Source organism: Helianthus annuus, chromosome 4 (assembly GCF_002127325.2).
Source record: "Helianthus annuus cultivar XRQ/B chromosome 4, HanXRQr2.0-SUNRISE, whole genome shotgun sequence".
NCBI classification, from domain to species: domain Eukaryota; kingdom Viridiplantae; phylum Streptophyta; class Magnoliopsida; order Asterales; family Asteraceae; genus Helianthus; species Helianthus annuus.
The window spans coordinates 46,152,910-46,224,998 of NC_035436.2; the positions used below are offsets into that span (position 1 = coordinate 46,152,910).

Sequence of the window (72,089 nt, forward strand, 5' to 3'; positions counted from 1 at the left end):
GTAAACGGTTCGAAAGTTACGTGCGTTTTAGTGCGTACGGACGACGAAACGAACCTGCAGAAAACTGCAAATAAAGAAACTAGAGGGCGTCGCCGACGGGTAGGGGGCCTAAATGTGGGATCCTAAAGAATATGTAGTAATATGGTACCTAAATGTGGGATCCTAAAGAATATGTAGTAATATGGTACCTAAATGTGGGATCCTAAAGAATATGTAGTAATATGGTACCTAAATGTGGGATCCTAAAGAATATGTAGTAATATGGTACCTAAATGTGGGATCCTAAAGAATATGTAGTAATATGGTACCTAAAGGTGGGATCCTAAAGAGTATGTAGTAATATGGTACCTAAATGTGGGATCCTAAAGAATATGTAGTAATATGGTACCTAAATGTGGGATCCTAAAGAATATGTAGTAATATGGTACCTAAATGTGGGATCCTAAAGAATATGTAGTAATATGGTACCTAAATGTGGGATCCTAAGGAATATGTAGTAATATGGTACCTAAATGTGGGATCCTAAAGAATATGTAGTAATATGGTACCTAAATGTGGGATCCTAAAGAATATGTAGTAATATGGTACCTAAATGTGGGATCCTAAAGAATATGTAGTAATATGGTACCTAAATGTGGGATTCTAAGTTAAGAATTTCCTTAAGTAGATACGTATGAAGGTATGTATGTATGTATGTGTGAATATAAGTGGTATGTATGAATGAATGTATGTATGTATGTATGTAGGTGTGTATGTAGGTAGTATGTGCAGGTGTATATATATATCCAAGTGAGTATGTACGAAAGTGTGTGCACGTATGTAGGGTTGTGAGAAGGCATGTAATAGGTATGTATGTAGACATGTATGCGTGTATGTATGTAGGTATGCACGTATGTAGGAACGTACGTATGAATGTAGGTACATAGATTTGTAAGTAGTTATGTGTGAACGGATGCACATATGTAAGTATGTATGAAAGTATATACGCATGTATTCAATGAAATTGAGTATTGACGATAATAATAGTGTGCCTTGTGAACGAAGTGTAACGCAGGTACAATGAGAAAGTCTCACCACGGAATGTACGATCAGATGGAAAGCTGGGATGTAAAGTGTTAACGGAACAAAAAGTAAACGTGAATAAATCTTGTATGTTTATAATGCGTACTAATGTTATGAATTTAATGTGGTGAGCGCAGGTAGTACGAGTCACGCGGATCATCAAGGAACAGAGATCGAGGATCGAGTCACTAGTGAGATTGTACGGGAACGTTGATGTATATAATGTAGTAAACATAAGCTATGTTTTTACTTAGTAAATAAGTCGATTGATGGATTTATGTGAAAGAGTTATGTTAAAGTTAATTTTTAAATAAGTTAAGGTGTTTATAATGAAAGAAAGTTTATGGCTTGAACTTCCGCTGCGACTTTTAGTCAAATACGTATTAGGGTCTTACAAGTTGGTATCAGAGCCCTGGTTTGAGGGAATCAAGTACGAGAAGGTAGGTACTTGAACTCAAACCTATGTGCTCTTGTGATAAGGAACCTGTACAATCCATGACTCGATCAAGATCTAAAGGTAGAAATGGTATGAAAACGTATATGTATGTATTCATATGAAGAAGCTAACGGTTTGCTATGTGCAAGGTAAGCTTAAAAGTTTGGAGAGGATGATCCGTGAATGCAGTCTAAGGTGGATGCTAAGGCAGTCAAGGATGCGAATGGACAGATGGACCCCAGGTACACAATGTTGATATGTATGGGTACCGTTGTTAAAAGAAAAAGGAAGAAGTCTCCTTGGGAGGGTAAGTACTAAACGGAAGACAACGATATTGTCTTGGTAAAATTGTAAAAATGTAGCACTAACTGAGACCCACTAATGCGGACATAAGGCGATGATTACCTGAAGGCACGGAATTAGTATGTGAATTGCGCACCTGGCCAGTACGCAAGAAGCATATGACGTTCGTGAGACCGTGGTAATTATCGCAGGTATGTCCGTTAGAATTGGGTAGCAGGTGGGCGTGCGGGTGAAGTGGGTAGTAAGGCTCTCGGAAAATTGAGAGTACTATGTAAGAGTGAAAAGTATGAGTGATAAGAATGAAGAATGTTGAATCCGTAAGACAGTACGGGTCAGCAATGTATGAATGAAATGTTTGAATCCGCGAGACGGATTCAAAGAATGAAAGATGCGAATGCAATGTTTGAATCCGCAAGACGGATTCAAAACATAGAAGGTACGAAAGGTATGAATAATGCATTCGAATCCGCGAAACATATTTAAGGTATAAAAGACGAAACTAGTCTACATAAGAAGTGTCGATAGTCTGACCGTGATTGTGTTAAATGAGTCATATGGGCAAATGTAAAGTAAAGAAACAAAAGAATGATCGTAATGAGCATGCAGACCTAAGTTATAAAACGAAAGAAGGAAGTTTTGAACAAGGTATGTGTTAAATGTGTTAGAAATCGACTCTTAGTAGTCAGAATGAATGACGGGCTATGACCCAGACAATGGTTTAAGTATGAACAAAAAGGGTAAGTTTGTTAAGAATACTAAAACGATGTAATGAATGTCTTTGTGAGTAAGCATGAATGGAAGGAAGCACGAATGTGTACTTCAATGCATCTATGATAAGTAAGAAAATTCGGTTTAACATTAAAAGGTCAAACTGCAAAGGTTGACGAAATAAGTAACTAAAATGAAAGAATTGCGTGTAAGAAATGGAATGTAAGATATGTTATAGCATGTACGCAGGAAATATGTAACAGAATTATAGGTGTGTAATCACCTAGTGTTATGAATGTTTGAATGACATATGCTAACCGCCGATGTTGTTGATGATAATGTTAGAACTATTGATGCGATGAAACCAATCGTATTGGTGAAAGGACGTGCACGAGCGGAAGCTCACAACACGAAGGAATGAAACTTGGCCTGTACGGCTAGTGCACGAGGAGAAGATGATCGATCAGGGTTGCGGATCGTGGTTGGGAAATGAAAAAGAGGTTAGTAAAATGTCTAACTCATGATTGGAGGGATATGAACTGTCTATACACGTGAATTAAGTAATGCATGAAGTGAAAACGATAGTAATGTGAAATGAACGGAATGATTTAAAGATACTATAAAGGTATGCAAAGTATACGTAAATGTAGAAAAGGTAGAATAAGGTTAACGTTAAAGTTAAGCATATATGAGTATGTATAGATTTCGGGTAATGGTTAAATTCTCGTAAGATGAACTACATGATACACATACGTATGTAAACTAAATAATGCATGAAGTGAGAATAATTGTAAAGTGAAATGAAAAAAGATGGTTAGAAAGTAACGTAAAGGTATGCATGGTACAAGTAATTGTAGAAAACGTAGAAGGATGATCACGTTAGAGTTAAGTACATAGGTGTGTGTGATTACAAGTCAAAGAAGTATGTATATTGAACCGTGGTTGTCAGACCAAGGAAATGAAAATGATATGCGAAATTATGATAAGGAAGGTATGGAATTGTTAGGGAGAAGTCAATGATATGAATAATGAAATAAACATGAAAGAAACATTAATAGGAATGTTTTTGAAAATTGAATGACAGTCATTGTGATGAGCTCGTGGTTGTGTCGAGTGTATGTAGAGAAGGAATAATTAGTGTTAAATAAAGGTAAGAAAGGTTTCGGGGACGAAACCTCAATTAAGGGTGGTAGACTTGTAACGCCCCAAAATCTGAATGTTAATATTTGTCGGATGTTCCTTTATGACACGTCATGAAATAAATAACTAGGCTATTTAACATAGTTAAGGGTATGGTCAAAAGTATTAAGTAATGAAAGGTAGTGTCATTTATGTTTTAAAGGAAAACCCGAGGGGCTAAAGTGGAAACAAATGAAAGTTGTTTACTAACTAAAAGATCAACACACACACACAAACACACATACGTGTGTGTTCGTGAAGCTTCAGGAGCTCTCAAGAACTCCAAACCCTAAACATGAAAGATCATCCAAATTGAAAGGCTAAATGATGCTTAAATCTATAACCGAGCATGGATTAATGATCACCAACATGAGGAGATCATAAGGTATGTTTTAAATTTAAGATTGGTGATCATGGGTGAAGTGGGTTATGCTCTAATCCGTGAGATAATATGAAATTGATTATGTATAAGGGTTAGAAACATCATATAGAACATGGGTTATGTAAGATTTGGGTTAATTTGATGTTTATATGTGAAACCCATTTGGTTATGGTGATGATAACAACTTGAATGATCACCCATGTCCAATTCTTGCTTAATATTGATGTATTTTGGCATGCATGGTAGATTCTTGTTAGAGGAATTGAAAGAAATGTGATTCTAGTATATTTAATGATTATGTAGAAATGATTCATGATGATTAGAAGGAAGAATTTTGGTGAATTATGTATGAGGTTAGAAGGATATGCATGAATTAGTTGTACATTAAGCTTAGATGGTAGTACGCACACAAGGTGTTTGATGAAATGCCTAAATGACAATAATATGTGAAATTCGTACCATACGCTTGAATGATGTGATGAATATATATGGAATGTTTGATCGTATTAGTTTCAACTTAAGAATGGTTATGGAACGAATGAGAATCCTAGAAAAGAGTAAACTTAATTGATATTGGCGTTAACTATAAAGATGTTGATATGAACGGAATCGTATGTATATGTGTATATGTAACTATTTGATTATGCGGCCAAATATGTCCTACAAAATGAGTATGAAGCATAGATGGCATAATGACTATATTCTAACATGTTAATTTGTGAATGAATATGTGTCCAAGTTGGAAGTTGAAATGCTTGATAGTTGACTTTCTGGAAAGTCAACAATGGTAGGAATGTTGTGAGGTAGATCTCTTATCATAAACGTACGGTTTAGGAAGTCAAAGTGATGCACGAAATATTTATAGCAAGATATGTAATGGCGTGTTTATATTATGCGAGTAGAAAGGATCTCATTGTTAATCTATGCTATGAGTTGCAAGAAATCCATTAATGAAAGTCAATTGTTGAGCATAGATTTATTGTGATTGATGCTTTGTGTGGCCTTGTTTACTAACAAGGGTATCAATGTATGGTCATGTAAGGATAGATAGCATGTCTACGGGCTCAAGCACGGAGGCTAATGGGTCAAAAGAAAGCATGGAACCTATGCTTGAACTTGGACGCTCAAGGTAAGTGATTTCCGTAATCACTTCTTAGTTCAAGTAAGTAATAAAGTGTTGAAATTAATTAAACATGATGTTTGAGGTTAAATATGTAGGAAAGTCTTTCGTCGTAAATGATGGGATTAAAGTTGACCTAAATGCCCTTGATGGGTATTTTGGGCAAACGATCTTAATAAGTAGTTTAGAAGCAAGTTATTGATTAGTGTAATGTATTGGACAAGTATGGAAGCGAAGAGTATGGTCTTGGTATGTCATAAACCATTTAACGCGCAAATACCCTTAACGGGTCAAAACTAAGTATATGAACGATAATGTGTTAAGAGGATGCAAAATGTCTAAGAACTTATTATTTTATGATAGATGTCACTGATATTATTAGGTTTATAAGAGTTTATGGTAAAACAAACAAGTTACGTTGATGAATGCATGAACGGGTCGAATTGTGGGTAAGAGGGTAATAAGCCGATAGCGTGTAAGTTAAGATTTTCCTTAAGGCGGTTATGGGATTTTAAGTTCATTTGATAGGATGTGAATTTACAAGCATGTAGGAAGAAACGGGAGGTTAAACGGGTAAACGGTTCGAAAGTTACGTGCGTTTTAGTGCGTACGGACGACGAAACGAACCTGCAGAAAACTGCAAATAAAGAAACTAGAGGGCGTCGCCGACGGGTAGGGGGCCTAAATGTGGGATCCTAAAGAATATGTAGTAATATGGTACCTAAATGTGGGATCCTAAAGAATATGTAGTAATATGGTACCTAAATGTGGGATCCTAAAGAATATGTAGTAATATGGTACCTAAATGTGGGATCCTAAAGAATATGTAGTAATATGGTACCTAAATGTGGGATCCTAAAGAATATGTAGTAATATGGTACCTAAAGGTGGGATCCTAAAGAGTATGTAGTAATATGGTACCTAAATGTGGGATCCTAAAGAATATGTAGTAATATGGTACCTAAATGTGGGATCCTAAAGAATATGTAGTAATATGGTACCTAAATGTGGGATCCTAGAGAATATGTAGTAATATGGTACCTAAATGTGGGATCCTAAGGAATGTGTAGTAATATGGTACCTAAATGTGGGATCCTAAAGAATATGTAGTAATATGGTACCTAAATGTGGGATCCTAAAGAATATGTAGTAATATGGTACCTAAATGTGGGATCCTAAAGAATATGTAGTAATATGGTACCTAAATGTGGGATTCTAAGTTAAGAATTTCCTTAAGTAGATACGTATGAAGGTATGTATGTATGTATGTGTGAATATAAGTGGTATGTATGAATGAATGTATGTATGTATGTATGTAGGTGTGTATGTAGGTAGTATGTGCAGGTGTATATATATATCCAAGTGAGTATGTACGAAAGTGTGTGCACGTATGTAGGGTTGTGAGAAGGCATATAATAGGTATGTATGTAGACATGTATGCGTGTATGTATGTAGGTATGCACGTATGTAGGAACGTACGTATGAATGTAGGTACGTAGATTTGTAAGTAGTTATGTGTGAACGGATGCACATATGTAAGTATGTATGAAAGTATATACGCATGTATTCAATGAAATTGAGTATTGACGATAATAATAGTGTGCCTTGTGAACGAAGTGTAACGCAGGTACAATGAGAAAGTCTCACCACGGAATGTACGATCAGATGGAAAGCTGGGATGTAAAGTGTTAATGGAACAAAAAGTAAACGTGAATAAATCTTGTATGTTTATAATGCGTACTAATGTTATGAATTTAATGTGGTGAGCGCAGGTAGTACGAGTCACGCGGATCATCAAGGAACAGAGATCGAGGATCGAGTCACTAGTGAGATTGTACGGGAACGTTGATGTATATAATGTAGTAAACATAAGCTATTTTTTACTTAGTAAATAAGTCGATTGATGGATTTATGTGAAAGAGTTATGTTAAAGTTAATTTTTAAATAAGTTAAGGTGTTTATAATGAAAGAAAGTTTATGGCTTGAACTTCCGCTGCGACTTTTAGTCAAATACGTATTAGGGTCTTACAAGAGAGATCGATGGTGAGGTGAAAACAGCAGAAGAGAGGAAGAAGGATCGTATGTTAGGGTGATACCATGAAAGATTGTAAACCGTAATTTTCATTGATCTCTCAATCCCTATAAATATTACAAGATCTCTCCTCTATTTTGGGAAGAGATATACATCAACCAATTTACATAGATATCTATAAGAATATAAACAATATAAATAATCTAATCTATTAATGAATAATATCGAACCAGAATTCGAACCTGAAGAAGAATCAGATGAGCAACAAATACAAGATGAACATGAATTGAGGAGGTCAACGAGACAAACTCAATTACCAAGAAGATTTGAGGACTTTGTTATGTTGACAGGAGAGTGCTTATTGCTCAATGATGAGCCTTTAACATACGTGGAGGCAAAAGGTAATAAAATTTGGGAAAAGGCTATGAGAGATGAATTAGTTTCAATAGAAGAAATTATACGTGGGAATTAACAAGTTTGCCTAACGAATCAAAAGCTATTGATTTAAAGTGGGTGTTTAAGATTAAGCGAGATACTAACGGAGTTATAACAAAATACAAGGCTGGCTTGTAGCCAAGGGGTATGTTCAACAACCGGGGGTGGATTTCGAAGAAGTTTTTGCTCCGGTGGCTAGGATGGAAACTATTCGATTGATTTTGGCATTGGCCACGAAAAGGGAATGGTTAGTTTATCATTTAGACGTCAAATCGGCGTTCTTAAACGGTGAGCTAAAGGAAGTTGTTTACGTGAAGCAACCAGAAGGTTACGTGGTGCCCGGAAAAGAAAATATGGTGTATAAATTGCGAAAAGCGTTGTATGGTTTGCACCAAGCACCATGGGCTTGGAACGAACGGCTGGATAAGATGTTAAAAAATTCTTGGATTTACTCGGTGTCCGAGAGAGCAAGCGGTGTATAGATGAAACACAAATGGGGTGTTGATAATAGTTGGTGTTTACGTAGACGACCTAATGGTAACCGGAGATAAGCATGACGAGATCGAGATGTTTAAAAACAAATGATGTCAGAATTTGAAATGCAAGATCTTGGTCTCTTATCCTATTATTTAGGAATCGAAGTTCAACAAAGAAAAGGCAAAATTGATTTGAAGCAATCTGCTTATGCAAGAAAAATATTGGAAATTGCAAGCATGTATGAATGAAACTCCACAAAATATCCCATGGAAAATCGTTTACAAGTGGATAAAGTTGATGCAACAAATTACCGTTGAATAATCGGTAGCTTACGATATTTGGTGCATACGAGACCTGATATTTGTTATTCCTTATTCCGTTGGCGTATTGAGTCGGTTCATGCAAGAACCGAAAACAAGTCACCTGCAGCTAGTTAAACATTTATTACGCTATGGGAAGGGGTCTATTAATTATGGATTAACGTATGAACGAGGAGGTGAAGATGGCTTAACTGGTTTTTGTGATAGTAGTCATGCAACCGATCAAACCGACGGAAGAAGTACAACGGGTATGGCATTTTATTATGGAGATGCGTTAATTTCGTGGAATTCCCAGAAGCAAAAGACGGTAGCACTATCTTCGTGCAAATCAGAGTTTATGGCAGCAGTCGCAACAGCGTGTCAGGCAGTATGGCTAAGAGGTCTCCTAAGCGATTTAACCGGCGGTAAAGAAAAACTAGTTCGATTGCGAGTAGATAATAAATCTGCGATAGCTTTAATGAAAATTCCAGTATTTCATGGTCGTAGTAAACACATAAATACAAGATTTCACTTTATATGTGAATGCATTGAATGAGGTGAAGTTCAAGTTGAGCACATCAGTGGAAAAGAGCAGCGAGCAGATATACTAACGAAGGCGTTGCCTAGAATAAAGTTTGAAGAGATGAGAAATTTGCTTGGAATGAGTGACTTGAGAAGTACAAGCACAAGACAAGAATTAAGGGGGTGAATGTGGAATTAATTCTTACTTGTGGAAGATGGAAACGAGATTGCTTGGCGGATAAGTTTTGGAAGTCAAGACTCAATCAGACTGTCATTAATTTATTGGTTTTTTAATTAGTTTCAAATTCTAATGTTTAGCTTTATCTCCAACTTACAAATAGTCATAGGGTATATTTTATTTGTATCCAAGTTTTCATAAAAGTTTTAATTAATAAGAGTCAGGGGAGTTCCCAAACTTCGTGTGTTGCATATATTCTTTTAACCAATTGTTGCCTCCAACAAATGACGGATCTAAACATGATTTTTCGACTGTTATATCTAATTTCGCGCTCAAAAAGACGATTCTTTACTGGTGCGAGTCCACCCCGGAGCGGATTTGCCTTGTGACGCACCGGATTGTAGCTCTGTTAACGATTTTATTACGAAATTGATGTTGAAATCGAGTGAGGGTGACAGTGATGTTAGGTTTAGGGTTTCAGAACGAGATTTGATTCCTAAAATGGCGACGGTTGCTGTATACAGAGGATTGAACATCGAGACTGAGATGGTTGATGGTGGTTGCGATTTAGAAAGAGAGAGGCAGAGGTGTTACAGGTGGTGTGGTGGGAGATGGTTGTGGTGGTGGGTGGTGGCGGACTGGTAGACGTAGAGAAAGAGATGGATGGTTAAGAGGTCTGGTATTTATTTATAAAAAAATGACTATTTTGCCCACGAGGAAAAGGACAAAATAGCAGGATTTTATAAGACAAATATGACATGATTTCATTTTTGGACCAAAGTGGCAATAAAACTGAAACCACAAGGACCCAGATGCAAAAGGTTTGAGTTTTTGACTAAAGTGTCAAAAGTGACCAAACATCAGGGACCAAAATGGCAGTATACTCAACGTAGTTTTTTATTAACTTTTGACTCATGTATTATCTTGTATGAAACTAATATACGTTCTTGACAATAATTTCCACAAAATATCTAATAAGGTGTGTAAATCCAAAGTGTAAAGATAAAGAATTCATTTTTTTTTCAAGATGATGTGTTTAAAATGAAAAATAAAAACGAATTTAGCTGAGAATTCATGCTGAATAGATAGGTGAACAAACTAGTGAACAATTTATGAAGAAGCCAACATGTTTTGTAATCAACATCGCCGGTTTTTACTCACATCTACACGTAAGAAAGGTGCAAATCCATTGTGTCACTTGAGAAAACCAAACTAGTGTGTCCATTACTTGCAAACATCGCCGGTTGCCATTAATTTCAGTCGATAAATCTGCTTACCGAACTTCATACATTTTTTTCAGTTATTTTTTATTTTTCAATAAATAAGCTTGAGAAGATATCATACAACGAAATTGGTCGTTTAATATTCACCTTTTGAATGGTGTTTTCTCGTATGGAGGCTTATGTTTCATATTTGCTAGCCGTTTGCGTCTATTAGTGCCTACATTTTAAACGACAGAAAACAATTTTTATTTGTGTTGTTTGGGTTTGGGTAAAACCCGCCGCTGGAGTGATTTGGGGTTGTAAATTGGCTAACAAGATGACTTGCTTAATTAAGATGAATGAGAGGCCAATTTGAAATTGAATATTATATGCTTTTTGTAAGCTTTTAAAAATGAGTTTTTTCGTAAAGACCATCTTATTCATGTTGCGTGTTTTAAAATTTATGAGGATCATGTTTTTTTCATTTTCATTAATGTATTGTATTTTTTATTATGTGATAAACCTTCTCCACCGACCTGAATCGTCGAACCAACCCGAATTTTTTCTTATATGTTCAGACATACGAATTGGAACTTTAAAAAAAAGTGAACCTCCTACAAAAAATTCCTGGATCCGCCGATCCGCCACTGGACAAACCAGGTCTCGTTTCAACCCATGAACTTTTTCGTCGCAAGATAATAACATCTTCCCATTTAAAACGAATAAGTTTTGATCATCCTTTTAACTGTTCAATAAACGTTAGATTGCATAATTGAAGCGCTTAATGACCGCTTCGGCTATAAAATCGACCTCACAGGTACAGTTTCTACACCACAAAAATATACATTGTCATTGTTAAACCACTTGATGCATTCTTCCTCGGTCCATAAAATCGCCACGAATAAAGATTAAAAAACCAACCGTCATTTACGGTAGAAACGATTCTTGTTCAACTTGTTCAATTTCATAAACTTTGATGTCGCAAAGCGTTCCTCCTGCTTCGTCAGCAAAACTGATTTTCTTCTTTTCTCTTTCTAAAGGCTTCTCAGGAATGCTGTTGCCCAACGCAGGATCACCGGAAGCAGAAGTTTTATGATCCTCATTCAGTTTCTGCATATCACGTATAGCATAACTTAAGTTATGTAATTGTCACATTCCAAAATAAATCTGTTTTGAAAAATAAATTGGCACAAGCTTCTAAAAGTTGCTCCAAATTTGGCATATGATTGGGGGATTGGGTAACAGGTCATTTGCATGTGTAAATCAAAACAGATATTAACAGGTTGTGTGTTATTTTGTTTTGTGCATACTTAATTTAGTAACTATTATAGCAAAGGCTTTATTATTAAGTAATACTAGTAAGATAGTTTCTTTTAATAAAGGGGCTGTTTGGCAACTTCTGAATGGTTAAGTGCTGAACCAGTAAGAGGTCTGAACCATTAAGAGGCAGTATAATGCATAACCGTTTAGAGACAAATGTCTGGCCAATTCAGGTTCAAGGTCTTAACCATTCAGACTTAATATAATGCTTAACCATTCAGAGGCAAATGTCTGAGCCATTCAGACATGTGCTCACGAAACAAACAGTTTGAACCATTAAGTGATGAACCAGTAAGAGGTCTGAACCATTAAGAGCTCCATTAAGAGGTAAACAAACATTCTAATTGTTCAAACACACTTTAAACTTTAACCCCCTTAAACCAGTTGTACCTAATTTGGCATGTTTGACCAGTTATAGCCAATTTGACCCATTTAACCCACTCTACCGAATTTGACTCGTTACATTTATAGCTAAAACTCTACATTTGACTAGGTATTAATAAGGTACAAGACAAATTGACCCCTTTCTACATAAATCTTTTTTAAGAAAAATGCAATGAACACTTCTACTTTTATAAAAGGTGAAAACTAATATAGAAATATTAATTAATGATAAGAGAAAAACAAACCATGATTTTGCAGAAACGGTTGCAGTCCCTCGCCATCATAGATAACCACTTTTTTGCTGTTTCTTCAGTTTTTGTTGCACTCTTGATGACTGATTTCACCTGTCAAAAGTGTAAAAACTATAATCAGGTGCATGCGGGTGCCATAATAAAGGTGGTATTTTCACCGTTTAATTATGATGGGTCCATTGGAATTAGTTTTAGCTCAAACAAGTCAAATCAGATGAAAGTATAAAACAGTTTATTCAGCCATTTTGAATTGTTATGAACCTTAGGGTTTTTTTGTGTTCATACGAAAGGATTAACTATTTTTTAACAGAATAAAAGATAGAGCAAATATTAACAGATATCAATGAAAGAACTAGACTTGTTATATGAGTACACTGATACACACACATGAGTATGTGACTGTGTGTGTGCCATGTACATTAACAAACGAAAAAAAATGCCTGTTTCCAGTATAAATACCTCATCTGCCTCATTTTTCAAGGAGGCGGAACGATACGCTTCATAGAGCATTTTTTCTTCCACAATAGTCTTCATGGAATTCAATTCACTCATTAGCTTCGAAGCAAGAGACTCAATGTCATGCATCTGTCTCTGAGAAAACGCAATAGCACTCTCTGAACACCCTTCGATGGAGGTGCACCCTGAACTAAGACGAGGAAGTGAACGACATAAACGGGGCCCATCAAGACAACCCTTAGCCGCAACGCCTTTTTTAGTGGGAGAGCCTTTTTTGAAATTCCTTGGTCTCTTTAGCACTTGTTTGGAGCTTATAACAGCTTTGTTCTGAATGAGTTGTGTAGCCTGTTGAAGATGTGAATTTAATTCGTTATCGTTAACATCGGATTTAGTTGGTGAAAGCTTGTTCTCAGCTTGTTCTCCGAAGTACAGTTTCTCCTTGCATTCTGGAAAATAAACATTTAATATCTTAACAGATAATAGACGTAAAAAAGCATGTAAAAGTATTGTGTATAGTGCCTTACTGAAATTATCGATCTCATCTAATGACTCTGCAGATTTCATTGCCTGACATAGTTTTTCCTGAGAGTTCGGAGAAATGAACTGTACAATACTAAGGTAAGCATATCACATGATAGAAAGAAATCAATTTTTATGAATTTAATGTTATGAGTTATGAACTATGAAGTACCTTTCTTGTCAAAGGAAGCCTCTCAGTTTGTCGAATCTCCGATGTGTCACTCACGACACTGGGTTTATCATTGTTGTCCAACTTCACTTCTGAATCGGCATTTGCAGGGACAGTGGATATCAGCTCCCGATGAATAGAAACATCATCGGAAACTAAAGATATGTTATCGGAATTAAAAGAAACTGAATCAGCATCGCTATTCATTGATGTTAAATCTATATTCTCTTTAGATACAGGTGATTTGGCCTCCATGGAGCCCACATCTTCATTGCGCTCATCATCAATTCTGGAAGATGAATCTTGAACAGCCTGCTGAACTGATGGCGATTGGTTGACATTTGCTATAGTTTCTTCTTCGTTATCCATCTCCATGTTCTCGATGTCATCCAAACTATCAAAAAAAGATTCATTAAGTTCACATTTTTCATCTTCCTCAGAAACAGGCGGTTTGACTTCCATTGACACGACAACAACATCATGGTCATCATCATCAGTTGTTAGCTCTGAATTTTGAGCAGCAGAGACATCACTAGCTTGCTCAGGTGTCAGCTGGATGTAGAATTGACTTTGAGAGGCATCAGTTGACTTTAATGCCGGATCTTTATGTAAATAATCATTTGCCGGAGAGCTTAAAACTGATAGTGGTTGGCTGACATCTGCTATAGTTTCTTCATCATCCATCTCCATATCACAGAAAGCTTCATTGAATTCACATGTTTCCCCTTCGTTTGTAAACGATTCTGATTTCTCTCTCTTCAAATCATAACCGCTTTCAAAATAGTCAACGTCGGGAGCTTCAACTTTGACTTTAACAGTTACAAAATCTTTACTTAATTCAGATGTAACTAACTGGGCCATGTTCGAAGATGGAGGGTTTCCATTAGCAGACACCCTTTTGGACTGTGGACTCTTTGAAACCTTGGCTCTAATTTTACACAGTGGTTCAGCGAGATCAAAATCATCAACCTCTGTTTTTGCGGTCAGAAGAATAGATTTTAAAGACTTCCTTTTCTTTCTTTTAAGCTTTTTCTTGATTTGTGACAATGTCAGTTCCTCAAAAGTGTTTTCTTTTGATGGAACGTTGGATTCATGCTCCTCAACATAACTGTTACTTTCTCTTGTTTCTCTCTCTGCCAGATGCACGGATGTATAATCGGCATCTGTGTGTTGATATAATTCTTCTAGTTTTTTGAAGTTGGGGCTTGGTCTTCCATGTGAATCCATGTTGGGAACGTTTATCACCTCACCGTCTTTTATACACCAGATAAAATGAGAAGAACTGCAGCCTCTTAAAGTCATTATTGATTTACTGGCAACCAACACAACACACAATTCAGAGTGTTGATTCAAACTCTATGTGTGATGTAATTGTTAAGTCCGAAGAAAGACACCTGATAAGATTAAACAACGACTTCATAAATAAAAGAGTACCTATGCAAAAAAAACTAAAACTTAACAATGCTGGTTGAACTTTATGCAATTAGTTATAAATCAAGTCACTGGCAGTGTGTTTCCAGTTAAAATAACATGTGATAAGCTAAACACAAGACAAGTTTAAGATCATGACCCTGAAGCTAACACTCAAAACCAGATATTTAAACAGTAACAGTATTTAACTTAGCTAATGATAGTAAGTCAAGATTATCATATACTCTAAGCTACAAATGTCATGAATTCACTACATCACTTAGTAGCACCATCAACTCATCTAAGCTGATAGACCAAGAAAATACTAGTGTTACACTCAATTCAACAAATCCTGACAATTTCACATATTAAGCAAAAACAATCCAGAACATAACCAAATAATTCCCAAATTAGTACCATTTGTAGACTAGTAATGGCCAGAACTCCACAAGTGCTGTGCACTGCACACTACCTGACTAAAACACAAACAATTACAGTAACTATCTCATCAACTTTTATACGCAGTCCAATAACATGAAAATCTGACAAAACTAAAAAATACCTAAAAAATACAAAAATGTGTAACAGCTAGCGTTTTTTTTTTGAGGTAAGCGAGAACAATCGAACACTGATAAATTCCTTTTGATCTTCGATCTAAACCTAACTCGATTAAATAACATCGTCCTAAACTACATGAACAGAAACTCACATTACCTTCTATATAAACTTCAAACGGTAACTAATCTGACGCCGATAAGCTCCTTGAATTCGATCTAAACCTAATTCGATTAAACAAAACTGTCCTAAAGTACCTGAACATAAACTCAAATTACCTTCTAGATAAGCTTCAAGAGAGAACTAATCTAACACCGATAACATCCTTTCACCGTCTCTTCTAATTCAATCTAAACCTAATTCGATTGAATAACATTCTCCTAATACATGAACAAAAACTCAAAAGCTAATCTAACGCCGATAATTCATTCCATCGTTTCTTCTAATTCGATCTAAACCTAATTCGATTAAAAAAAGCTCCTATTGCCAGACAAATCAAGGCAGATCTATCAATAACGTAGAATACAGTCGATTAAACATATGAAATAAGCACCAGATTGAAATTCTGAAGAAGATTTTGCAAATTTTTACCTTAATTCCAGATCGTTTTTCCTTGACGCTAAAAGTTAGATTCAGATGCAGATGCAGATGGAAGAATAGCAGATGTGGTTGGATTAGGGGTGGAGACGATGGCGGTAATATATTTGGTTTAGATCTGGCGCCAACGAGCCAACACGTTTGGCGGCAACTAGGGTTTTGAATTGGGGGACCTTACTTGACTGCGGTCTATGGTGGTACCACGGTAATTTATGTGTAAGATTAGGGTTAGTTTTGAAAGTTAATGTGGTCCTGCAATTTTGTTTGTTTCGGATAAACGCAAAGTTTCTTATTATATTTTAGAGTAAATCGTAAATTATAGTTTTTGTCCTTTATGTTTGTACCAGATTGTAACGAATAGTCTTTAACTTCAATAATTAGAGTTATGGTCCTTTATTTGTAAAACTTAATAAACCTTACGTCCTTAAGCACTAACCCAATTAAAATTTTAAGTTAAATCTGGTCATGTGCACCTCATGTGAGAGTATTATGTATTTTCACACATTGTTTCTTCCCCATTTGAAATCCCCCTCACTCTCCCTCAACTCAACTCTCTCTCTCTCTCTCCCTCTCTGTTCCGGTGTTCCACCACCATTGCCTCTTTTTTCAAAAACAAACAACAATGACTGGAAAACAACCCCTGACGTCGTCGTCAACAACGTTAGGTTTATTTATCACATTTATGACAACAATTGTTCATAATCAAATCGAGTGGGCTAAGTAAGAATATAAACCATCGTCTGAAACACAACCCCAATACCAGAGTCGCCTGAGCCTGAAACGACTTTTTAAAGCCCCAACGTGGTTGATTGTTGCAGATTTTTTTTAATTGGATGACTATTATCATTCAACAAACCCCAACGTGGAGCCTGAGAAAACAAAAAGAACAAGAACGTATCAAAGTAAAAAAGCCATCAGGGCATACAGAAAACCAACATCAAAATGAAAAATAAGCCTCCGGCGAACATCTCCAAATATGCCAAAATAGAGACCGATGTTTTTGATCTAATTGTTGTAGATATGATGACTACACCCCTTCACAATCTTTGGCCTACATAAACTTATGGTTTTGAAGAGGTTTCACTCTTAATCTGATTTTCACCACAAGGTACAAGGGCACTCATAAATCTCGTATCCTTATCCATCAATAACACTCATGTAGAAAATAGGGTTCAAATCAAAACCCTAAGTTAGTTATGGTGCGTTGTGAGTGGAGTGCAGGAGATCGACATGGAGGTAGTGGTGTTGGGCGGAGTGGTTGGCTCATCGGAGCAAGCAACTCGTCGGCCGGAGATATCAAGAGAGAATGTCTTATCACTGTTGGTTTATCACGAAAAGGGAAGGGGGGAGGTATGGTTATGGTGGCTTTGTTTTGGGTTTTTGGGGTGGTGATAGACTGAGTATATATGGTGGTGGTGGTGAGTTGCAGAGAGAGAGTGTGAGAGGGGGTGGGTTTTTATATGTCACACCCCAACCGATGGCGGAAACATCGGAGTGAGACGAAAACGAGATTGCTCGAGACTTCATAACACTATTTGCGACAATATTTAAATAAAATTGATTTCATTTCATTTCATAATAATTCAAGTACATCATGGAAAGGAAATACAACATTGTTTATTACAAAATACAATAAGTTACAACCAGTATCGAAAGTCTAACTACTAAGCATGATTTCAAATTTGGTGCGTTTCTAGGCATCCTACTAAGTTTCGTGCATCATCAAATCATCGTAAACATGTAAGATGTTTCAAAAGCATAGTTCAATACAAACGTATTGGCGAGTACACTAGTTTTGGACACATGACATAAGTATACAAGTATTTCTCAAACCCAACATAGCAATTTGGTATACAAGGTTGAACTAGCATGCATAATTAAAAGTCAAACCCAAGTGTCCACAAGAATTATATGTGTCCCTCTCCACAAAAGTGACGAGACTGTTTATGAATGATAAGCTTAACAATACCCCGACGGTGTACAAATCGATGAGGAACGAAAGGATAGATTTGTAAAAGAGTTTGTTTGACTAAGATGACTTGAGATATTAAATACAAGTAAAACGTGCATGTGTGTGTATAGGCGAAGTTAGCTTAAACAAGTTTTGAATAACTCAAATGGAGATGTATTTTTTTAAACGTGTTTCCTAAGAAGAAAAATTTTGTACAAAACGATTTATATTTTGATGAAAAGTGTGGTCACACAGTAGGTTGTATGAAAAGTTTCATTGGCTTTAAAGGGTATCCTTAAATCACGTGTTTGTAGAAAATCGTTTATTGGTGAGGAACAAGAAAGTTAGGTGTAAAACGGGTTTGAAGGTAAGGGCCAACTAGTGTGTTTTGTGCATAAATAGACTTAGAAATAAAGAGGTATTTTAGGGTTTTGAGTGTTTAAATCGATTAAGTGTGAATAAGGCTTGTATAAAAGTCGAAGAGTAACTGGGAATGATAGAGGTATGAGGGTAAGTGGTCGATCTAGTAGGTCAACCCAAAGATGATGATGGAATGAATATTGGATATGAAATGACTACGAGTTGTTAAGAATGAGGTTTTGTCGTGGATAATCATATATCGTGCGCTAGCAATGTGTTTGTGAGTTGTCAAAGTTTGTGTATCGGGTCTAAATAGGGTATACAAAACACCGAATTTCTCATGGCACGTTTTATGAAAGTTTTGTAACATGGTGAAAACACTTATATATAGGAAGTACCAGTGGCGTATCCACCATGTTTTAATCATGTCACGTCCGTTTCGTTATTCTGTGTCATGTTACGTTCTGTGTGTTACCATACACAACAGTATGATAAACATAAATGACGACGATTACGCGTATGGTATGAATTGAATACAACGAATTTAAGCATATAAAATGATCAAGAAGTTTTGAGTTTGTAAAACGAGTGTTGTGTGTGAGTTTGTCGGGAAATGTTGACTAAAACGTGTACGGTAATATGCACGTATTGTTGTTTGAATAAAACGTTGCGTTTATCGAATCAAAATAGTTTGAGTTTGACTTGAAATGTAGACCAAGTTTACGAATGTCAAATGGATATAAAGTATCTATTGATTTTGCGAGGTGTATTTTGTAAAAGAAAGGAAAAGCTACTCTTGTTTCAAAAGAATTTACGAAAATTGAATTTGTCGGTTCACATGAAGTTTCCTTGCCCACGTGTTTTGAAATTTAAACGGTGTATTGAGCGGTGTATGAAAAGGTTTTTGAAGAACGACATGTTTTCTTTATTAAAGTATTTCGTATCACAATAAGAAGAGTTGTATTTTAGAAACGTTTGCGAAAGCTTTGGTCCTTGGAAGAACTTCAACAAAATAAACTTAGTGATTTTTGAAAAGTGTTTTAATAAAATGATGTATTGATTTTGAAAAGAGCTTTAGTAAAAAGATCTTATATTATCTATAAGATTTTTATAAGCATGCGAGAAAATTATGTCATTATACATGTATGACATTTAGCAAATTATGAGACTTGGATTATTAACTATTGTCACAATTTAGCGTTATGCAGCTTTAGACAATTTGTTTTCGTCTCACTCCGATGTTTCCGCCATCGGTTGGGGTGTGACAGATTGGTATCAGCGCCATAACTATAGGGAATTAGGAAAAGTAGTAATGCTTTTACCTAGTCTATAGTTTAGGAACTTTATCCTTGTTTGTGCTTTAAGACTACTTGCATTCTATCCTACTTGCTTCTTCTATCTATTCTTTTTGGTATTTAATATACATGCCTTTCCTAAGGCTAACACAATACACACTTGGAGGCTTGGTGAAGACACTCTTGTTCCATAATCGAAACGACTCACAAAAATATGGGTGATTCCCACATTTGGTGATGACATTCAATCCGCTATACTTGATAGGGTACTAAGTGTTTTGAGATGTGTAATAGGGCACTAAGAAAAATAGGGGTGATTCTCACAATTGGTAAACTTGTAAAGTGGCACTAAGTGTTTTGAGATGTGTAATTGCCTTAACTAGCTTCATGATGCCACTAGTTTATACTTTATGTCTAGTTAGTGTTGGGTGCTTGTTCGGTGCGTGTTTCGTTAAAAGATTAAGTTATGTAACTTGTATGGTATGATAAGTTTATGTATCAAGATGATACTTTCAATGTCTTTCAAGTGGATTATGATGTTTAACAACATTTTTGGACATTGTATAAATTACCAAATGCTGAATTTTGCGGAAAAATTGTTATTTATGGTTTAAATCGGACATTTTTAGTGCTAGTGTATTTTCCGGAAAGCTTTGATGAACATCCTTGTTTTCCCACTTGGGATTTGATATATATTTTTTATGTTGGCCTTAAATCTATGTGCTAAATCTATTGTTTAGCTGAGTACCGAAGCTTCGCTGACAAAACTAGTCTAACCGGTAAGTCTACTAATTGTTTCAGTGCACCGCTTGAATTGTTTTCGAATTGCGATGAATAAAATGAATGACATGCATGATCAAGATGTATTCTGGGATATTTCTAAATGTGTGACATATAACATGCTATACTAACGTTTAAAACACATAATCACAACATATAATTAATTGTTTAATTGCACGAAAGTTACCGGAAAGTGCCGTTTGTCACACCTTCCGCCAAGTAGCCATTGATTACACAGCACCACCGGCGACGTATATCTTATTCCGGTTGGCAGCCACAGATTAAGTGACGAATAACTATTGATCTCAGCTTCTTTAACGCATTTTTCTTTCTCTCCACCTTTTCACCGAGTGTCTGTGGTTTGGTCAGTTTCTTTTGTTCACGTCGTCTATGACGGCTGCGGATCAAAAACGGTCTTTCTATACAAAGAGAAAAACTAAAGTAATAATTTTTAAAATCATAATATTATTTGTTTAATATTTGCAGCGAGAAAAACTAAAATCATAATTTTTAAAATAAATTTAAAAATTTTAAACCTAAATATTTAAAAGTAAATTATCATTTTTTGTACAATATTAAAATCAGAATTTTTATACTTTATATAAAAAGTAATTTATCTTGTCATAATTAATTACTTTATAAAATATTAAAATAAGATTTTTTATAAAATAAATTAAAAAATGCTGATTATTATTTTAAAAAAATAGTAATATTAGATTATATATATATATATATATATATAATTATATATAAATAATAATGTTTTGCCAAAAAAATATTCTATTATATATATAATATTGTTTTTGCACAAATCAACCTTTATGTTATATAATAATGTTTTTGTACAAATCAACCTTTATGTAAATAGGGGTCATGAAAAGACAATTATACCCTCACATGCAAATCATATGAGGTAGATTAACTGACTTTTTAGACGAGGTTAATTTTAAAGGTTATAGAGTGTAACGAAACATGAACATAAATGTTGGGTTTGGCCGATTTCATTGTGAAACGTATGAAGTGCAGTTTAGGTATAACATAAAGGTTGCATTGTAGTCTTACAAATATTGTTTTATTTAAATGTAACAAAGAAGATTAAAATGGCAACATTGCATTTTGTTTGAGTTTGTCATTTGGATGAAAAAAACAACAAAAAATGAAATATTAGGGGTTTAGTTAGAAGAAAAAAAATATTATTCTGAATGTAACAATCAAAAGTACCCAAGACTCAAACACGATTTTGGCATTTTACACTTGTTTAAGTGGAAGTGGCACCTTTCACCTCATCACACTCATTCACCCAATCACCATTTGACACATTACTTAATCGCATTCGTCACATTTTCACTATCACACTTGCAACACACATCACACTACATCACTAATTTTTAATAAAACATAAAACAAATAAAGTAAAAACCAATATTTTTAAAATACATAAAATTAAATAAAAATATAACCTACAAGAAAAAAAACTCAAATTTAAAAACTAAAATAAAAACTACTCTTTATCAGAATCAGGTAATTGGATATAGCTACTCTTCGTCATAATCGAGAAATTGAATGTCTAAACAACCAACGCGTTCCCTTAGATCATGTTGTAGTCGAAAGTGGGTGTCTTCATTCCGCAAATCCAATTGAATATCCTAGTTACCGGGGTATCTGTGTTAAAGGGACTATAACATAGTATGGCGATATTGCGCGCTCCTCATCCTTTATGTTCATATTGTGCAATATGATACATGCGTACACCACGTTTCTTATATTCGTTTGTTTAAATGTACGTACTAGTCGATTAATTATACCCCAGTAATTTTCAAAACACCAAACGCCCGCTCAACGTTTTTTCTCGTCGAATCCTGTAACTTCTTGAACAATTTTATTTTGGCGTCAGTCAAATAGATACGGATAAGCCTTTACAAAAACAGACAAGGTCGGGTAAATGCCATTTACAAGATAGAAGTCGCGTCTATAATGTCTCTCGTTTAGCACAAACGGATATGACTGGGCGGTTCCTTGTATCTCAACATTGAATAATGGTGATTGACGTAGAACATTAATGTCGTTTTTTTTTGAGCCGGGAGCACCAAAGCACGCATGCTAAATCCATAAATCATTTGACGCAACTGCTCCGAGCATCCCGTCGGTTTTTTCTGGTCACCTCTCATAAACTGGCATCGCAAACTCGTCAACAATACGTGTATAGTCGATGCTATCGAGCATCCCCGAAAAGTGCCATCTATCTTCATGTGCGGCGTACACACGTGTTATGTCGTGTCTGGTCTATTTTCGTAGAAACTCTGTACCGTATAACTTAATAACAATATTGCAAAAAATAAAAAATAAAATTCAAGAGATTAACTTGATGTCCTAGATAGCATTGCAAAAAAAAAAAAAAAAATCCAAGAGATTCACTTGAAGTCTTAGAAGATATTGCTAAATGTTCATCATATTCGTTAGGAACGTTACCGGTTGCAAGTTGACGAATCGCGGATATGCATTTTTGTATCGCCGTGAAACTCTTTTCCCCTATCGTCATAGCCTTTTTTTGAAACCATTCAAATTGATCTTCGATATCTCCCACATTCTTTAAATTAAATCTTTTGATAAACGAAACCTCGCTCTAAACGTCTCGACATTGTACTTTGGGTTTTCAACAAAGTAATCATTCATTAGAACTTTATTTGCTGCTACCCGATCACGACACACAATTTTTTTCGTTGATCGTCCCGTATCTTCAAGTTCAGTGGCTTCACAAACCTTTGCAAAAAATTCAAGAGCCGAGCCCGTTGAGTCGGATGAATTAGATAGGTTGAGTTGAAACATACTTGGACCCTTCATATCCTCCATTGGTACTTTTTAGAAGTTTATGAGAAAACGAAAAAAGAGGATTGTTAAAAGTTTATGAGAAAACTAGAAAGAAGATTGTTATAGAGTTGAGAGATAATTTGTGAAGTGTGTGTGATTGAAAAACGGGAGAAAGTTGGATATTCATGGAGTGAGAATTATTTTTGTTTATTAACGCTGTAACGGTCATATGACCGATTGAAACCTTGCCTCACGACTGCAATGTGTAATTGTATATCACGGACCCAACCATCGCAGCGGTGTTTCATGGTCATCACTACCGTGAAATGGGTTTTCATGGAGGCGACCTGTATATCCTAAGCACATGTAGTTTAACTGTGTTAAGGAGTACAACATAACGTTTCTTACTAATTGGTTAAAAAGTTTCTGCCTCACACAAGACATAGATGTGGATTAACAAAAAAATAAACCGACCAATGAGGTGGTGGTCTATTGGCAAAAAGACAAAACCTTTAAAACACCTTAACAAAGGAGGTCTTGGGTTAAAGTCCCATAACAGCATAAAATAAAAAAATTTACCGTTAAAAAAAAACAAAAAAGGAAACCGAGTCAAATTTGTTTATTAATTTAAAATAAAATCAGCAAATCCGCAGTTTTAGCGCCTTTGTTAGAAATTTTGAATCATTGCCGCCAAAACCACCCATTTCACATCTCCCTCCATAACTGAATAGCCTCATCATCCATCCCTTTATCTTTTTCAATTCATCCAGATCCATCTTCCACCTTTCTTCAAAATCCAAACCCTAAATCCTCCAACACATGGAAAGCGACGACGATTTCGACTCCTTTTCCTTCAATAACACCGAGCCTTCACCTTCACCAAAGCACCGAAGACTCAAACGCCTCAAGAAATCCACAGATGTTACTGTTCAATCAACAACGGTTGAATCGGTCAACAAACTCACTGAGTTGCCACCAGTCGATTTCGCCAGATTAGAAGCCCTAGAATCGTCAGATATCCGAGCATTTGATGACGATAATCATGATGATGGTTTAATTGAGCCGCCGTCTGAGCGTTTTGACGGTATAGGTAACGGTAACTGTGCCGGTAACGGTAGCGGATCCGGTGACGGTGACGGTAACGGTGATGAAAAGGAATTGAGCCCTAGGTTTGATGACGGTGACGGTGAGGGTGACGATTTGAAGGTGAAGGAGTTGAGATCTTGTTATGATGTTGCAAAGGAAGATCTGCAAACTGAAGAAGTTGCAGATGATGACGACGTGGAAAAGGAGTTAGGTAACTGTGATGGTGATGCGGTTGTGCGTACAGATCGGAAGGAAACAAAGAGGCAATTGGATTTTGATGACGATGATGACGTAGGTACGGAAATTAGGGCAGATGAGAAGAAGGAAGGTGAGGAAGATGTGGATATGGAAGTTAGGGGAGATGATGCGAAGGAAGGTGATGAGAAGGAAGGTGATGAAGATGTGAAGAATGAGAAGAAAGGGAAGAAAAAGAGGCGTAAGAGTTCCGGTGATGATGATGAGCCGAAAGTGAAAGCTTCGTATACTAGCAAAAGAAGGGAAGAGAAGGTACACAAATCTTATTTGTTTTGATGTTTTAGGTTGCTGTTTTTAGGGGTGTATACTTGTAAAATACCCAAATTATTAACTTGAATTGAGCCAAGCTTAAACTAGCTCTTGTTTTAGATTGAGCCTAAAATTAAAAATAAGCTTGTTTAATAAACGAGTCTTGATCCGAGCTATACTTGTTGAGTTTGAGCATAAACTAGCCTCTTTTTTTCGACAATTATTATTTAATACGTTTAATTAATATCATGTTATATATAGAAATTTAAATGATAAATATGTTTAACAAATAGTTATTAATGTATATAAATTAATTAATTAATAAATAATAAATGAGCCGAGGCTACACTTGAAAAACTACTAATAACAAAGTTCAAATTGAGTCTGGTTTTTGCTTTAGAAATAGAGCTTGAAACAAGCCAGGCTCACTTTTTAAAAGTAGAGTGAGTGTAGCTCGAGCTTAGGCTAGCTCGTGTTCAGTTTGGCTTGTTAACAACCCTACGGTTTATTAATTAAATTAGTTATAAAAACTACTAAAAACAAAGCTCGAAATGAGCCTGGTTCTTGCTTTAGAAACATAGCTCGAAACGAGCCGGGCTCATTTTTTAACATAAAGTACGAGCCTAGCTTGAGCTCAGGTGAGCTCGTGTTTTGTTTGGCTTGTTAACAATCGTACTGTTTCTTAATTAGTTTGTTGGATAATTGTTGATTGATGGATTTACAGGAAAGAAGAGCTCATCTTGATCAACTTCATGTTGAATCTCAGAGAATTTTAAGAGGTGATTGGTTTAATCATGTGTTATCATCGTTGGTTTTACTTAACTGTACCAATGCATTCTGTTCAATGGTTTGACCATTCTGATTTGTTCTTTTTATCTCCATTTTAGAGACTAGAGGTGTTTCATTTAAGCCGGTGCCACCAGTTCAAAAGCCCATATCATCCATTTTAGAAAGAATAAGACAAAGGAAGCTCGAGGTGTCAAAAAAGTGAGTACTGATCATGGCTTGTTATAGTTTGATACATGTGGCCCATTCCTTTAGTTGTATTCATATTTATTCTTTTTTTCAGGTTTTTCCAGTCAAACACCAATGATTCTCACAAGGAAGACGATGAACATGTCGTGATAGATCACCCCAAGAGTGTAGAAACAGAAACTAGTGATTTACCAGAATCTGTGAAAGAGGAGAAAGTCTCAAATGTTGCGAACGTAGATCCTGTATCAGATGATGTCGGTTTGGATGAACTTGATGTATGTGGAGAACAGAAAGGTGATGTCAATACTTGTTTACAGAAGGTATGCTTACTTGAATGCTTACTTGTGTGCATTGTTTATTTGAAGTTTAATATTAAGACGTCTCTTTTCATGCTCATACAGGAGTTGGATGTGGAGTCTACACCTGCTTTACGTGCTCCAGTTGACGATACTCAGGTTGCTTTTAAGTTTCAACTTACAACTTTTTCAAAACAGAGATTTCACCGAAGCTACATTTCGTCTTTATTGTCTATGCTCAGTTAACTTGCGCTAAGTGTAGGAACTCTTTGGCGACTCACAAACAAGTGATGCTAAAGAATCTGAAAACGATGAATCCAGTGAGAGTGATTCTAGTTCTCAGGAAGAAGAAATGGGACCTTCTTTGCTAACTATGAAGTTAAAGTTTGATTCTGCTCCTGACGATATGTAAGTTTATGGTCAACATTTCATGTCAAAATGTGTTTGGATTTAGTTGAGCAGTACAACACTTTTTTGTTCAAGACTTTAGTTTGCTTTATATATTAACTAGTGGGTTACAGCCCACGCTTCACAGCGGGGTTCAAAACGTAGATAAAATAAGCAAATCGCCAGAGTTAAAGTTGTTTGATGTTTTAGTCAAGGGGATAAATACGCCATTATTAGAAGTGAGGGGCTAAACACATCATTTTTAAAGTTGAGGGGCTATAGTTGTTTATTATTAAAGTTGAGGGGCTAAAGTTGTAAATTATAAAAGCCAATGGGCTAAAGTTGTGTTAATATGTCATTACCAAAGTTGAGGTAAACTTGTAAAGTGGCACTAATTGGTTGAAAATTGCAGCTGTGACGAAGAAGAAAATGATAAAGAGAATGTTGACCCGCATGGTCAAGAACACTCGTCTCCAAGAGGGGATCCCGCAAAAGCGTTTGTTGATGACGAGGCTGAGGAAGAAGATGATAGTGACAATGATCATATGGTGTTTGGAGATGACGAAGAAGCCGAAGAAGAAGATGACATTGAGGAACTCAATAAGATGATAGCAACTGGTTATAAAGAAAGACCGATCGATTTAGAAGCTCGCAATGAACTACATCAAAAATGGCTTGAAGAAAAAGATGACGCGGGAACTGATGCTATTTTGAGACGATTTAACGTTGATTCTAAACTTAGAGAAGCATCTTTACTTGATGAGGAGGATGTAGAAATGAATGACAATGATAGTGATGATGATAATGACGACGATGATGAGAATGAGAATGAGAATGATGTTGATGAAGCTGTAGAACGACCGCGTGTTCGGATTAATGCGAAAAAGGCAAAAGAAATGATTGCTCAAATGTTTACAGATAAAGATGATGAATACGTCTCATCTGATGATGAAGAAACAGAAAAGATGCTTGTTAGAGAGCGCCTGCTGAACAAAGATGTCAGTGATTTTCTTTTATTCTTTTTGCAGTTCCGTTTTACTTCTGTTTGGTGCTGTTGTGGCACATATAAATTACTACAAACTGATTTTTTTTTCAAAAAGAACAAAAACCAGACTAGAGTTGATTTTTCTTTTATGCAGTAACCTTTTTATATTATATAGTCTATATGAAGATTTATATTTTCAACTGCTATTTTGACTAAACAGAAAGAAAAAGTCAGATTTGTGTCATTGATCGAAGACGAGGATTCAAGAGAAGTTTTCGGTCTTATAAAGAAGGTAAACACAGTTCCTGAGGGCCGGAAGAAGGCGACTGCATCATGTAAGTGGTGAACCTAATTTGTGAATCTGAGTAGATACTTGACTATTTAAAAACTCTTGCCTTCGTCTTACTATATACTTTTTTTGCAGCATTCTTTGATACAATGCTTACTGGAGGGAATAGCAACAGCTCTTCTAGGGTAACATAATGATTTTTTGATCAAATGTCCATTTGACTGAAAATTTAATAGTACATATACTTTAACTGTTTTTCAAAATTTAAAAATGTGAGAATTACAGTAATGTGTTTTGTGATCTTAATGTCACAGTCATCTTTCTTGAGTCGAATGTCGAAAAATTCTGTCCCGGTTTCTTCTAAGCAAGGGGGATCAAGCGGGGTCCGGTCTTTTATATTCGGAAGAGATGACAGCAATAGCCGAAGTTCACTCTCAGTTTCAGAGGACATGCCAGATACAACTGTAAGTCTAAAAAATAGAATCTGGACTATCATAATTCTTATGATTTCGTTTCATGCATCTAGTGTGATCACTTGTACACATTTTTGGAAAGTATTATTTAAAAAAGATGAGTAAAATGCCATTTTCGTTCTTGAGGTTTGTCAGTTTTGCGATTTTCGTCTAAAGGTTTGTTTTTTTTGCATTTGGATCCAAAAGGTTTGAAATCTTGCTATTTTCATTCTGCTCTTTAACTCTATCCATTTTTCTTTGTTAAGTTAGGGATATTTTTGTTCTTTTTGTTAACTTAAAAGGCCAATTTGGTCTTTTTAGTTTTTGTATATAAAGTGAAGAGACTGAATTGCCATTTAAGCTAATAAAAAAGACGGAAATACACCTGACTTAACGAAAAAAATGGGTATCGTTAACGAGCTGGATGAAAATGACAAGATTTCAAACCTTTTGGATCCAAATGTAAATTTTTTTTTTTGCCAATTTACTCTAAAAAATATGACCACATTACATAAACATTGTAAATTAAAGTACCAGATGATGAATTTTGTGCTATCTATTGCTTATAACATGTAGACATCCAGCGAAATGCAAACAAAAAGGGTTACAGTTAAGTACAAAAGCTCACAGTCACAAGGCGGATCAAGTACCCAAACGACAAACCTTGTTTCTGAAAGCAGTAGCACTTCGTTCTTTGAGATATTGAAGCGGTCTTCAGCGCAACCCAACGTTCATAAACACGATCATAAAGTTGAACTTAGTCAATCTGTTTTTGATGCTTTTAAGATCCCTAAGAAGCCTATAAAGATCCAAGGAAGGGTATAATATCATTACATTTTGAATTGTTTATCTAGATGTTAATTATAATCATACAAGAACATGGCAAATAAGGTCAGCTGGTTTGTTTACTGGTGTTCTTATGATTTGGAAGTGTAGAATTAATTACTATGTTAGATGTGAGTTTAGTTATTTGAGTTTGATATTTGTTATAATATTTATGCAACAAGATAGTTTCCTTAGAGCATTATGGTGTATTTGTTTTTTTACATATAAGAAAACTATAAAAAAGTTTAATTTGGTTTTCAAAATCATGTACTTGTCATTTCATTATTTATTCACCATTCTATTTCTAGGGTTGGGATCAAATAGAAAGTTTATTTTGGCTAGAAAAGATATGAAACAATAAGATTAGGACATGTGGCAAAATTTAAAAAAAAGAGGAAGGGTATTTTAGTCAATCTTATCCTTTCTTTTTCCTTTTTTCAAAACCCTGTAACTTCAAAACCCACCATTTTCAAAACCCACAATCTTCAACCATTTATTCACTTTCTATCGCAATAATTACTACATTATAGTGCGATTTTTGTCACCAATTAATGATTCAAACACCCAATCAACGTGTTCTTCAGCTTTTTTAAAGAAAACCAAATTTAATTTCATACAAAATCTCGTTTTTCTTGGTGATTTTGAAGATAATCACTCGATCTGTTCGATTTTGAGCGCTGATAAGTGTTTAAATCATTCAAAATTCGTCAATTGTTGAAGAAATCACTTCGATCCATGTAAGAAATTCTTTAATTTCATTTTTACGATCTGGGTTTTTGATTTAGTTATTGCGTTTTACGATCTTGGCGGGGGTCCGGGAGCAGCGCCCCTGGCTGGGGTTGAGCTGCATTGGTTCAGACAATTGCCTCTGGAATTTAATTTCATGTAAATTGCCTCTGGAAAACTGCATTGGTTCAGACAATTCACAGCTCAGACAATTCACAGCACAGACAATTCACAGCACAAACAAAACTATTGTCATGGTTCAATGCGTTTTAGAGAGAACACTTTCTTTGGTGTTTTTAGGCAATTGCGTTTTAGAACTAAAACATTTTTATGTGTTTTCTGGCCATTGCGTTTTAGAAAAACACATTCTTAAAGTGTTTTTAGTCATTGCGTTTTAGGTAAAACACATTTTTAGGTGTTTTCAGTCTATTGCGTTTTACAGAGAACACTTTCTTTTGTTTTTTTAGGCAATTGCGTTTTAGAATGAGACATTTTTAAGTGTTTTCTGGCAATTGCGTTTTACAAATAAGACATTTCTTTGTGTTTTTTGTGCATTGCGTTTTAGGCAAAACATTTTTTATGTGTTTTCAGTCCATTGCGTTTTAGAAAACAGAAATTTTAAGTGTTTTATGACCATTGCGTTTTAGAAATAAGACATTTGTTTGTGTTTTTGGTGCATTGCGTTTTAGGTAAAACACATTTTTATGTGTTTTTAGTCCATTGCGTTTTAGAAAGTACATTTTCTTTTAAGTTTTTAGGCTATTGCGTTTTAGAAATAAGACATTTCTTTGTGTTTTCTGGCCATTGCGTTTTACAAATAAGACATTTCTTTGTGTTTTTTGTGCATTGCGTTTTAGAAAAATGTCATTTTTTAGATTTTTTTCCTGTTGCGTTTTACGCAACTGGGTTTTAGAATTTTTTTTCGAAAATATAGCAATAGTATACTCGTTTTAAAGATAAAAAAACGCTCGTTTTTTTGGTGAAATTTTTATAAAAAAATTAGTGTCGTATGAAAGAGTTATTAATGTTTAAAAAATGAGGGGAATTGGAGGAGAGAGAAACTATTGACTTGGATTGACTAGAATATTCCTAAACAAACTCACGCGCATCTTTTCTTCCTTCAATTTCCCTGATTTAATCTTAGCCCTTGATTAACTAAATGGATGGTCAAGGTCACTTCCTAGCATTATTAGCCAAATAAACTTCCTATCATATCTCCACCCTCTATTCCTAATCATACAATTTTACATAGGTTAATTGAATTTAAATAATCTCAACTTTCTCAATTTGGCCGATAATAATCCAACTTAGTTATTTGCCGATGATAATCCGAACTGCTCCACTTTTGGTTGATAATATTTTGCGTTAAGCTTAAGTTTTAGGGCTTTTGATTAGAACGAAGATATGTGTTGATTGATTTAAAATTACCTCGAAATACTGTCCTAAACGACGAAAGTGGTACTTCAATTTGGGTATTAGGCTTCCAATTAACAAAAATCAAGCCGTCTAGAGCACCGTTTCGAGATAAGTTTGACATAAATCGACTCGTATCCTCGTTCTGATCAAAATCACTAAAACACTAGTTTGTAATTCGGGAAAAAAGTTAACTCCGTTAAGCGATTTTTAACGGCAGACTATTATCGGCCAAAAGTGAACCAGTTCGGATTATTATCGGTCAAATTGAGAAAGTTGAGATTATTTGAACCCAATTTGCCTCTTGCTTGTTTCTTTTTTAAATATGTATTTTTATTCAAACAGTTTTGAAATTATAATTTTTTTAATAAACAAGTTATATTAAAAAATTTAAACTCATCAATTTTACATTTTAACTTAAAGTTGGTTTTGTTATATTTTTTGTAATATCTAACTTAATTTCCTTAATGGGGTTTTTTTTTTTTTTTTTTTTTTTTTTTATACTTTGCTTCCATTGTTTAATCATTTATAGAGGTTTATTTTGTGACGTTTTAGTTGATCTGTAACTTTAAAGATTCAAATCTTATTTTTACTACTTACATAACTCTATAGTACCTTATGATACAAGAGCACTTGAAGAATTTTGAGTCTTTATTTCATATCTTAAGAATGTATTGTTGCATCAACTATTATTGACCTCTTTTGACATGCACATGAGGAATTTTCTGTCACTAACCATCATAAATAAAGAATGGCCCTATTGAAATGACGAATAAGAATGTGATTTAAATTCAATGACACAAGCCTCATTATAAATATAAGTTCTAAACTTTTCTCATAATGACAAATAGTATCTAATAAGTATGTGATTTAAATTAAACGACACAAACAAGCCTAATAGTAAATATGAGTTCTAAACTTCTCGTAATGACAAATACTATCTAATAAGTATGTGATTTAAATTAAACGTCACAAGCCTAATTGTAAATATGAGTTCTCAACTTCTCATAATGACAAATACTATCTAATAAGTATGTGATTTAAATTAAACGACACAAACAAGCCTAATTGTAAATATGAGTTCTAAACTTCTCATAATGACAAATACTATCTAATAAGTATGTAATTTAAATTAAACGACACAAGCCTAATTGTAAATATGAGTTCTACACTTCTCATAATGACAAACACCATCTAATAAGTATCTGATTTAAATTAAACGACACAAACAAGCCTACTTGTAAATATGAGTTCTACACTTCTCATAATGACAAATACTATCTAACTAGGCTATCACCCGGGAACTTCCCGGGTTAGGAAAATTTAATTTACAATAAACAAAAGTATATAAATAACACTTTAAACCTAAGTATCCTCTCCCTTCTCCATCGTAAATTTTTAGTTCGGTTTCATAAGTATCCTAACTTTGTCTCCATATGAATTCATTTTTAATTCATAATGAGATCTCTGTATAAGAATACTTTCAAAACCCATACACCTAAGAAGACACGCCATGTTGGATGAATAGTCAAAGAGGCCTATCACCCATAAAATTTTTGGATCACACCAATTGCTTTAACTAAAAAACATATTTCCCCTCATCATCTGAAGTAAAATAAATATATTTGAACTCAAACTTTATCATAATCACAAAATTATAAAACTAAGCTGTTAAATGAGCATCACATGTAAAATATATCCATGTTGGCGCATCACATAGAATTTACCATTAAACTAAACTACATTTAAGATATCCATGTTGGCGCATAGCTCCATGGAGCCATTGTTCTAAATTTCAATTGTTGCCATACTCCTACACCAACAACCTGAATTTACAAAAAGAAAAAGATAAAAGATAAAAAAAGCCCCTTATAGAATTATATCTTGAATGATGAAATAAACATACATTGCGTAGTTCATTGTAAATACATTATTATGTATGTTTGAACAAAGAGAAATGGAATACCTATGAGTTCCCTTGATACGATAACCCAATAAGCACACCAGATTATTGTGGTGCACATGCCCAATTGCTTCAACCTCCACTTTGAATTCCTTCTCAGCTTGGGTCCTTGAAAAACAAACCATCATTTAAAGAGTAATAACTTCTGTTTGGTAAGCATGAGAACTGGTTACCAGGAAGCAAGCAAGTGGGACAACCAACCTCGAGTGCTTTGCAGACTTTATCAACCTCCGAACCTGCTAAGTGAGAGTAAAGTTACAAACTAAAAAGTAGAAAAGTTTTAAAAGAAATGCACACACACAGTAGGATGAAAGATTAAAGCATCACTATTGTATCTTAAACATCCCAATGTTTACAACAATATGATGTAAATAATCTCATGATTGAAGACCAGTAATAAAATCAATCTTGAATGACAACCTATTACCTTGATTTGCATCTGTAAATGTTACACATAATCCAGAATCTCATCAAGCATAGCAGCTTTATCGGTTTGAGTGAACGCTTTAATCTACATGATAACCATAAGTTAAAGAAAAGTTTAATAACCTAAAGGTATCATTTTTCTACCCAGTAAAATGCCAAAAGATACATAAAATAAACCTGCATTCAACCTATTCAATAATCAAATAAAGCATATGAAATCATAATCCGTATATGTGGTAGATTAACCTTATTATAATTGTTACATGAAACCAATATCATCGTCTATTATACTACATAATTTGTTGTATTAAAGCATCTAGTAGACTTTAACTTAGATAATTAGCTTACGTCTCGATTATAGGCGTTATCATCATCATTTTTTTTGAATGATTAATTTAACTTACTATTAATTTGAGCTCGGGTCTTATAACATAGTATCCTTCCTAATACGCATCTAACATATACATACTTTTGGTTAATCCGTGTGACTGTTAACAAATATCAGTCACTTTTGTCTATGAGGCGATTCTCATTGTCATTAACATCGTGGCAGAAAAATGAAAATAGAAGAATTAATAAGTTATCCTCTAGTTAAATAACCTTCACCAAAAACTGAATCAACATCAAGAAGTGTTGCTTTTGGGTGGGAAATCATGGAGGTAAACATTGAAGCAAAACATAAACTATACTAAATGGAAAAATTTTCTCACCAAAAGGACTTCAAATGCTTTGTCATCTTATATTCAATCCATTACAGGCCTAATTAGTTTCACAAAATATTAATTTGTTGCCTACAAATAACTGCAATTATATCGGTTCAAGCAACATTAACTTAAAAAACACTAAAAGACATTCAAGGTCGCCTTTTATTGCAAATAAGTCATTTGCAGCTTAATCACAATGCACACCAGTTCACATCATATATACATTTACAAACAATCGAAAAAAGGTTTGATAAAAAGATAGGTTGGTAAAACTACTTTGGTACCTACTCTATTTTAGTAAACCTGCTTTGACCTTTTAAAAAAACTTATTTTGCTCGAAACTTAACTATGCTCGAAACCTATAAACCCAAATCCGTTTTGTTTGGTAAGTACTTGATTTTGAAAGTTTTCTCAAAGTACAAAATGAAGTTTTTAAACATCTTTAAAAGCCAAGTATTGACCTCCCATAAACCTATTAAATGTAAATATTATGCAACTCAGCACATAGTGTGTGTGTGTTTACGTAAGAGATTGTAGCAATACCTGGGTTCTAACTTAAGGTAGGACTTTATGATTTGTGAAATGTCTTCAATAAATTCTGCAATTAAAAGTTAAATTACCAGCTATTAAACAAACTCCTCCCATATATAGAGTGTAGAATACTCACGTTTAGTGAATCACGTTAATTAACGGAATGCTTTAGAAAAACCCAGAGAAAAACCCGAACAACCCGACCCGAAAAACCCGAAACCCAAAGAAAAAACCCGATGAACACCCCTGCTGATTAGCTAGATAGCGACGGTAATTACATTCATATTCATGCGAAGCTGGGTGTCTATTACATAAATTCACATCGACCAAGTTAGAAGCATCCTAACCATACCCGCCCACATCTCCATTCTTAAAAAAAATTGGGCTTCTTCTCCAGATCTTTTCCGGAGCATCTGTCGACTTTGGTCAAAAGCTTAGAAAACCTGACGGCAATGCGAGATGTGTGGCATTCAAAACCAGATCATAACCATTTCCAATCTGGTCAGGGCGGTTCATGATGATGACATATGAGGTGAAGCTGGCTGCACCCTTAATGGGGTCATCCTTCGAGTTGGATTCAGCATAACCACGTTTCAAATCCCAATGAACCTAGTGTTGTCACCGGAGAGAGCCTCTTGTAGAGCTTCATGGTGCATCTCAACAGACTTTGACTTCAGTGGTCAACCCAGAAGATCCAAAAGTAGCAACCATACCAGGCTTCATCACACCAGTTTCAACACGACCCACCGACATAGTTAATAAAAGGGAATCGAAACATAACGCTTATGTCTTGATTAAGAAAAGACATTTTACCTCAGATTCTCGAAATATCGTTTATTTTGGTAACATAAATACATGTGTCGTCTATATATATTACACAGCTTGATACTGAAAACAGAAGCTAAGAACTGGAAAAAATATATTACCTGAATATGTTTGTATGCTGAACATTCAATACAGGTTTCAATTTCCCTAAACTGTTGCATTATAGGAGACATCACCAACTCCAAACTAACTGCTTGTTGTTCATCCCTTAAATCCAACTTACAGCCTGCCACTATAACAGGAACCTTTACCTCTACACGTGTTTATATATATATATCATTTTAGCGCAGCCCTTTAACAAAAAAATTAACAATAACAATAAAAAATTGATGACTACTATGTGCAGTCAATGAGTCATTACACCAAACGCTCATACATATATATATGATAATAGGACAATTTCAAAGGGCACTAAAGAAACCAATTTAGCCAAAAACAAATATTATATTAACTTAATATATAACCTAAACACTCTGCTACAACTTTACAAATGTCAATTCATCTAAAATATCAGAAAATCATGACTGAATCATCCACCTCAAATCATGTTATTTAAAACAAACAAGCATCAAAGTTTTCTAATATTTCCATTCCATATCATTATAGCTTAAATCTATAATTACATATGAAGAGAGAACTGCTGTTTGGCATAAAATTGCCAAAAGACAAGTTTTTTTTAAACAGAGCTGAACATAGGTTAAATTGGAAGAGAGAACTGCTGAATGAAATTACTTAAGCTTATCTTTGTATACTATCTGAGGTTATGTAAGCATTTGTTAGCACTACCTATACTATACTCGTGGAAAGTCAGTCTGTGTATAAATAGTCCATGTTTAAGCTTATTTGAATCATCAATAAAATAATTTTACAATGTTCATTTTCTTCATGAACCTTCATTTCCTTAATTCCTTCACTATCATCCAAAAATTTATTTTACTCAACTTTCTCTCACTATCTGAACGCTATAAGGAAAATCAAAAAACACCTGATTGACTTCATCAGTCAATTGAATTTCCACAAAAGTCAAAAGATGCAAGGGAAATCAAATATCATAATCCAGCAGGTATAGTAAAAAATTACAAAGCCCTATTTAAATAAACAATAAACGAAAATGAAATTTACTTAAGTGATGATGTTAAATTGGAAACTGGATGAATGCGAAGGGATAAAGCGATCAAGCACCGCTCTAGCAGCGGAAAGTTGTACGGATGACGGAGCTCTCTCTCGATCCTGAACCTGAAGAAGACGAGAAACATACTCCACTCCGACGATGGAGGAGTGAGTAGCCGAAAAGAGAAGGATGACGGCGGTGAGTGCGACGGCAACGTAAACAGTCATGACGGACACCAGTGAGTGAAACTTTGGAATGAGTGCGTGTGATCAGGTGTATATAAGTGATAGAAGAAGCCATTATCGAGGGGAGATTCGGAAGGTTGTCTGTGTAGTGGCAAAAGGTGCAGACCGGTGAAAGATATAATACGACAGAGGGTTGGTGTGTATAAATGTCCACCCATATCCATTGAGTCAGCCATCTGCATAGATGAAGATAAACCAAAACCAAATTAGAATGAGTATGTTTATTGATGAATAATCAGTTGACAAGTCAAACACAAGCTAAATTTATATCCTCTTGAATATTGATTCAAGCTAAATTTAACAAACCTTGTCACCAAATAGTGAAAAAAGTACCTGTGCATAAGCCACCATAGAAGTGTTGTAAGCTACCATTGCACACTTAACCATGGAAACACCAACCAACTGAAACACATCCTCCTGTCATAACAACAATAACCTAAAAACATCAATAAATCCTTCGAATCTTATCAATTTTCATTTACTTAATTAACAACTGATACGAGATACCGTATTTCTACAGACCTGGCTAGATTTCGAATTGATGACCGCATCCACAGTAAACTAATTAGTAAATAGAACCTGTCCATTTGAGTTTGTTGCAAAGACATCTGAACTTTCATCACCTAAAACATCATCACCTAAAATAGATCATAAGCATATATCAGTTCTACTCCTTTTGTGTTCTAATTATAAGAAATAGTTTAGAGAATGAACTTAAGCAAGAATACCTTCGACAACAGAATATAGCAAGTAATCGATTCCAATTTCAGATGTATTTCAATAAAAAAAAAAACAAAATGAATTTAGAGAAAAATGATTAGAACCCTATCCCCAAATTCAACACTATGATGACCGGCCATCAAGCCCCTTGTTTTGACACATTAGTGTTAAGAGAAAAACACTGACCTTGTACCACCATATGATTCTTGGTCAGAATCATCACCGTCTCGTCTCGTCTGATACCTATAAGCGTCCCTCTATCCCCGGATCTGGTGGGTCGCCGTTACACATTCCCTTTTCACGGTTTGCTTGACTTACACATCAGATTGATGAAGAATTGATGGATTAAAGTTTGTTTTTAATGATCCTAAACAAACCTGCAGCAATTGATATCATCATTCGGCAAACAATCGGCAAAATAGACACTGGTTTTTTCAGTTGGCTGTATCAAAAGAATTAACTGTTTAATCCCACGTCCAAAAATATGAAGCTAAACGCATAACAACCTGCCAACTACATAAAAAGGCTAAAAAGAGGCATAAATGGTTTATTTAGCTTTGAAAGTGAAATAGGAACCACAGGCTACAAATTAAAACTACCCAAAATAATAAACAATTGACCAAATTACAATTCAAGAACCACAAATAATGAAACGAAAATTACCTCACAGATGCTTCTGCATATCGAATCACAACTACAAATTAACCAAAACCTAGAATTCAATTTTATTGAATTTCATCCCCAGGGCTGGGCTGCTTCTAAATTGATCTTGCTTCTAATCGCCCATTGGTTAAAGGATGAAGGGTAGAGACACGGAAGTGGGCTTAAAGATCTTTGATTTCACAGAATTATCTTTTCCAAATGTTATTATTCTATGATTATTTCACTCAATTTCGTTTCAATTACAACATACGAAGCAATATCAGGTCAAAATAGTTTCAAATATTTTGAAAGTTACTTCTACATAAATGAAGAAACATTGGTATCTAAAATCTATGAAATCTTAAAAATCAAAATGAAAACAAAGTGTTAGAAGAACGATTAACGAAGAAAGAAGAAGAACTTGTGTTGATATCTAGGGTTTGTAAAACGTGGCGGTGACAGACAAAAAACACGATGGTGGCGATTAGAGATGGAAGATGGTGGTGGCAAGAGACTTGGATTATGAAAATTAGGGTTATTTAGTTGCTTATATACCCGGGTCAAAAACACGGGTATAGATATCCAGTGCGGGATCCGTGTAGAAAATATCACTTTTTCTCACATTTTCCCGCCAAAACACATAAATGGTTGCACCAGAAGGACATGTGTCCCAAACCTTATTTGTTTATTATATATATAGATAAGTATGTGATTTAAATTAAACGACACAAGCCTAATTGTAAATATGAGTCCTCAACTTCTCTAATGACAAATACTATCTAATAAGTATGTGATTTAAATTAAACGACATAAGCCTAATTGTAATTATGAGTCCTCCACTTCTCATAATCACAAATACTATCGAATAAGTATGTGATTTAAATTAAACGACACAAGCCTAATTGTAAATATGAGTTCTACACTTCTCATAATGACAAATACTACTAATAAGTATGTGATTTAAATTAAATGACACAAACAAGCCTACTTGTAAATATGAGTTCTACACTTCTCATAATGACAAAGAGGGGCGGACCTAGTACATAGCTAGGGTGGGCGGTCACACCCCTTAAATTTTTTTTTAGTGTTATATAGTCGTTAAAAATCTGAGCGCCCCCCTTAAAATTTTGCAATCGCACCCCTTGATCTTTGACCATCATGATAGAGAAGAACTGAAGCAAAAGAAATTAAAAGAAGTGACCTCAAAAAAGTTGCAGGGATGGATCGGAGAAGAAGGTGTGGAGAAAGAAGGTTACTTTAGTCTTGTAGGGGTATTTATGTAAATAAAAGATTCTGTAGTTTGAAATAGACAAAATAATGTAAAATTATCTAAAGGTTATCGATAGAGCCATTAAAGGGCTGCCACATGGCAGCAAGTGTTTTTATTTCTTACACAAATAACAGTTCTCCTTTCCTATGTAACTTTCTAAATAATCTTATTCTTATTAGAGTTAATTACCCGGATGGTCCCTGTGGTTTCTCGTTTTTTCACCTTTAGTCCCCAACTTTTTAAAATTACATGTATGCTCCATGTGGTTTGATCTTTTGTTACTCGGATAGTCCCCTTAAGGGATGTCTTTTAGTTTGTTCAGTTAAATTAGTGTAAAATAACTTAACTACCCTTATCATTTAAAATACTAATTAAAATAAAATATTAAAAAATATCAAGTGGGACCTACCACCACTCACCCCCAACTTCATCTTCAACCTATATCACCCAACCCCTCAATCATCACCATTTACCCAAACCTGGCTGAAACCCCACATCCACGACACCCTACCGTTCCCGTCTTCGGTATTCACACCAAACCAGAAACCTTGATAAGGGTATTCAGTATTCACGGCGCCATTAGGTCCTATTCAATGGCTCTAGTTCTCCTGTTCTGTTCCAGTTGACCTTGCAATTGGTCAACCCATAGTTTCACTCCAAACGAACCTAATCCCACTAGGATCTGCAGACTCCTCCGTAACACCTGAATTCAATTTACAAATTTGTAAAAAAGTTTGTATGAACGAATTGAAATTAGTCAAATTACCCGTGTGTATCTTAAATAATAATAAAACAAGTCAAATTACCAGTGTGTATCTTCAGATTTCACCAATAATTGCACAATTTCGAGTTATAGTCAGGTTAAATGATAATAAAATTGGTCAAATTACTGGCGTGTATCGTCAATTTCCACCAATAATTTCATAATTTTGAGCAGCAAATATTACCTCTAATCGGAGACCTAGGTCTAGCTTTGTCACACCCCAACCGATTGCGAAATCATCGGGGCGCGACACTGAGCGAAACAGATTGTCCAGAAGTTTCCACAACAACTATTATATAAATTCAGTTTAAATGACACGTCCCATACCGTGTCCCAAATAAATAAACAAGTTATCATAGAAAGCAACTAGGCAAATAATTCCGTTCCGACAACTCAGATTCAATTATTATTACAGACGATTGTTTATTGTTTCTAGACTCCCTAGCCTCGATTTCATCACCATGCGCCTAAGCATCCTAGCAACTTAAGCACCTGTCACATACGTTAAAATAAAGTCAATACATATAATGTAAAGGTGAGCATACAAGTTTGATAATAGCATACAGAGTTTGAATAGTTTACGCATAACCAAGCACGTACAAAGAGGAAAACGATGCATGTTAATTATCGACATGGGACCATCGATACCAACGACTGCGGGTTGACCGTCCGAGACGGTTCGCAATACATGATTACCACCGTAATCCATGCAAGTAATTGTCCTTAACAACCCCCGTGTGAACGGGTGCTGAGTCCAAACTATAGTACTATGTTGCTAAGGCAGGTAGATAGCACTCCAAGTGTAAACATAATAAACAACATTCATTTAGTCAAGTAGCACATGCAATTTGGTTAGCGTTCAAATAGTTTGCGTTTGATTGTGATTTGATAGGTAACGTATGTAACACCCAAAAGTGCTAAAAGCAAAAAGGGATCGAGCATACTCACAGTGATTGATTGTGGATTGAAGGGAGCGTTGAGAGTAAGATTAGCCTGAATAGTTCGATAGCATAACGATAAGTAACGCGGAAAAGTAAACAAGTGTGAATGGATCGAATGGGCTGGTCGATCGAACGGCAGGTTCGATCGAACGGGCTGTTCGATCGGCTGGTATATCCGATTGGACAGTCCTGTTCGATCGGCCGGTAGGCTCGATCGGCTGGGCCATTCGAGTGGATTGTTTCTTCCTCTGGTGTGTTTGTGTTTGAGGATTTGAACTTTTGAAGTTTTTGTTGCAGTATTTGAGAACACTGAAGTGTTCTTACCTTTCAAGTCGGTCGATCGAACGGTTCGTTCGATCGGCTAGCTCACTCGATCGGCTAGAAACTTCAGAATTAGTCCTCAACTGAATGTCACTCGATCGAACAGTCTGTTCGATCAGCTGGCATTCCCTACTACGAACGAGTTGTGAAAACGATTAAGTGTTGAAGCATAGTATCTCATGATCCGAACAGTAATGTTCACCAATCGAGTGACATATTCGATCAAACACTACTTCTTCAATACTATACCTCAAGAGTTTGGAAAAGTGAGACGCCATGTGCTAGCCGATCGGCTGGCCCGGTCGATTGGCTGGTGTGTCCGATCGGCTGGGCTGTTCGATCAGCCTAGCTGTTCGGCCAGCAAGTCTGACCTGGTCGGCCTTTCGTCTAACACTTGGTCGTCTGGTTACTTGTCATTATATCGAGATAGTTTGATAACGAGTTGAATTATGATACCTTCGTTCTTACCCGTCTCTCCGGCTCGGACAGGAATCACCCAAGTCCGGCCGGTGAACAGTTCGGAATGTCGGTTTAGAGTTTAACCCGAAATCGGTGAACCTTGTTCATAGAACCCGAATCTTGAACCTTTTAACTGTTTGAATGATTAGTTAGCCGGTTCAAGCTCCGTTTCTATCGGTTTGAAGGCATTGAGTGTAAAAGAGTTGAAAGAAAGTTGGGATTCCTTCTTTCAATTCTTCACAACTTGTGGATGTTTAGATCTTTGATAGATCTTAACTTGTTTATGTGGAAATCGGTTAGATCTAAGCCATTCATGGTTGAATGAGGCCAAGGTTTGATGTTCTTCAAGAACACCATGATGACATCACCCAAGAACACTTAGATCTTGGTGATTTCACGGTTAGAATCCAAGTTTTAAAAGATAGAAAGGTGTAGAATCAAGTAATGATAAAAAACGTACAAGAATTAGAGTGAAAACTTACCGGAGTTGAGAGAAATCTGAGAAAAGGTGAAGAATAGGAGCTGGCCGGTCAGAACTTTCCAAAAGTGGAAATGAAGACAAGGACAGCCCTATTTATAGGCTTCCAAAAGGGGAAAGTGGCAGCCGATCGGCCAGGAGCTCCGATCGAGTGGGCTGCTCGATCGGCTGGCAAGATGCTAGCCGATCGGCTGGCCTGTTCGATCAGGATGCCTTCTGTTCGATCCGCGACACACTTTGAGTATTTTGCGATGATTTTCGACGTTTCGATTTCGATGGACGATGACACGAATACGATATAGTTCCTAGTCAAATTACTTTCAGTTCCAACCACTATATCTACATACAAGCATCTACTTTTCACGTTTCGATGTCGGTTCCGATTGAGTTCGATTGCTTTTCGAGTTTCGATTCGATTTTCGATTGATTTGCTTGAATACCACACCAAACATAAAGTAAACACGCACAAGTAACACATAAGGCACACACGCACGTATATCAATACCACAATTCGCATAATTCGAGTCTTGAGTTTGATTGATTGTTAGATCGGTTTGATTGCTGATTAGTTAACTTTATCACATTGTTACTTCCTATCATTCACAGTCGTAGATCGGTTCGCGTTAAAAACATTCGATTACTTCGATTCTTGCTGATTACAACACTTACTCCACATAATACAACTAAAACATAAAATCGCCTATCTACAGTCAAAGAAAGTCAAAGTTAACTTGGACTTTGACTTTGACTTTGACATTCGAAAACACGGGGTGTTACAGCCTCCCCTTGTTTAGGGAATTTCGTCCCAAAATTAGGCTCGAAGGCTATACAACCCCGTGATTTACCAATTTGATGCTTCAGATCTATTTATTTAAACAACTGCGGGTACTTGGCCTTCATGTCGCTTTCGAGTTCCCAAGTGAACTCCGCGCCTCGTTTGCCTTCCCATCGGACTTTCACGATCGGGATGCGAGAACGCCTGAGTTGCTTGGTTTGGCGATCCATGATTTCGACAGGCTTTTCCACGAAGTGTAAGGTTTCGTTGACCTGAAGATCGTCGAGTGGTACGATTAGATCATGAACAGCAAGGCATTTTCGGAGGTTAGAGACGTGGAAAGTCGGGTGGACGTTACTAAGTTCCTCCGGTAGTTCGAGTCTGTAGGCGACTTTTCCGATTCTTTCCAGAATTCTAATAGGTCCAACATATCGAGGCGCTAGTTTCCCTTTCTTGCCGAATCGGACTACACCCTTCCAAGGTGATACCTTTAGGAGTACGTAGTCACCAACTTCAAATTCAAGGGGCTTGCGTCTTTTATCGGCGTAACTTTTCTGTCTGTTCCGAGCTTTCACCAAATTGTCTCTAATCTGGTGGATTTTTTCAGTCGTTTCTTGTAGAATCTCGGGACCGGTTAGTTGCGAGTGACCGGTCTCGTGCCACACAATAGGCGATCGACATCTTCTACCATACAAAGCCTCGAAAGGTGCCATTTGAATGCTGGCATGATAGCTGTTATTGTACGAGAATTCGACCAATGGCAGGTGTTTGTTCCAACTACCACCAAAATCTATAACACACGATCGGAGCATGTCTTCAAGAGTACGGATCGTTCTTTCAGTCTGTCCGTCGGTTTGAGGATGGAATGCAGTACTCAGATTAAGCGACGTACCAAGGGCCGCTTGAAATGTTTCCCACAATCGCGAAGTGAACCGAGCGTCACGGTCTGAAATGATGTCACGAGGTGTACCATGATTACGAATGATCTCGTCGGTGTAGATTTGGGCTAGTCGCTCCACCTTGTAGTCTTCTCGTATCGGTAAGAAGTGAGCTGATTTCGTTAGACGATCAACTATGACCCAAATACTGTCGTGACCTGATGGCGTGGGCGGGAGTTTCGTTATGAAGTCCATAGCTATACTCTCCCACTTCCATATAGGTATCGACGATTGTTCGAGTAAGCCAGAAGGTCTTTGATGTTCAGCCTTGACTCTTGCACAAGTTAAACAGCTTCCAACGTAAAGAGCGATATCCCGTTTCATTCCCGGCCACCAGTACTTATAACGCAGGTCCGGTACATCTTGTCCGCACTGGGATGAATAGAATATCGGGTCCTGTGGGCTTCATTCATGATGATCTTTCGCAAATCGGTCCGTTTCGGGATCCAAATTCGGTCGAGATAGTAGAATATCCCATCTGATTTGCTTACTAACTGAGCTTCATCGTGATAGATCCTTTCTTTCTTCAATGTACGCTCGTTAAAGCAAGCATGTTGGGCTTCACGGATAAGGGTTTCGAGGTTGTGCTGGGCTTGGATGTTTCGGGTACTGAGCACGTAACTTTTTCTGCTGAGCGCGTCAGCAACCACATTCGCCTTGCCTGGGTAATAGCGAATCTCACAGTCGTAATCGTTGAGAAGTTCTACCCATCGGCGTTGACGCATATTAAGCTCTCTCTGATTAAAGATGTGTTGTAAACTGCTGTGATCAGTGTAGATCGTACACTTAGTGCCATACAGGTAGTGTCGCCAAATCTTCAATGCAAAGACAACCGCGCCTAGCTCGAGGTCATGGGTTGTATAGTTCTTCTCGTGGATCTTGAGCTGACGAGATGCGTAGGCTATAACCTTGTCTCGCTGCATGAGGACACATCCGAGACCAAGGTTAGAAGCATCACAGTAGACAATGAAGTTGTCGCTTCCGTCGGGCAGCGTAAGAATCGGTGCGTTGCACAGCATATGCTTGAGGGTTTGAAAGGCAGTCTCTTGTGCGCTTCCCCACACAAAAGGCTTGTCCTTATGCGTAAGAGCAGTAAGTGGCACAGCGATCTTGGAGAATCCTTCAATGAATTGTCGATAATAGCCCGCGAGTCCGAGAAAAGAACGAATTTATGACGGGTTCTTAGGCGTAATCCAGCTTTTGACAGCTTCAATCTTCGCGGGATCGACATGGATACCCTGACTATTCACAATGTGACCCAGAAACTGAACCTCCTCCAACCAGAATTCGCACTTGGAGAACTTGGCATAGAGTTGGTTCCCCTGGAGTAACTCGAGAACCAAACGTAGATGCTGCGCGTGTTCGGCTTTCGTTTTGAAATAAATCAAGACATTGTCGATGAACACGATGACGAATCGGTCAAGATAGGGCTTACACACGCGATTCATCAGATCCATGAAAACCGCGGGAGCATTGGTTAGACCAAAGGGCATAACCACAAATTCGTAATGGCCATAACGGGTTTGAAAAGCGGTTTTGGGGATGTCTTCCTCTTGAATCCGCAATTGATGGTAGCCTGAGCGTAAGTCGATCTTAGAGAAACATGCTGCACCTTGTAGCTGATCAAACAAATCGTCGATTCGGGGCAAGGGGTATCGATTCTTGATGGTTAGCTTATTCAATTCCCGATAGTCGATGCACATCCGGAACGACCCGTCCTTCTTTTTGACGAAAAGGACTGGCGCGCCCCAAGGAGAGGTGCTTGGGCGAATAAAGCCTTTTTCGAGTAATTCCTGAAGTTGGTTCGAGAGTTCCCTCATTTCGGATGGTGCGAGTCGGTAAGGGGCTTTGGCAACGGGGTTAGCTCCAGGAATGAGGTCGATACGGAAGTCGATATCACGACTTGGTGGTAGTCCGGGAAGATCGTCAGGGAACACCTGAGGAAATTCACGAACCACTGGTACATCTTTGACTTCAACTTTCTTTTTCTTTCCCTTCTCCACTACTACAATGTTGGCCAAGAAGGCTCGGTATTCCTTGCGGAGATACTTGCTGGCTTGAATACACGACATAAGCTTGAGACCTTTCGACGTTGTTTCACCGTACACACACAGAAGATCACCATTTGCAAGCGAGAATCGAATCATTTTTTCGAAGCATACGATTTCAGCATGGTTTTCACGAAGAAAGTGCATACCTATTATGACATCCAAACTTCCGAGTTGCATCGGAATAAGGTCGATTGGGAAGATGTGATTGTTGAGTTCGAGAGTACAATCACGGAGTACTGAGTTAACGACAATAGTTCTTCCTGTAGCAACTTCGACTTCGAATGACGTGGATAGATAGGAGCGCTTACGACTAAGGAACTTCTCGAATTCAAATGACACAAAGCAGTTATCGGCTCCAGTATCAAACAAACATGATGCATAAATACCATTCACAAGGAACGTACCATTAACCACGTTGTTATCCGCCTGAGCCTGGCGGGCATTGATGTTGAAGGTTCGGGCATGGGCTGTTTGCTGCTGTTGCTGAGGCTGCTGTTGCTGCTGCTGCGGTTGTTGCTGCTGGGGCTCTTGCTTAACTACCCTGTTCGGGCATCTGTTGGCAAAGTGGTTAGGGTCACCACATGCAAAGTAGACTCGAGCATTAGCTGCTGGTGCTTAAGCTGCTTGTTGGCCTTGAGGGGCAGGGAGCAGAGCTTGGTTGACCGTGGCTTGAATTGGGGCTTGACGGGGACCATAGCGACAGTTCGCAGTGAAATGACCGTACAGGTTGCAGTTAGCGCAAAAACGACAAGCTAGACCCACTGGATGATGATACGAACATGTCAGGCAGAGTGGGTGAGGGCCTGTGTATGCACGCTTTGCTGGCGGTGCATTGATCACTGGGGCTGAGCGCTAGTGCTGCTGCTGTTGAATTGGTACAGCTTGTAGAGGAGCAGCTGTGGTTGCGGCAGCACAGCTCTTGTTGCTGGAGGTGGTGTTGTTGTTCTTCTTCTTCCTTCTTGATGACTTGGAGGATTGAGCAGATGAGTCGGTGGGTGTTGTAGTGGCTTGATGCAGAGACTTGGTTGGCTTATCCCAGAAACCAGCTTTTACTCGCTTATCATTGATCTCAGCGGCGAGTAGGTAGGTTTCTTCGATCGTTGCTAGCTTGGCGGCGTGAACAAAGTCGGCTACACAATCGGGCAGAGCTCGAATGTACTTCTTGATGGCTTGATCTGAGGTCTTGACTTGATCAGGACAGATGATGCTAAGCTGCTTGAAGCGAGCAGTGAGAGCGGCGTTGTCTCCATCCTTCTGCTTGATTCCACAGAACTCGTCCTCCAGCTTTTGGCGTTCATGAGGAGGGCAGAATTCTTCGATCATGATTGCCTTCAACTCCTTCCATGTTAGCCCGTAAGCTGCATCATTTCCGCGCTTGTTTCGTTCGGCCGTCCACCAGTCTAGAGCACGGGACTGGAAGACGCCTGTAGCATTGAGAGTGCGGAGATGCTTGGGACATCTGCTCTGACGCAGAGTGACTTCGACTGAGTCGAACCAGTGAAACATGGCTGTAGGACCATCTTCACCAGTGAACTCTTTTGGTCCGCATCCTTTGAACTGCTTGAAGCTGAAAGCAGCCTTGCTTGAATCCTTAGGGATTTCAGCTCGGGATTCTTCTGACGACTTGCTAGCGTTTTCATACACCTCACTCACAGCTTTTGCTACGGTTTTGGAGATGATAGCAGCGAGGCGTCGGTCCCTCTTTTCCTGGCGGGTAAGTAGGGTTCGGTGTCGGGATCCAGACAACGACATGGTCTGCATTAGACATCGTCACGAGTCTCAACACAACGAAATCGAATCTCACCTCACACGTCTAATACTGTCTAAAGCTTAGAATCACGTCGAATCACGTATTACGTAAGCACACAGATTCACAGATATACCTAACCATGGAGCACAGAAGCACATAGAACACGTAGGTCATAGAAGCACATAAGCATGTAGAGCACAAAACACAGAAGCACAAAATCATTTAATCACAGAAGCGGCCAGAAAACAGAAACCTATCCTTCAAAGCTCGCGTTCGTTCGTATAGCGATCGCATATGGCATATTGAGTAGCACGGTATAGTATATCCTAACTTAGTCGTATAGCATATCACATCGTTATATTGTCTAGATTGTGACAACTGGATATCGAATTGAGATAGAACAGCAATTGCGAGTTGTGTGTGTCGGTCGATATGGTAGCAAAATCGAATAACATCCCAAAATAAAGCAGAGAAAGCAAATATATAAACACAAAACAGAGAAAGCACACATAAACACATAAAATCAACAAGTCATCAGAGTACGCGACTGCGGTTCTCGGAATCGAAACACATAAAATCGAGAGGTAGGTTGTCTGCGGCTACTAGATGTCGACTACCCAAGGCAACTCGACTATTCACAGTAGACTTGTCATCACTTTCGACTCTAGAGGTTGTGTTTCTGCCTCGATTCTCGGGCATTCCACACGCGTTCCCTAGGTCATACTTGTGAGTTCAGGTCGTTGGAGTCCATCGAGGCCTTGGTGAGATAAATAAAGTCCAGAACAAACTGCCAAGGTCAGGGTTTCACCCCTTGGCTTAGCAATTTCTTCCTTGTTTTTTTTTTGTTTTTTTTAATAAAATAAAGGAGATTATGCATCAAAATATGGATTTCACTCCTGATTTGGTATAGTCTCCCTTGTTTGTTGGTGAAAATAATGAGATAAGCATGAATAAACGAATAATATCAGCATAAGTCAGGTAATTTAGTCAGGAGTTTGCGGCTTTCACACCTATTCCCAACTGGATCGCCTGAATTTGATTGAAAATTCGAGTGCAGTGATAGTGGAGGATTGCAGAATAAGCACATAAACTTGGTCTGATGGTTCCTAACTATAGTCTAGGTCTCTAAGACAGCGACCCGGACTAGGTCGTGTCTGCCTAATTCCCTATAGTTATGGCTCTGATACCAATCTGTCACACCCCAACCGGTGGCGGAATCATCGGGGCGCGACACTGAGCGAAACAGATTGTCCAGAAGTTTCCACAACAACTATTATATAAATTCAGTTTAAATGACACATCCCATACCGTGTCCCAAATAAATAAACAAGTTATCATAGAAAGCAACTAGGCAAATAATTCTGTTCCGACAACTCAGATTCAATTATTATTATAAGACGATTGTTTATTGTTTCTAGACTCCCTAGCCTCGATTTCATCACCATGCGCCTAAGCATCCTAGCAACTTAAGCACCTGTCACATACGTTAAAATAAAGTCAATACATATAATGTAAAGGTGAGCATACAAGTTTGATAATAGCATATAGAGTTCGAATAGTTTACGCATAACCAGGCACGTACACAGAGGAAAATGATGCATGTTAATTATCGACATGGGACCATCGATACCAACGAATGCGGGTTGACCGTCCGAGATGGTTCGCAATACATGATTACCACCGTAATCCATGCAAGTAATTGTCCTTAACAACCCCCGTGTGAACGGGTGCTGAGTCCAAACTATAGTACTATGTTGCTAAGGCAGGTAGATAGCACTCCAAGTGTAAACATAATAAACAACATTCATTTAGTCAAGTAGCACATGCAATTTGGTTAGCGTTCAAATAGTTTGTGTTTGATTGTGATTTGATAGGTAACGTATGTAACACCCAAAAGTGCTAAAAGCAAAAAGGGATCGAGCATACTCACAGTGATTGATTGTGGATTGAAGGGAGCGCTGATGTGACAACTCGAGTTTCCAAGATTCCATTTTTCACATTTATTGCACGTTCATTGTTTGTTTAGTTGTTTACTTGCACAATTAGTTGCTGTGAAACTGTAACGTTTTGATTCAGTTAAGTATATTGTATTTGAGCATGGTTATGTGTTACTTATGAAAGATTTGTCAAATGTATGAACTTGGTGGTGAAACTGTGAATTATTTTGAGATTGTGTACTTATGTAAAAGATGATACTTAGGGAGGTATAGGGTAATTAGTGAAACTCTAATCATTCTTAACCCTAATCATTCACTATCATCACACAAAAACCAAAACACGTACTTGCATATTCTCTGATTCTCTCTGGCAATCATCATCATCATCATTGGCACAAGTTCTTCATCACTCTTGATTTCTTCTTTTGTCTAGAATCAATTCAAGGTAATTGTTTAATCATTGCTTGTTGTTAATCGTTGATTGTGTGATTCATGTAAACCCTAGTTTTTCATAATGATTCTGTGTTATTGGATTCTGATTACTGTGATAATGATGTTGATTAGTCGTATAATTGATTGCCTGATGATTAAGATACATGATATGTAGAATGATTGATTTGATAATTGGATTACTGCTATACAGATGCAAAGAAATTAGGGTTTCTTAGTCGTGAAAACGTGAAAACGTAACTGTTATAATTACAATGAACGTATGACTGATTGTTTGTCTGAGTTTTGTGAATGATATTACATTTGTCCGACTTTTAAAGATGATATCTCATTAGTCCGACCTTTAAATGTATGTAAAAGTGTCCGAATTTTAGGTAACATACTTGTCCGACCTTTATACATAATGTTACTTGTCCGATCTTTTGCCAAGAGTGAGGTAGTCCGACTTATATTTATAAATCATGTTGTCCGAGCTTTTTCATGATCAAGGTCCGAGTTTCTTTCATGATAATGGTCCGAGTTTTATAGTAGGCAAAAGGAGTCCGACCTTGTGATGATGTTGTCCGAATTTTTAAGCATATGATCACTTGTCCGAGTTTTAACCCCAAGACCCTTGTCCGACCTTTAAACCCGAGAAGGGGGTCCGAATTTCATAAGGTGTTGTGTGTGTGTCCGAGTTTTGGGGGTGTACCACACTGTCCGAGTTTTGGGGGGGGGGTATTACTCTTGTCCGACTTTGTGAACCCTTCCCCTTGTCCGAGTTTGTAATGAATGCATGTCCGAGTTTTATTGTATGATCTCTTGTCCGAAATTTAGTAATGTTACATGCTCTGAATCCTGTAAATGGTTGAGAAGACTGAGTTTATATTGATGCCAAGTTCAGAACTCCGTGTGAAGAACAACATGCTACTGTATGCTACTGTATGCTACTGTCTGCTACTGTATGCGATTATGTGATACTGTCTGATATGATGCCACATGTTACTGAATGATATTACATGTTACTGTGTGATACGATACCGTATGTTACTGCTTGAACACCGAAGAGTTGTAAACACTAATTGAACGTAAAACACTCACATCGGATTTATGTGCAATGTACCTTAGGTCGTGTGTAACGGACTTAAACACTAATTAACCCTAGAAGCAATAACATACCGAGCAAATCAAGGTGAGTTCACACTCTTACTAAGGCATGGGATTCCCAGGGCTTGGGAATGGGATTGAAGGAATGAGATTGAATAGATTCGTACTTACACAATTACTAGACTACCATACCATCGTCCTCGGTTGTGCAGGACACATACGTAAAACCTACGTATACTTGTATTCATCACTGTCCTCAGGTTGCGAAGGACACTCACGTAAAACCTACGTGAACTTATACTCACTACTGCCTCGGTTGTGTCAGGCACTTACGTAAAACCTACGTAAACCCCCGCGTACCCCTATCCTCGGTTTGTGAAGGATACTTACGTAAAACCTACGTAAAGCTTGTACGTATTACTGTTCTCGGGTTATGAAGAACACTTATGGTTACGAATAGTCTAGTGGATATACAACATGGGAAGCCCCCACCAATAGAACGTACCATCGGCCCAGTAGAGCCACATGTTACGAACGAACTTACTATTACGCATTTACTTTCTGTGAACTCGCTCAACTAGTTTTTGATCCTCTGTTACATGCCTTGCAGGTCGTTAGATACATGGAGCTTGCACAGGGAGGAGCTGGTCGTTGTGGGCTTGGATTGTGATTGTTTCGTTAAACACTTATGACATTTCATACTAATTTATGTTGGATTTTATTTATACGCTTCCGCTAAACAGTGATAACATACATGTGTTTTGAACACCTTTCATATTGGTGATTGAATGGTATTTACTTTTACTTATTAATTACATATTCAATATGATTGGTGGCTTGATCCTGGTCAGTCACGCTCCCAAGCGGGATACTTCGCAGGTGGATTTTGGGGGTGTGACAGATTGGTATCAGAGCCATTGGTTATAGAGAACTTGGTTTTAATAAGGGGAAAACGTTTTTATTAAAACCAGACTATAACCAGTACAGTGCTCAACGATCCACAACGACGCTTCGCTCCACGTGCAAGACTCAACATCCTAGGTAATAAGGTTTATGTTTATTGCCTACTTGCTAGAATTACATAGAACTTTGCTCGTGGTATGCTTAGATTACATTGCTCACTATCTGTTATTGCTTGAGAACACCTATGTGCTTACACTCTTCTGTCATCGCACCACTCGCGAACCATTCTCACTTGTTCTACTTTTACTATGAAGATCATGTCTGGACGTGTGAACATGACTCAAGCCCAGTTGACGGCTCTTATCAATGAACAAGTAGTTGCGGCACTTGCAGCTGCACAAGCAGGTAGTATACCCTGCGGATGTGATTCACACTAGGATCTTTAGATCCTACATTAACTCTTGTGTTTAACTTTGTCCTATTTGTACACAATAGGTCAACACGCCCCACAACCCGTCTGTACTTTCAAGAACTTCATGGACTGTCGTCCAAGCACGTTTAGTGGCACTGAAGGAGCGGTTGGACTCCTCCATTGGTTCGAAAAGCTCGAGTCTGTGTTCGAAATGTGTTGCCCTGAGGCTCGCAGGGTGAAATATGCCACTGGTACTTTAGAGGGAATTGCGCTAACTTGGTGGAACGCGCAAGTGCAGATTTTAGGGTTGGCAGCTGCTAACGCCACCCCTTGGAATGATTTCAAGGAACTGATCAAAAGGGAATACTGCACACGGGAAGACATCCACAAGTTGGAGGATGAGTTGTACCATCTGAAAATGACTGGGTCAGAAATTGAAGCTTATACTAAAAGGTCAAACGAGTTGGCTGTGCTGTGCCCAACTATGGTGGACCCTCCAATTAAGCGTATTGAGTTGTATCTCAAGGGGTTAGCGCCAGAGATTCAGAGCCATGTGACATCGGCTAATCTTGACAACATCCAGGCTATTCAACGCCTCGCTCATCGCCTCACGGACCAGACAGTGGAACAGAACAGGCTGCCTAAACGTATCAGCGCTACTGCTACCGTTACCACTTCTACTACACTTGCTACTCCCAGTGACAACAAGAGAAAATGGGAGGGGGATTCCAGCAAGGGATCAGCTTCAGTTCAGTCACAGGTTCAGCAGCGAAAGACTGACAGTTATCAGAGTCCCAGTCAGCACTCCTCAGGCAGCCACAGGCAGGGTGGATATCAAGGGAACCTTCCAAAGTGCAACAACTGTAACAGACACCACAGTGGCCAGTGTAACAAGGGTCGCTGTTAAAGATGCCTCAAGATGGGTCATGAGGCCAAGGATTGTCGGAGCCCTCGGCCTGCGAATCAGAATCAGCAGCAGCCACCAGCACAGCAGAATCAGCAACAGGGCAACAGGGGATGTTTTCATTGTGGTGCTGAAGGTCACTTCTAAAGACACTGCCCTCAGCTGAACCGGAACCAGAACAACAACAACAACAATAACAACAATCAGGGCAATGAAAACAACAACAATGGTGGGAACAACAATGGCAACGAAGCAAGGGGCCGTGTATTTGTGCTGGGGCAGGGAGAAGCGAGAAATGATCCCAACGTAGTCATGGGTAAGTTTCTTCTTGACGACTTTTATGTTACTGTATTGTTTGATTCGGGTGCGGATACAAGTTACGTGTCATTGAAAGTTAGCCAAATGTTAAAACGTGCACCAACACCCCTAAATACCAAACATGTTGTAGAGTTAGCTAACGGTAAAAGTCTAGAAGCAACACACATAGTTCAGGGTTGTAATCTTATCCTCGCTGGTCAGACTTTCTCCATCGATCTTATTCCTATAGTTCTGGGTAGTTTCGACATCGTCATTGGCATGGATTGGTTGTCCAAGCAGCAAGCAGAGATTCTATGTAAGGAGAAGATCATTCGTATTCCCCGCACTGGTAAAGAACCTCTTGAAGTTCAAGGCAACAAGAGTGGTGCTGTAGTTGGCATCATCTCTTTCTTGAAGGCTCAGAAATGTTTACGAAAGGGTCACACTGCCATTTTGGCACTAGTTACTGATGCAGCTACGAAAGAGAAAAGAATAGAGGATATCCCAGTGGTATGTGATTTTCCTCAAGTGTTTCCTGAAGATTTACCTGGTCTACCGCCTCATCGCCAAGTCGAGTTTCAAGTCGAGCTAACTCCAGGAGCAGCACCTATAGCTCGCGCACCGTATCGTTTAGCTCCAACTGAACTGGAGGAACTGTCAAAGCAACTACAAGAGCTCTTGGATAAGAGCTTCATTCGTCCAAGCTCTTCGCCTTGGGGAGCTCCAGTACTATTTGTGAAAAAGAAGGATGGCACTTTCAGAATGTGCATAGACTACCGCGAACTGAACAAGGTCACAGTGAAGAACCGCTATCCTCTTCCTCGTATTGACGACTTATTCGACCAGTTGCAAGGGTCGAGTTACTACTCCAAGATTGATCTAAGGTCAGGTTACCATCAGCTGAGAGTCCGCGAGAAGGACGTCTCCAAGACAACATTCAGAACTCGCTACGGTCACTACGAGTTTCTAGTCATGTCATTCGGGCTAACGAACGCGCCTGCAGTTTTCATGGTCTTATGAACAGGGTGTGTAAACCCTATCTAGACAAGTTCGTTATTGTTTTCATCGACGACATCCTGATCTACTCCAAGAGTCAGGAGGAACACGAGCAGCACTTACGTCTTATCTTGGAACTTCTTCGAAAGGAACAACTGTACGCCAAGTTTTCAAAATGCGACTTCTGGCTTCGTGAAGTCCACTTTCTAGGTCATGTGGTGAACAGGGATGGGATTCATGTTGATCCATCTAAGGTAGATTCGATCAGGAACTGGCCTGCACCGCGTACACCAATGGAAATACGCCAATTCTTGGGTTTGGCGGGGTATTACAGACGATTTATTAAAGACTTCTCAAAGATCGCACAGCCGCTTACAATGTTGACACAGAAAGGTGTTACCTATCGTTGGGGTAATACACAAGAAACGGCTTTTCAGTACCTGAAGGATAGACTATGCAGCGCACCTATTCTCTCATTGCCAGAGGGCACGGATGATTTTGTGGTCTATTGTGACGCATCGATACAGGGGCTTGGTTGTGTATTGATGCAGCGGGATAAAGTTATTGCCCACGCTTCGCGGCAACTCAAAGTTCATGAACGGAATTACACGACGCACGATTTAGAGCTGGGAGCTGTTGTTTTCGCGCTCAAGATATGGCGACACTACCTGTACGGTACCAAGTGCACTATTTACACCGATCACAGGAGTCTCGAGCATATCTTCAAGCAGAAGGAATTGAACATGCGTCAACGACGATGGGTCGAACTCTTGAACGATTATGAATGCGCCATCAAGTACCATCCAGGCAAGGCCAATGTCGTGGCTGACACCCTCAGCCGGAAAGACACTACACCTAGGCGTGTACGAGCACTGCAGCTCACTATTCAGTCCAGTCTTCCTGCACAGATACGAACTGCTCAGATAGAAGCATTGAAACCTGAAAACGTCAAGGCTGAAGCCTTACGCGGCTCAAGGCAACGAATGGAACAAAAGGAAGACGGCGCCTACTATGTAACGGGACGTATTTGGGTCCCACTTTATGGCGGTTTACGAGAGCTTGTGATGGATGAAGCACACAAGTCTCGCTACTCGGTACATCCAGGGTCGGATAAAATGTTCCACGATCTCAAAACAACATATTGGTGGCCTAGCATGAAAGCCCACATCGCGACTTACGTCGACAAGTGTTTGACATGTGCAAAAGTCAAAGTGGAGTATCAGAAACCAGCGGGCCTACTTCAGCAACCCAAGATACCGCAATGGAAATGGGAAGAAATTTCCATGGATTTTGTTACAGGCCTACCCAGATCTCAGCGTGGGAATGATACTATATGGGTGATCGTGGATCGACTCACCAAGTCTGCTCATTTCTTGGCTATTAAGGAAACGGATAAGTTCTCCACTCTTGCAGATGTTTATCTTAAAGAAGTTGTTTCGAGGCACGGGGTGCCCACCTCCATCATTTCGGATCGGGATGCACGATTCACGTCAGAGCTATGGCAAGCGATGCACAAATCTTTTGGCACACGGTTAGACATGAGCACAGCATATCATCCTCAGACGGATGGGCAGTCTGAGCGCACGATCCAGACTCTCGAAGACATGCTTCGAGCTTGCGTTATCGACTTCGGCAACGGCTGGGAAAAGCATCTCCCTTTGGTGGAGTTTTCGTATAATAACAGCTATCACACCAGCATTTAAGCCGCTCCATTTGAGGCATTGTACGGGCGTAAATGCCGGTCACCTCTCTGTTGGGCAGAGGTGGGGGATAGTCAGATCACGGGTCCAGAGATTGTAGTGGACGCCACGGAAAAGATTGCGCAGATACGACAACGCATGGCGGCAGCTCGTGATCGCCAGAAAAGCTACGCTGATAAACGCAGAAAACCGCTCGAGTTCCAAGTTGGGGATCGAGTGCTACTCAAAGTCTCACCCTGGAAGGGTGTGGTTCGTTTTGGTAAACGAGGCAAGCTCAATCCACGGTATGTTGGACCATTCGAAATCATTGAAAGAATAGGCAAAGTAGCCTATAGACTAAACCTACCAGCTGAACTCGGTGCAGTTCACAACGTATTCCACGTGTCGAATCTGAAGAAGTGCCTGTCAGATGAGACTCTCATAGTTCCTTTTAAGGAACTCACTATCGACGAGCGGTTGCAGTTCGTCGAGGAACCAGCTGAAATCATGGACCGGGATGTTAAGGTCCTTAAGAACACTAGAATACCTCTTGTTCGGGTTCGCTGGAACTCCCGTCGTGGCCCAGAGTACACCTGGGAACGAGAAGATCAAATGGAACTCAAGTATCCCCAGTTATTCGAAAACCATGCAACCACTACTAAGACTGAAGCTACTACTGCAGAATTTCGGGATGAAATTCCAAGCCAACGGGGGGATGATGTGACACCCCAGGAAAAATCAGTAAACGATACAACTTACCTAGCTTCCTCAGTAACCGCATGCTAAATCTTGGGACGAAATTTCCTTCAAGTTGGGGATAATATGACAACTCGAGTTTCCAAGATTCCATTTTTCACATTTATTGCACGTTCATTGTTTGTTTAGTTGTTTACTTGCACAATTAGTTGCTGTGAAACTGTAACGTTTTGATTCAGTTAAGTATATTGTATTTGAGCATGGTTATGTGTTACTTATGAAAGATTTGTCAAATGTATGAACTTGGTGGTGAAACTGTGAATTATTTTGAGATGGTGTACTTATGTAAAAGATGATACTTAGGGAGGTATAGGGTAATTAGTGAAACTCTAATCATTCTTAACCCTAATCATTCACTATCATCACAGAAAAACCAAAACACGTACTTGCATATTCTCTGATTCTCTCTTGCAATCATCATCATCATCATTGGCACAAGTTCTTCATCACTCTTGATTTCTTCTTTTGTCTAGAATCAATTCAAGGTAATTGTTTAATCATTGCTTGTTGTTAATCGTTGATTGTGTGATTCATGTAAACCCTAGTTTTTCATAATGATTCTGTGTTATTGGATTCTGATTACTGTGATAATGATGTTGATTAGTCGTATAATCGATTGCCTGATGATTAAGATACAGGATATGTAGAATGATTGATTTGATAATTGGATTACTGCTATACAGATGCAAAGAAATTAGGGTTTCTTAGTCGTGAAAACGTGAAAACGTAACTGTTACAATTACAATGAACGTATGACTGATTGTTTGTCTGAGTTTTGTGAATGATATTACATTTGTCCGACTTTTAAAGAGGATATCTCATTAGTCCGACCTTTAAATGTATGTAAAAGTGTCCGAATTTTAGGTAACATACTTGTCCGACCTTTATACATAATGTTACTTGTCCGATCTTTTGCCAAGAGTGAGGTAGTCCGACTTATATTTATAAATCATGTTGTCCGAGCTTTGTTCATGATCAAGGTCCGAGTTTCTTTCATGATAATGGTCCGAGTTTTATAGTAGGCAAAAGGAGTCTGACCTTGTGATGATGTTGTCCGAATTTTTAAGCATATGATCACTTGTCCGAGTTTTAACCCCAAGACCCTTGTCCGACCTTTAAACCCTAGAAGGGGGTCCGAATTTCTTAAGGTGTTGTGTGTGTGTCCGAGTTTTGGGGGTGTACCACACTGTCCGAGTTTTGGGGGGGGGGGGGTATTACTCTTGTCTGACTTTGTGAACCCTTCCCCTTGTCCGAGTTTGTAATGAATGCATGTCCGAGTTTTATTGTATGATCTCTTGTCCGAACTTTAGTAATGTTACATGCTCTGAATCCTGTAAATGGTTGAGAAGACTGAGTTTATATTGATGCCAAGTTCAGAACTCCATGTGAAGAACAACATGCTACTGTATGCTACTGTATGCGATTATGTGATACTGTCTGATATGATGCCACATGTTACTGAATGATATTACATGTTACTGTGTGATACGATACCGTATGTTACTGCTTGAACACCGAAGAGTTGTAAACACTAATTGAACGTAAAACACTCACATCGGATTTATGTGCAATGTACCTTAGGTCATGTGTAACGGACTTAAACACTAATTAACCCTAGAAGCAATAACATACCGAGCAAATCAAGGTGAGTTCACACTCTTACTAAGGCATGGGATTTCCAGGGCTTGGGAATGGGATTGAAGGAATGAGATTGAATAGATTCGTACTTACACAATTACTAGACTACCATACCATCGTCCTCGGTTGTGCAGGACACATACGTAAAACCTACGTATACTTGTATTCATCACTGTCCTCAGGTTGCGAAGGACACTCACGTAAAACCTACGTGAACTTATACTCACTACTGCCTCGGTTGTGTCAGGCACTTACGTAAAACCTACGTAAACCCCTGCGTACCCCTATCCTCGGTTTGTGAAGGATACTTACGTAAAACCTACGTAAAGCTTGTACGTATTACTGTTCTCGGGTTATGAAGAACACTTATGGTTACGAATAGTCTAGTGGATATACAACATGGGAAGCCCCCACCAATAGAACGTACTATCGGCCCAGTAGAGCCACACGTTACGAACGAACTTACTATTACACATTTACTTTCTGTGAACTCGCTCAACTAGTTGTTGATCCTCTGTTACATGCCTTGCAGGTTGTTAGATACATGGAGCTTGCACAGGGAGGAGCTGGTCGTTGTGGGCTTGGATTGTGATTGTTTCGTTAAACACTTATGACATTTCATACTAATTTATGTTGGATTTTATTTATACGCTTCCGCTAAACAGTGATAACATACTTGTGTTTTGAACACCTTTCATATTGGTGATTGAATGGTATTTACTTTTACTTATTAATTACATGTTCAATATGATTGGTGGCTTGATCCTGGTCAGTCACGCTCCCAAGCGGGATACTCCGCAGGTGGATTTTGGGGGTGTGACAGCTGAGAATAAGATTAGCCTGAATAGTTCGATAGCATAACGATAAGTAACGCGGAAAAGTAAACAAGTGTGAATGGATCGAATGGGCTGGTCGATCGAACGGCAGGTTCGATCGAACGGGCTGTTCGATCGGCTGGTATATCCGATTGGACAGTCCTGTTCGATCGGCCGGTAGGCTCGATCGGCTGGGCCATTCGAGTGGATTGTTTCTTCCTCTGGTGTGTTTGTGTTTGAGGATTTGAACTTTTGAACTTTTTGTTGCAGTATTTGAGAACATTGAAGTGTTCTTACCTTTCAAGTCGGTCGATCGAACGGTTCGTTCGATCGGCTAGCTCACTCGATCGACTAGAAACATCAGAATTAGTCCTCAACTGAATGTCACTCGATCGAACAGTCTGTTCGATCGGCTGGCATTCCCTACAACGAACGAGTTGTGAAAACGATTAAGTGTTGAAGCATAGTATCTCATGATCCGAACAGTAATGTTCACCAATCGAGTGACATATTCGATCGAACACTACTTCGTCAATACTATACCTCAAGAGTTTGGAAAAGTGAGACGCCATGTGCTATCCGATCGGCTGGCCTGGTCGATCGGCTGGTGTGTCCGATCGGCTGGGCTGTTCGATCAGCCTAGCCGTTCGGCCAGCAAGTCTGACCTGGTCGGCCTTTCGTCTAACACTTGGTCGTCTGGTTACTTGTCATTATATCGAGGTAGTTTGATAACGAGTTGAATTATGATACCTTCGTTCTTACCCGTCTCTCTGGCTCGGACAGGAATCACCCAAGTCCGGCCTGTGAATGGTTCGGAATGTCGGTTTAGAGTTTAACCCGAAATCGGTGAACCTTGTTCATAGAACCCGAATCTTGAACCTTTTAACTGTTTGAATGATTAATTAGCCGGTTCAAGCTCCGTTTCTATCGGTTTGAAGGCATTGAGTGTAAAAGAGTTGAAAGAAAGTTGGGATTCCTTCTTTCAATTCTTCACAACTTGTGGATGTTTAGATCTTTGATAGATCTTAACTTGTTTATGTGGAAATCGGTTAGATCTAAGCCATTCATGGTTGAATGAGGCCAAGGTTTGATGTTCTTCAAGAACACCATGATGACATCACCCAAGAACACTTAGATCTTGGTGATTTCACGGTTAGAATCCAAATTTTGAAAGATAGAAAGGTGTAGAATCAAGTAATGATAAAAATGTACAAGAATTAGAGTGAAAACTTACCGGAGTTGAGAGAAATCTGAGAAAAGGTGAAGAATAGGAGCTGGCCGGTCAGAACTTTCTAAAAGTGGAAATGAAGACAAGGACAACCCTATTTATAGGCTTCCAAAAGGGGAAAGTGGCAGTCGATCGACCAGGAGCTCCGATCGAGTGGGCTGCTCGATCGGCTGGCAAGATGCTAGCCGATCGGCTGGCCTGTTCGATCAGGATGCCTCCTGTTCGATCCGCGACACACTTTGAGTATTTTGCGACGATTTTCGACGTTTCGATTTCGATGGACGATGATACGAATACGATATAGTTCCTAGTCAAATTACTTTCAGTTCCAACCACTATAACTACATACAAGCATCTACTTTTCACGTTTCGATGTCGGTTCCGATTGAGTTCGATTGCTTTTCGAGTTTCGATTCGATTTTCGATTGATTTGCTTGAATACCACACCAAACATAAAGTAAACACGCACAAGTAACACATAAGGCACACACACACGTATATCAATACCACAATTCGCATAATTCGAGTCTTGAGTTTGATTGATTGTTAGATCGGTTTGATTGCTGATTAGTTAACTTTATCGCATTGTTACTTCCTATCATTCACAGTCGTAGATCGGTTCGCGTTAAAACATTCGATTACTTCGATTCTTGCTGATTACAACACTTACTCCACATAATACAACTAAAACATAAAATCGCCTATCTACAGTCAAAGAAAGTCGAAGTTGACTTGGACTTTGACTTTGACTTTGACATTCGAAACACGGGGTGTTACAAGCTTCCTCAATCAGAGCAGCAAATATAGGTTTTGATTTGAATCTGGTCCAACATTTAGAACCGGCGGTGGTTGTTGATTTATTCCGGTAGAAAACCAAGGGGTTTCCTGGTGTGGTGGTGGATGCTGGTGATAATGTCACCGTGCTCATTATGCATGGTGGTTTGTGGTGGTGAATACCGAGAAAAAATATGACTCACCCGTTCAATGGCTTCACGTGCTCATTATCCACGGTGACTGTTACGGAGAAAATCAAGGTTTCCGGTTTGGTGTGAATACCGAAGACGGGTGCGGTAGGGTGTTGTGGAGGTGGGGTTTTAGGTTTGGGTGGTGGTTGATGGAGAAAATAGTGGTAGAGGGGTTGGGTGATAGAGGTTGAAGATGAAGTTAGGGGTAAGTGGTGGGTAAGTCTCACTTTTTAGTGTTTTAATTTATTTAGTATTTTAAATTTAAATGATAAGGGTAGTTAAGTTATTTTACACCAACTTAACTGAACAAACTAACAGACTTTCACTAAGGGGACTATCCGAGTAACAAAAGGTCAAACCACAGAGAGCACATGTGTAATTTTAAAAAGTTGGGGACTAAAGGTGAAAAAACGAGAAACCACAGGGACCATCCGGGCAATTAACTCTTCTTATTATTTAATATAATTTAAGGCTCCTAGTATTTCTACACCTTTAAAAAAATGTTAGGGTAGTCGGTGTGATTCACCGAATGCATGCGGGAAGTGCTTTTCACCGAACGGTGAATTGATGCCGCCCCATTTTCGGTGATCGAGTAGTGGGTAAATCGGTGTATACTCACCGATGAGGGAAGAGGAGGGAATGAAGAGAGGGGAGGGTTTAATAGTGGGTCCCAACCCCTTTCAACCAATTAAAAATTTTCTTTTTTTAATTGAGTGGGTGTTTGAATCACTCCTAGTGTTTGAGTAGAAAATGAGGAGTGATGGGGGACTTGACATGGCATGATATCATTGGGTAGAGAATGACTCAAACACCCTGAGGTGTTTGAATCATACCCTCCACCCTTAGAGAATAGTTTTTTGTCTCTTTATATACAAGCCCTATAACATTATACGATCCGTAAAAAATGTTATATGATTCAAACCTTATATAATGTTATACGATCCATATAGAATGGTATACGGCCTAATATTTTTTTTCATCTATACGGGCCGTGTAACATTATACGACCCAATATTTGTCATGTCAAATTATTCTATACGGGTTGTAGAGGGTGTGAAAACAAGATTTTGAGATATGACTTTATTAACACCCTAATTTAATTAGGGAGTTAATTTTCACATACCCATCCCTTTTATCTTTCGCTTTATATACATACATAAAGATAAAGTGAAAAAGAATGTAAAAATAAAATATAGGGTGTATGAATAGTGGGTGTGTTAATTAATATAACCTACCTTTTACATTTGTAAATATGATAACTAATATACACTTTTAAAACATTTAACCTTTACTTGATGTGAATTTTCTTTAATAACTTTCTTTTGTTAACTTTTCTAAAATAACCTAATAAAATTTTGTAGAAACGGAGTTGTATCAAAATAAAGTTTCTTTTTATATGGGTGTCGTGAACAACATTTGTAAGGTGTCAATATTATCAGAACAGGTACTTATTTTTATGATTTTCAATCGACTTAAAACACGTGTCGATATCTTATTATATAACAATAGGACCGATCCGACCCGATTTAACCCGAATCGAACCGAAAAAATATTATATAGCAATAGACAGACGATGCTTAACAAATTTCCGCACCCCATGAAAAAATTTCCTGGGTCCGCCACTGATGACAAATACTATCTAATAAGTATGTGATTTAAATTAAACGAAACAAGCCTAATTGTAAATATGAGTCCTCAACTTCTCATAATACTATCTAATGAGTATGTGATTTAAATTAAACGACACAAGCCTAATTGTAAATATGAGTCTTCAACTTCTGATAATCACAAATACTATCTAATAAGTATGTTATTTAAATTAAACGACACAAGCCTAATTGTAAATATGAGTTATACACTATGACAAATACTATTACTAATCATTCATTCATTAATTAATGTCACTTATATTTTCGTAATTCGTTGCCTTTCATTCTCACATATCACATGGTTTCATATACTACATTTTTATTTTAATTTACAAACAACAATTTTGGTTTAAAATTTGTAAATAAAAACATACTTGAACGCGACATAAAAACAAAACTTAAGATTAAATACCACAAACCATATAATAAACAAAACAGGAAACAAACTTTAGTAATCCTTCGTATGGGTTAGTATCATTTAATTAAGAAAATAAGAAACACCTACCCATAGATTGAAAAGTAATCACCAAGCCTAGTGGCGAAGCTTGGGATTTCAGATCGTGTGGGGTTGGGGGGGGGGGGGGGGGAAGTCACCGGAACTAAATATTTCTATAAAGTATACCAAAAATTTTCTATACAAAAACTACATACAGAGCGAAAAGTTCGAGGGTCAGCCGCCCCTTAAATGCTTCGTCATGACCAAGCCAAATACGGAAAAAAAAACATCATTGAAATTTCGAACAAAAAGAAAACCCTAAAAAGCTTTGAACGAACACGTTCCAAGTGTGAATCTTTAATCTCTACTCGTTACTCCCATGAAGTTAGAAAGCCCGAAGGCAAAGATGAAATTGGGGTATGCTGGTTCTCTCTTCTTTTTCGTAACAATAAGAATCTATTAAGGAAAAACTCAAGATACTCCGTTAATATCCTGATATGAGCATAATTCTAGTGGTATGTGAAAATGGTTTTACAAGGTTACACATATGTCTGAGTGATTCACATGCACAAAGTTTCTAGTTTCCCTAGTCAACATAACTGTTTTAGTTTTTTCATGGCATAACTTATTGTTGTTTTTATCTTTTTATGATTTATAACCATATTATTTTACAAGTAACAAAAAGCAGTTTTAACTTATTATGTAAACCAGTAGAATTTCTCCGTGCGATGGAACGAGAAACATGTATGTATTAGGGTGTAAGGGGCACCTTCGGTGACCCCATTCGGTGACCCAAGTCACCTAAGGGGAACACCGCCGCCATCACTTAGGTGAGTGGTTTGGGGGAATGAAATCGGTGGGAAGTCACCGAAGAGAGGGAGGAGAGAGGGAGGAGAGAGGGAGGAGAAGGACCAATGATTTTTTTTTTTTTTAATAAAAAACCAAGTCACCTAAGAGGGGAGTGCCGCCATCAATTTAGGGTGTTAGGGGAGTTTAAGAGGGGAGTTGACGTGGCACACGAGTATTGGTTATGCGTAAGAGAGGGGACTCCCCTCTTAGGGGAGTGCCCCTTACACCCTTACAATAAACTAAACTAGTAGAAATTTCTTCGCGCGATGGAACAAGAAACATGTATGTATTACAAAAAAGCTTATTTATAATGGTATATTGTTTAACTACACAAAAAGCTTATTTATAATGGTACAATATTTAACTACATAAAAGTTGTCTTCAAAAGGATATCGACACATGTTTTACATTGATCGAAAACCGTAAAAATGAATACAATACCGGTTTTGTTTGGTCGACATTTGTTCGATACGTGCCTCGTTTGGTATCGGTATGAACGCATGAGAAAAATCAAATTCAGTGATAGATGAAATATTATCAAAATTAGAAACCGGTGCCGTTACCAATATTGTTCGGTCGATTTTGGTTTAGTACAAACTTTTGATATTATTTAAAACTAGAACTTGTTGTTAAATGAAATATTATCAAAACCAGAAAAACAGTACCTAGGTTTAGATACACTGTATCTTTTTGATATGCTAGCAGTACAATATTGGTTTTTCAAAATTGGAAACCATAAAAATGACTATCGGTACCGATACCCAATGTAGTCCGGTCGGTTTCGGTTCGGTATAGTTGCGATACATTATCCGTTGTCAATAAAGTTTATATCGGAATGTTGACAAAAAAGTAAACATAGCTGCAATTATATATATATATATATGTATGTATATATGTATCGGGTAGGGTAAATTGGAAATTTATATGAGTTGTAAGAACCTAGAGAACTCGGCCTTACGAAAGGTTTTTTCAATTTTTTAATCAAAAATCCTAAAAAAAATCAACTTTTCCAAAAAATAAAAACTAGTTTTTTTTTTCATTTATGGCTGCTGTAAGGGACCGAAAAACACCACTTCAATTTTATTTTTATTTTTTTTACGACAGTCTTTCTAAACATTTTAATCTGTGGGTGTGAAAAAATGGAAGTAAAACTTGCACGGGAAGGTCGAGTTTTCTAAGTTATCACACTTCTTAGGTTAAGGATTTATATTTTTCATAATATACACATATGTATAGTTAAAGATTGACAATATACACATATGTATAGTTTAAAGATTAACAATATACATATGTGTATATATCCCTAAAAAAACCTAATAGAAAAAGTTCCGATTTTTCAAAAAAAAAATTGCATTTTTTTTACCCTTTTTTGCATTTTTTGCTTAGGGAAAATGTGTGGTACAGAATGCTTCTCAAGTTTCTCAAACAGGGTGTTCTTCTCTTAGGATCCCTACATAGGATTACGATCATGTGAGAAGTAGTATGCTAATTGAGAAACTTGAGAAACATTCTGGACCATACATTTTCCCTAATCAAAAAATGCAAAAAACATGTAAAAAAACGCATTTTTTATGGATTTATACACATGTGTATATTGTTAATCTTTTAACTATACATATGTGTATATTGTCAATTTGTTTAACTATACATATATGTATATACATGTTTAAAATTTAAAAATAAGTGTTGTAAATCTTTGATTGAGGTGATTGATTTAGTTTTAGCTTTAGGATTTAGCATTAGTATTTAGGGTTTAGTATTAGAGGTTAGTTTTAGTGTTTAGTATTAGTATTTAGGGTTTAGCTTTAGGGTTTAGCATTAGAGTTTTGTTTTAGGGTTTAGCTTTACCTTTAGCTTTTTGGGTTTAGCTTTAGCTTTATGGTTTGCATTAGGGTTTAACTTTAGGGTTTAGCATTATGGTTTAGCTTTAGTCTTTAGCATTAGGGTTTACCATTAGGGTTTAGGGTTTAGTTTTTAGGTTTTAGCATAGGGTTTAGCATTAGCGTTAGGGTTTAGCTTTAGTGTTTAGAGAGTTTTGGTTATTCTTCAATGAGCCGTCCCAATGCCGCTGTAATGAGCTTAATCAACATTCATTTGACTCGGTTTCCTACACTTCTGTCACACCCCAACCGATGGCGGAAACATCGGAGTGAGATGAAAACAAATCGCTCAAAGCTTCATAACGCTAAATTGTGACAACAGTTAATAATCCAAATTTCATAAATGGCTAAATGTTATACATTATTCAAACAAAACCAAACATAATTTATTATCTAGGCGTGTTTCTATGTCCACCCTAAACTTGTTTCTTCATCACTTCGTCTATGAACCTGCAACATGTATTAAAATAATGATCAACAAATATGAGTATACAAATTTGTTTACTATAATATAAAAATATTTTAACTCTGCTCATATCCAACATGATAAATGTATACAAGTTACTAATATGCTGAACGAGTGTAAACTATATGTCAAACCAAAGTTTCCAACGCAATCGTGATTACCCAACATCGTCGAGAAGAAGAGGGTGTAATGTGTTTTACTTAACAATACCTCAAGAATACGGGCAGGGCGTTAATCCTATGGCGCTATAATCGTTAAGGTAGGCTTGCAAAGTTAATGAGCATAAAGATACAATGTATACAGAGATATGAGATTAACAAGTATAACATGTTTTCATGTTTAAATGTGGATAGAGTGTGATTTGAATAAACAAGTCTCATAGTGTTGCGTGTTTTTGTATAATATACATGTTGCATCTGAAGTGTTTAAAACAAAAATGGGATAGAGTATACTCACAGTTTTGCGTAGGGTTCCACGAAAACCAAGAACTGAGTTTGATGAAGTTTGGAACACCGAAGTTACCCAGAAATGGGTAAACAATAGTGTAAGTATTCTGATGTCAAAGAGGTTCGGATCAGATTGTAAAACATAAGAAATTACGGAATAAAATGGCTAATAGACCCTGTTCGGACGGATGTACGTTTGGGACGGATGTGCACTTTCGTAAGGATGTGCCCAATATATTTTTTTATAACATACACATATGTATAGTTATAAGATTGACAATATACACATATGTATAGTTAAAAGATTAACAATATACACATGTGTATAAATTCCTAAAAAAACCTAATAGAAAAAGCTCTGATTTTTGCAAAAAAAATTACTTTTTTTTACCTTTTTTATATTATTTTGTATAGGAAAATGTGTGATCCAGAATGCTTCTCAAGTTTCTCAAATAGGGTGTTCTTCTCTTAGAATACCTACCCTATATATATATATATATATATATATATATATATATATATATATATATATATATATATAGGTAGAGGATCCTGTAAAAAGTGCTCAAAGTGTGAGAAGTGTAAGAAGTGTATTATAACACTATATATAATACTATATAACACCATATAAACACCGTATAACAATATATAACACCATATAATACCATATAACACTATGTAAAACTATATATCATTATATAACAAATATAACACTATAGGTTGTCTGATAGCATGTCTATTATAGATGTATAGTGTTATATTTGTTATATAATGATATATAGTGTTACATAGTGTTGTATGGTATTATATGGTGTTACATATTGTTATACGATGTTTATATGGTGTTATATAGTATTATATATAGTGTTATAATACACTTCTTACACTTCTCACACTTTAAGCACTTTTTACACTATCCTTACCCTATATATATATATATATATACGGGAGAGTTATCTTGAAAACGTTAAATATTGCGAGAACCGTGATGTAACACCCCTAAAAATACTTAATATTTAACGTTAATATTTACCTAAATGATAAATATTATACACATGAACACTAATAAAAAATTGAATTGGTTGGATGCTTAATGTTACATAATAAACTTATGAAAGTGTCTCTTTGTTCTAATTAATAAAACATGAGGGGCTGAAATGGGCAACTTGGAAACTATAGAAATAAAAGGAAAATTAGAAACTAAAAACACACACTGGTGTGTGTGTTTGGTCGACCAAAACACAGAGCAACAAAGGAGAACTAGGTCTTCAAGCCATAATTCAATAATTCACTAAAATCAGAAAGGAATTGGGTCTAAAACTGATGCATGAATTGAAAATATTGATCATCTTAGCGAGAGGTTCATCAGGTATGTAACAAATTTCGTTTTGAATGATGAATGTTATGTAGAGAACTTAAGAAATTGAGTTCTTGGAGAAATGGATGTTAATGTGACCTATAGAAGGCATGAATTAAGTGAAAGATTGAATCCTAACTGAAATAGTTGATAAAATCACATGAACTATGTGTGGAAGTAATTATGTTAGTATAATTGTCACACCCCGATTTCCACGTGTCACCGGTGGGCCCGGTGTGGGGTACAGTGACGTAGTTGGCATCGTCATAGACAATCAACACAATATAATAATGCACAGCGGAAGCAGAATAGATACATTTCAACTTTTAAATAAATTGCAATAATAAATATCACAGTAGTTGAAACGGATCCACAGGCGGATCAAATACAAATAAGATAAAATATTGTTCAACAGATATTTGTCGTCCGAGCTTGCGAGACTATAGTGGACGCTCTTAGGAAACAGCCAGCCTATTTTCGTATAGTACCTGCACTTAACCTTTTGGGAAAAATACGTCAGTTTACACTGGTAAATACAAATCGACTGACTCATTTTGAAAATGATTGAAAATTTATTTAAATGCACAAGGCATAAATATTTTTATTAACATGGGATAATTATATAATATAAACTTGTGAACGATTTACATGCACTCGTATCTTTGGTGGCCCGGGATCTGCTGTCCGGGCTAAGAATTAAATGACACACCACATTAAAGAGTTATACACGCCGAGTGTACGCCTACACCCCGTGCTCTGGTCGTGGCCATCTCGTAAGATAATGCCAAGGATATCCGGGACACGGTCAATAACCCCCCAAAGCCTAAAGTAAGACAAGACTGTTTAAACGAAGTCGCACAAGCTATTCAAGACTGTACACCCATAAGGCGCAGGACTTGTGCGCCCGATCAAGCGGTATTTTAAATACCGTACCCCAAGCCCGTATAGGGAAAATAAGTCAAAATGTATTTACCTGAGCAAGTATGTAACACAAACGGTAAGTGTGGTAGCTTTTACTGGGCCTCCAAATCTGGAACAAAGGTTTATAATTAACCTATTAGATTCCTAACGGGTCTTTTATTTAAGCCTAAGCTTTGACCGGTTAGTTTTAAGAATGATACGGTTTACGCACGATTAAGCGAAAGACCGGATAGAATGTGATTTAGACCCGACAAGTTTGAATACTTGTATAATATGGGTATACTAAATACATTCTGGATTTTGAAATAAAAATGATAACGTTTGACCCGTTTCGGTCAATTTACGCAAACTAGTTACGTAAACCGAACCGAACGCAAAAAGGGCGATACGGGTAGACAAATGATTCAAATGCAAGTTCCCTGATATAATATGCTTTAAATATGATATAATATCAGTAAGTTATGTTCTATATTGCCCGGAATAATTTTAAACTCAATTTATGCCTTAGAAGGGCATTTTGGTCTTTTTAAAAGATTATAAAAGAGTCAAATTAGAAATCTGAGTTTCGGGTCTGGTTCATACAGTAAATATACCTCATTTAACATATTATAACAGTAGGGTATGACCCATATATCAAATTTATCATTTAAAATCAAACTATGCACCGTAGGGGTATTTTAGTAAATTCACAAGGGCTAAAAATGCCAAAACTGGAAATCTGAGATCATATACTTATACTTACTGTTATTATATGAAAATATGCTAATTACATCAGTAGGTATAAGTCTTACATGTTTAAAACAAGTATAACGCTTACTATGCGCTTAAAACGCTAAATATGCGATTTAGAGCCGTTTCCGGGTTTATATATGAAAGCTGAGATTTTTATATTTCCAGAAGGCTCAAAATAATTTATTTAACATTTGAAATCAGTAGAAAAAGGTTTCGGGTCAAAAGGATGTGTAAAACTCATTTTATGGCTTAAACGGTCAAAACCGACATAACCCGAAATAACTAGGCGATCTAGGATCCGTTCAGCCAAAAATTAATTAAAAATCATCAAAATTCCCAGAATATTATAATACATCAGTTGGTAAAAAGTTTTATACCAAAACGTGGCCAGAAATAGGTCATATGCGAAAAGGGCCGTTTATGTAAATTAAGAACATAGTTTTACGCTAATGGCCATAACTCAAAATCTGGACCACCAACTGATCCGAAATTTTCGGTGCAAGTTTATATATTAGAAATAAAGATTTCTACTCTTTCACTTTTCCAAAAATCACGTTTTATATCAAAAAGGGCAAAATAGTCAACTTTATGCATAAATCGGAAACATGCATTCGAATCGGCTAAGCATAGACTTAATCAACAAAAATTCCAGAAAGTTTTACCAAAATAAAAATGGTCAAAAATACTCTCCAATACAGATCTCAAACATGCATGTACGAATCCGAATCGATAGTCTACGAATTAGTCGTTTTATAGGACTTTCGGCTCCGATTCGTATTTATACTATAGATTGTCGAGTTGATCGTGGTAAAATACATTCTTATATTCATAATAAAGCTATCTATGAAGATCAAACAGATTGCATGTCATTTATTTTACCATTTAAGCTATTTTTCTCAAAAATCACTTCTGTTGACTTTTTTAGAATCACGTTTGACTCGACAATTAGCATGCATGTAGTGGGATTCAGATAATACCCTTTAGAGGGTTTGTTTCCCACATAAATACCAACATATATCAGGTTTCAATTCGAGAAATGACTGATTGAAACTTGTTTAATCAGAAAGTCAAAGCTTATGAACAAACACTTTGACTTTTAGCAATAATCAAAGCAAGAACGGATTGGAGATCGAATTAGAAGCTTACCAAGGTCCTATTGATGTTAAGCTAACACTAGAAATCGGCCTTGATGTCCAGAAATGCTTCAGAGATGCTTGAGAGCTTTTGCAAGTTTGGAAGTTCTTGT

The 72,089-nt window shown here is 37.4% G+C and overlaps 2 protein-coding genes and 1 long non-coding RNA gene across 11 annotated transcripts; 1 reads left to right on the forward strand and 2 right to left on the reverse strand.

The window, feature by feature from the left end:
* Nucleotides 1–11,060: 11,060 nt before the first annotated feature.
* On the reverse strand, nt 11,061–16,178 carry LOC110936313. Of its 2 annotated transcripts, XM_022178674.1 has the most exons (7): nt 15,991–16,178; nt 13,438–14,828; nt 13,271–13,349; nt 12,750–13,192; nt 12,285–12,383; nt 11,257–11,445; nt 11,061–11,161 (listed from the first exon to the last, which is right to left on the reverse strand). In XM_022178674.1, the coding sequence occupies exons 2-6, from the start codon at nt 14,734–14,736 to the stop codon at nt 11,263–11,265; spliced, it is 2,103 nt and encodes a 700-aa protein (XP_022034366.1). In that variant the 5' UTR covers nt 14,737–14,828; nt 15,991–16,178; the 3' UTR covers nt 11,061–11,161; nt 11,257–11,262. The 2 variants fall into 2 exon arrangements, with proteins under 2 accessions (XP_022034366.1, XP_022034364.1); XM_022178672.2 differs by having other exon boundaries at nt 11,061–11,445; nt 15,991–16,177.
* A 7,743-nt stretch (nt 16,179–23,921) lies between these two features.
* LOC110936314 (protein starmaker) lies at nt 23,922–29,185 on the forward strand. Its single transcript, XM_022178675.2, has 11 exons — nt 23,922–24,783; nt 25,505–25,559; nt 25,668–25,767; nt 25,850–26,075; nt 26,157–26,210; nt 26,314–26,459; nt 26,851–27,436; nt 27,644–27,758; nt 27,848–27,897; nt 28,027–28,176; nt 28,741–29,185. Exons 1-11 carry the CDS (start codon nt 24,010–24,012, stop codon nt 28,987–28,989), a joined length of 2,505 nt encoding a protein of 834 aa, XP_022034367.1. The 5' UTR covers nt 23,922–24,009; the 3' UTR covers nt 28,990–29,185.
* Nucleotides 29,186–32,729: 3,544 nt separating this feature from the next.
* LOC110936315 lies at nt 32,730–38,856 on the reverse strand. Of its 8 annotated transcripts, none has more exons than XR_002589902.2 (10): nt 38,317–38,856; nt 37,840–38,030; nt 37,456–37,571; nt 37,267–37,350; nt 35,679–37,109; nt 34,765–34,819; nt 33,519–33,602; nt 33,293–33,327; nt 33,095–33,199; nt 32,730–32,954 (listed from the first exon to the last, which is right to left on the reverse strand). It is a non-coding gene; the product is annotated as an uncharacterized LOC110936315 (long non-coding RNA). The 8 variants fall into 8 exon arrangements; XR_002589901.2 differs by having other exon boundaries at nt 37,840–38,095; nt 38,317–38,810; XR_002589903.2 differs by having other exon boundaries at nt 37,840–38,095; nt 38,717–38,785.
* Between the last annotated feature and the right edge of the window lie 33,233 nt (nt 38,857–72,089).

Coding starts and splice junctions, on each gene's coding strand:
- LOC110936313 (XM_022178674.1), bottom strand. CDS start 14,736: ATGACTTTAAGAGGCTGCAGTTCTTCTCATTTTATCTGGTGTATAAAA. Junction 13,350..13,437: donor GGCTTCCTTTGACAAGAAAG/GTACTTCATAGT, acceptor AGTATTGTACAG/TTCATTTCTCCGAACTCTCA. Junction 13,193..13,270: donor AGATGAGATCGATAATTTCA/GTAAGGCACTAT, acceptor TTTATTTTCCAG/AATGCAAGGAGAAACTGTAC.
- LOC110936314 (XM_022178675.2), top strand. CDS start 24,010: ATGGAAAGCGACGACGATTTCGACTCCTTTTCCTTCAATAACACCGAG. Junction 25,768..25,849: donor AAGCTCGAGGTGTCAAAAAA/GTGAGTACTGAT, acceptor TCTTTTTTTCAG/GTTTTTCCAGTCAAACACCA. Junction 27,759..27,847: donor GAAGAAGGCGACTGCATCAT/GTAAGTGGTGAA, acceptor CTTTTTTTGCAG/CATTCTTTGATACAATGCTT.